General features: G+C 41.1%; 1 protein-coding gene and 1 pseudogene across 2 annotated transcripts; both read left to right on the top strand.

The window, feature by feature from the left end:
• Positions 1-28,453: 28,453 nt before the first annotated feature.
• LOC117347872 (NF-kappa-B inhibitor zeta-like) lies at positions 28,454-64,370 on the top strand. Of its 2 annotated transcripts, XM_033919345.1 has the most exons (12): positions 28,454-28,742; positions 38,077-38,198; positions 40,485-40,521; positions 47,246-47,289; positions 48,072-48,712; positions 50,011-50,116; positions 51,058-51,204; positions 54,656-54,716; positions 55,622-55,788; positions 59,785-59,895; positions 62,188-62,306; positions 63,954-64,370. In XM_033919345.1, the coding sequence occupies exons 1-11, from the start codon at positions 28,673-28,675 to the stop codon at positions 62,290-62,292; spliced, it is 1,611 nt and encodes a 536-aa protein (XP_033775236.1). In that variant the 5' UTR covers positions 28,454-28,672; the 3' UTR covers positions 62,293-62,306; positions 63,954-64,370. The 2 variants fall into 2 exon arrangements, with proteins under 2 accessions (XP_033775236.1, XP_033775237.1); XM_033919346.1 differs by lacking the exon at positions 63,954-64,370 and having other exon boundaries at positions 62,188-63,693.
• Positions 42,128-44,159, top strand: LOC117347212 (annotated as a pseudogene).
• Positions 64,371-72,089: the final 7,719 nt, after the last annotated feature.

The following is a 72,089-nucleotide window of genomic DNA, read 5'->3' as shown; positions in this document are numbered from 1 at the left end:
CATGGTGAGACCTCATCTGGAGTACTCTGTGCAATTCTGGAGGCCACATTACAGTAAAGATGTGCGCAAAATTGAATCGGTTCAACGGACGGCCACCAGGATGAACTCGGGGCTCAAGGGTCTCTCGTATGAAGAGAGACTGAACAAATTGCAGCTCTACACTCTTGAGGAACATAGGGAGAGGGGAGACATGATCGAAACATTTAAGTACCTCACGGGACGTGTCGAAGTGGAAGATGATATTTTCTTTCTCAAGGGACCCTCGGCCACAAGAGGGCACCCGCTCAAACTCAGGGGCGGAAAATTTCATGGCGACACCAGAAAGTATTTCTTCACAGAGTGAGTGGTTGATCATTGGAACAAGCTTCCAGTGCAGGTGATTGAGGCAGACAGCGTGCCAGACTTTAAGAATAAATGGGATACCCATGTGGGATCCCTACGAGGGTCAAGATAAGGAAATTGGGTCATTAGGGCATAGACAGGGGGTGGGTAAGCAGAGTGGGCAGACTTGATGGGCTGTAGCCCTTTTCTGCCGTCATCTTCTATGTTTCTATGTTTCTATGCTCAAATCAAGCTGGAGAATGAGAGCACTTGTACCCTGGCTAAATATTGAATATAGGTAGTCTAACAAAGAGGCCATAACAGTTTCCTTACTGAAACCTGACCAAAAACCAGATTAATTGTCATGCAAAATATTAAACTTATTCAAATGTGTAACCAATTCAAAATTGACCAACCCCTCCAATAACTTAATGGCCAAGGGAATATTAGCTATAGGTCTGAAATTAGATACAATGCCAGCAGATTCTGTAACATTTTTTCTAATCGGTGTAATCACAATTTGACCAAGTTTCTCCGGGAACATCCCTGTAGATAATAAACAATTAATCCAAAGCAGCAAGTTGGCCTCAAAATTAACCAGATCAACTTTCATAACATTAGGCGGACAACTATCAAGTCTGCAGTAAGCTTTTACATACCTATTATATAATTTATTAAAAGTTTGCCAATCTATTTCTGTTAATTTATTCCAACACAAATCCACTCTAGAATCATCAAAATCCCGAAGGATTGGAAAACACCAATGCTAATAAGGAGGAGTAGTTAGGTTGACCTTAATTTTTGACTGACAGTGAGGAGGCATTTGTCCTCTGTCAAAGCTGGGGGAACCTATTGAAAGTGAAGGAAGACTGATGATAGGTGGGAAAAACCCCTCACCACAGCAGCTATTCAATGTAAACAGTGAACTAGCATAACTAGTTTCACCTCCAGAATAATATAAATGTTCTTTGTCTATTGTATTTTGCTAAGTGTACTGTGAAAAAAATATGTACACTAAAACCTTGGATTGCAAGTAACTTAGTATGCAAGTGTTTTGCAAGCCAAGCAAAGCATTTTATTAAATTTTAACTTGATATACAAGCAATGTCTTGCAATATAAATACATACAGTATATACATGTCGCATCATCACAACTGAGCCTATGGTTCTTTTCTCTCTGATGCTGCGGGAGTGTAGTGACTGTTCTAAACGAGCGAGGTCTGCAATACGAGTACATACAGTATTTTGTATTAAAGTTTTTGGGTTGTGGAACGAATCGTCTGAGTTTCCATTACTTCTTATGGGGAAATTTGCTTTGATATACGAGTGTTTTAGATTACAAGCATGTTTTCGGAATGAATTATGGTCGTAAACCAAGGTTTTAATGTGTTTAATGTGTGTAACAGGAAATGTATATTTTTGTTTTCAGACTTTGTCAAAGCCATTAAGAAGTGAATTCAATGTAGAATTTTTGGATCATCATATGTGTACCTGGGTAGGGTTACCATATGGCTCCAGAAAAAGGAGGACGAATTGAGACATCCGGGTTTTACTTCTACTGAAAGCAATGGAAGTAAAACCCGGATGTCTCAATCCGTCCTTCTTTTTCTGGAGCCATATGGTAACCCTATACCTGGGTGACTAAACACAAGGCCTACTGGGTTGGGGTGGAGACACTGCGCTTAGGAGCTCTGGCACCCTTGTTGAATGGCAGAGGGCAGACCCTTGTGGAAAGTGATTTATAAATCTCTCCTCATTGAACATATCAAGTCTGATCATTGCTGCATCAACCTTGGGCTAGAAACCATGCACCAGGGGTCCATCCAGAAACATTCAATTATGGGCCGCTGTCATTCTTAAGCAATAGCTATGACTTCCTCCTCCCACCCCAGGGCTGCTGTGCATAATTCCTGGTCCCAGCTGACTGGGGGGGATTAGAAAACCTGATCACAAGAAATTGAGCCATGGCAATATGCAACTCTGCCACTCAGCCACCAGGCTAGCCACACTTTTATGAACCTCATGCTCTCTGACCATCAGTGCTTAGGAAAGGAGTGCCAGCAAAAATAAGCTGTAGTCTTGCCATATATTTATCCGTAACCTGATGTCAGGGCAAAATGATTGAAACAATTATAAAAAATAAAATTACCGAACACAAAACAAAATGGTTTAATGAGACAAACTCATCATGGATTCAAATTTGCTTCACTTCTTTGAATGTGTGAATAAACACCTGGATAAAGGTGAGCTGGTTGATGCAGTGTATCTAGATTTTCGGAAAGTTTTGACCAAGTCCTTCATGAGAGTCTTCTGAGAATAGCAATGGGATAGGAGGAAATGTTCTGTTATGGATTGGGAACTGGTTAAAAGAGAGAAAACAGAGAATAGGGTTAAATGGCTAAGTTTCTCAACGGAGAAAGGTAAATAATAAGTATCCCAAAGATCTATATTGTAACAGGTGCTGTTTAAGATATTTATAAATGATTTGAAAATGGGAACAATGAGTGAGGTGATGAAATCTGCAGATGACATAAAACTATCAAAGTTGTTAAATCGCATGCAGACCATGAGAAATTGCAAGAGGAATTTAGGAAATTGGGAGACTAAGCATACAAATAGCAGCTGAAATGTTATGTGGACAAATTCAAGTGAAATAATTATTCAAATTATATTTAATTAATGCTAGATACCACATAAGGATTCATCACCCAAGGAAAAGACCTAGGCGTTTTCATGGACAATGCATTGAAATCTCCAGCTTTGTGTTCAGTGAAGGCCAAAAAAGCAAACAGAATATTAGGAATTATTAGAAAAGGGATAGAAAATAAGACAAATATTATAATGCCTCTGTATAACTCCATGGTGCAACTTCACTGACCATTGTGTGCCATTCTAGTCATCATATCTCAAAAAAGACATGGAGGGTCATTTTCGATATGACATCTAAGTCGGAATTTGGACATTTTCTCTACCCAGTATTTGAACACACTGCCGAAAATGTCCATTTTTCAAAAAGGCAAAACATCTATTTTGTTTTTTCAAAAAGGACCATTTCTAGACGTGTTCACCCTTAGTGCATCTATCTTTTTTTGACCATTTTCAAAAAGCAAAATGTTCAAATGCAAAATGCACAAAATGAGCCATTGAGAGTAAGAGGGGCCAGCAATTTTAGTAGATCAGCCACACAGACATCATAGCTGAGCAGTGGGGCACCTTAGGGGGCACTCCAGTGAACTTTACATAAAAGGTCCCAGGTGCACATTTCACCATAACCCCCTTAAATTGTATGGGGAACCCTCCAAAATCTACTCAAAACCTACTTGACCCACCTACTAACCATCCCAGTAGCTCTTATGCTTTCAGGTGTCACCTATATGTGAGTACAGAAGGGTTTTGGTGGGCACACACTTTCTACCACAAGTGTACTAGTTAGAAAGGAATATGGGCCTGAGTCCCCTTCTCTGCAGTCCATTGCACTGACTACCTGGCTACTCCAAACACTGGCATGCTGCTCTACTAGGACTGGCCATAATATCTTCAGCTGCTATAGAGAGAGGTATTTACTGTTTCTTTCACATCTATGGGGGTTGGGAGGGTGTCAATGACCACTGGGGAATGTGGGAGATAATGTCTTCATGCCTCCATTGATCATGTGGTCAGTTTGAGCTCCTTTTTTGCACTTATTCATTTTTAAAGCAGGTCTAGTCCCAAATGTCTAAATAGTCCCAAATGTCTAAATGTTTATCACTGCAAAATGGCACTGCTAATCCCATCCTAATCCTACCCAAAACATACCTCTAATATCCCCCATGAAATTTAGAAGCACTATTGAAAAACAGCATAGAAAGCCATCTAGAAAGTAGGTTTTGGAAATGGTGATTTGGATATTTTGGCTATCCAAAAGTCAAAGTGTTTCTTTATGATGTCTTTTGGACGTTTTACTTTTTTGAAAATAAAGCCCACAGTGAAATTAGAAAAAGTGTAAAAAAAAAAAAAAGGTCTGAAGGGCTGTCAGGTAAGATTTGTCTCTTTGCAGAAGATACCAAAATCTGTAATAGAGTGGACACATCTGATGGTGTGAATAATATGAAGAAAGACCTAGCGAAACTTGAAGAATGGTCTGAAATTTGGCATTTAAGATTTGATGCTAAGGAATACAAGGTTATTCATTTGGGCTGCAAAATCCTGAGGGAACAATGCAGTTTAGGGCATGAAGAACTGTGCAAGAAAGAGGAGTGGGACTTGGGTGTGATAGTATGTGATGATCTTAAGGTGGCTAAACAGGTTGAAAAGACGAAGGCGAAAGCTAGAAGGATGCTAGGGTGTATAGGGAGAGGTATGGCCAGTAGGAAAAAGGAGGTATTGATGCCCCTATATAAGACTCTGGTAAGACCTCATTTAGAATATTGTGTACAATTCTGGAGACCGTACCTTCAAAAAGATATAATCAAGATGGAGTCGGTCCAGAGGAAGGCTACTAAAATGGTTGGTGGTTTTCATCATAAAACATAAGGGGCCAGACTTAAAGATCCCAATATGTATACTTTGGAGGAGAGGCAAGAGAAGGTAGATATGATAGAGACGTTGAAATACCTACGTTGCATAAGTACACTTGAAGCAGATCTCTTTCATTTGAAAGGAAGCTCCGGAATGAGAGGCCATAGGATTACATTACATTAGTGATTTCTATTCCGCCATTACCTTGCGGTTCAAGGCAGATTACATACGGAGTTTTTTGGACATTTAGGAATACATAAAGAGTTATCTGGACATTTTCCGTGATATTAAGAAGTGGGCAGGTTGCTATTGGGGATTGAGATGATTCTTGCTGTGTTAGCTTGTCTTTAAGGATTTCTTGAATAGCAGGGTTTTTATTTGTTTTCTGAAGGATTTGTAGTATGGGGTCATGATCAGTAAATTGGAGAATTGGTAGTCTAGTTTTGCTGCTTGAGTGGCCAGGAGGCCATCATACATTTTTTTTCTTTTGACGTTTCTGAATAGAGGGTGCGTGAATGGAGTGTGGGCTCTCCTATGTCTGGTTGTGGTAGTTTGGATTAGACAGTTGTTCAAGTAGGCTGGGCAGTCTCCATTTATGGTCTTAAATAGTAGACAGTAGAATCTGAATAGTATTCTTGCTTGTATTGGGAGCCAGAGTGAATCGAGGTAAGTCGCTGTGATGTGGTCATGTTTCCTCAGTTAGAGATATTTGCAAACCAAGAAGGCAGTGCAGGCAAATCTCTTTCATGCATATTCATTGTGGATATCCTGAAAACCTAGCCTGCCAGTAGATCTTGAGGACAGGAATTGGGCAACCCTGCACTAGAGCATTTTGGACCTCTATATATGATGACGTCAGTAGAACTTAATGATGATCAAGGAAGCGTCATCGCTGATTGGTGCTGCTATTACAAAGTTTGTTTGGAGTGGAGTGAAAATGCTGCTGATTTGGAGCTTGATTCAGAACTTGGAAGATTCAGAGATGGGATGGTTCCTTTTTTATTGGTCTGATGGAGTAGCATCAGAGTCAATTTCCCTTAATATAGCATGTTAACGAAATAGGGCTTCTGTCAGGGATCGGCCCTTGGATTAAGGCAGGGGTGTCCAATGTCGGTCCTCGAGGGCCGCAATCCAGTCGGGTTTTCAGGATTTCCCCAATGAATATGCATTGAAAGCAGTTCATGCAAATAGATCTCATGCATATTCATTGGGGAAATCCTGAAAACCCGACTGGATTGCGGCCCTCGAGAACCGACATTGGACACCCCTGGATTAAGGTGTGAAGCAGCTAGGACTTTGTTGATGTGAAGCTAAGTATGTTTCATTTTCTCTTAAAAAAATTGTTGTGGAGCACTTTACCTTTGGACCGTGTACCAGTAGCATAAGTCTGCAGAATTTATGATGTGATTTTTGATATCTCTACAGTGAAGGTTTTTTTTTTTTTTTTTTCTGAGACTGATGACTGTGATATGCTCTTATATATGACACAATGATGTGTTAAAAAGTTGAGCAAATTTTCCGAGGTCTCTTTTATTCTCTACATTTTTTCTAGTTTTGAATATCATTAGTAGCTGCAGATGCCCTGTGGTGGGGGTTCCACTGTCCTGGTGATAGTGCTTTGATGTTGTATATTGTAATATACCCCCTCTTTTATGAAGGTGCGCTAAGCTTTTTAGCGCTCGCTAAACATGCGCTAAACACTAACATGTGCGTGTTATCCTATGGACGTATTAGAGGTTGGTGCACATGTTGATCTGGCATATGCTAAATCTGCGCTAAAACGCTTAACCCTTTCAGGACCATAAGGATCGTAGGCCAATTTTTGTGGTTTTGCCGACATTTTTATGGTAAAAAGGGCTTGCAGATGCCAAAAAATTGATTTTTTTTGTGAAATATCATTATTTTTAAAAAAAAAAAAATCACACTTCTGGCTTATGGACAGTGTGGCAAGTGAATCTTCTCATCAATCTGGCAACGACGCTAATGAATGAATGTCGGAACCAGTTTGTTTACATAAAGGCAGTATCCTATGGAATCCGTACATATCAAATTTAGAACTGTAGACTATCCCAATCAAAATTGATAGGATTTTAAAGTTATGGGACAAATATGTCCCTTGGTCCTGAAAGGGTTAACGCACCTTTGTAAAAGAGGGCCCTAGTGTGCTTATTTTATATTAGCTTTCAGGGTGGCCATTTTCTGAAACACAACTAGCTGCATATCTTGCCTTTATAAGCAGGTACAACGTATCCACATATGGGCCTTGACAGCCTAAACACCTTCTTATAAATAACTCTTTTCCCACTTCTGGGAGATACGTGAATGGTATCCATTTATGTGGATTATGACCCGCAGGATAGGTGATTTATTATTAAATATGTACCTAGAGGTTCCTTATCTGTTTAGCTATAGCCCATCTGAACAGCTGGAATGCAGCCTGGTGAAATACAGTGGAAGGCTTTATCTTTTTATCTGTCTGTGGTTAAATTGTATGAGGACTATACAGTACAGTGCTATGACGGAAATGACAACCAGGCCCTGACCTCCTCAGTTACATGGTGACATGGAGCTGCTGGAAATGGCTGGTTACTGCTGATCTCAAAACCAACTATTTTGGGGGGCATTCCTAGGGCAGAGTCAGCACTTGGCTGGTTAAATGCCATGACAGTAAAACCTTGGTTTGCGAGCACAATTCGTTCCAGAAGCGTGCTTGTAATTCAAAACACTCATATATCAAAGCAAATTTCACCATAGGAAATAATGGAAACTCAAGCGATTTGTTCCACAACCCAAAAGCCTTAATTCAAAATACCATATGTACTTGTATTGCAAGACCTCACTCGTTTAGAACATTCACTACACTCCTGCAATGTCAGAGCGAGAAGAACCATCAGCTCAGTTGTGATGTGTGTATACTGTGTGTACTTGTGTTGCAAGACATTGCTTGTATATCAAGTTAAAATTTAATAAAATGTTGTGTTTGTCCTGCAAAACACTTGCAAACCAAGTTACTTGCAATCCAAGGTTTTGCTGTATTTTCAACACTTAACTGGCCAAGGTCACTGCATAAATAGGACCACATAAAAGTCGGTCCTGTCTTTATGTGTTGACCCATAATTGGTTAAATGCTGAATATTGCATTTAACCGGCCATGGTTTAGCTTGCTCCAGAAAACTGGAAATTCAGCGTTGAAGCTGGATGTGGCCCGGTATTAAATTTTCAGGCATAACACTGGTGGCAGTTAGCAAAATGAGGAACATTGATGACTGAATATCGACCCCAATTATCTTTTTAAAACAGATATAGGACTCCTTTTACTAAGGTGCGCTGGTGTTTTTAGCGAGTGCAGCATTTTAGCGCAGCTAAGCCTGCACTACGCTTCTAGAACTAACGCCGGCTCAATGCTGGCGTTAAGGTTTAGCGCATGGCAATTTAGCACCCGCTATTCCGTGCATTAAGGCCCTAATGCACCTTTGTAAAAGGAGCCAATAATGACTTACTCTTCAATTCTGATGCATTGGCACGTAATTGTCTAGAAGAGCAATAATGAATCTTGCCTGGCTGGTCAGCACACATTGTATGAACTCTGGCTCCATCCTGTGGAAGTTTCACATCACACTGATCTGTGTTTGATTGTGGAGCATGTATAGGTCCAAAGTGTATTTTTATTCTATTGTGTTCTATCTGGTTGGCTAATGAGGATGTTTATAAGGTCTTCACTAGTTAGGATACATAAATTTAGAAAAGACAATGCCAGTATGTGAAGGAATATTCTAGTGGTTAGAGCAAAACCAGGTACAAAGCCTACTGTTGCAACTTGGGAACTTGAGAAAGTCATTTAACCCTCCATCACCTTAGGTATAAAATCCTCTGGAAATAGGGAAAGGCCTCAGTGTAATTCATCTGGAGCCACTACCAAAACAATGTCTAAACTAAATCCAAAAAGTAAGTAAAAAAGAAATAAATGAGAGTTACACAACAAAAGCAGATGATATAGGGGGCCATAATCAAAACTTTTAAACGTCCAAAAACCTGCCTAAGGTGTCATTTGGACACCTTAATAGCAGGGACTTATAAATGCCGATAATCAAAACCAACTTTCTGGATGTGCAGCAGCACTTCTAAACTGCTGTGCATCCAGAGCTCAAAGGGACGTGTTGGGAGGTGTCTTATGGGCGGAAATCAGGCGTACTGTAGCGATAATCAAAGCTTTCCTAGAGGGAACTTAGATGCTGGCATTTAAGACCTGTTTTAGTTGCATCTAAGTGCCTCATAGCTGCCCAAACTGACCAGATGACCATTGGAGGGATTAAGGCATGTTCCTCCCTTACTCCCCCAGCGATCACCGACCCCCCTCCCACCATCCATGGCACACTGTGGAGGACGAGAGGTGCGTGGTGAGAGTCTCGCGGTACTAGCGGCTCACCTTCTCTCCAGCTCTCTTGCCTGCTGGCACCCTCTTCTGGCATCTCAGGGCCCGTCTGTAGGGTCTTCGCACTTGCGCGGACGTCACATGATGATGTCAAAGTGATATCTGCGCAGTTCTGAATGCCTCTAGCCACGGCCACTACGTTTATTGTGCCACGGCTTGAGAATATTTGCGGGACACTGATCTAAGTAATGTAATTTCAGTATGGGTTAGCCAGTGCTCTGTGCAAGCTCCAATGCATAACCATAGTCTAGGTGCTTGGGACCTGGGATGGCCACTCTTGGAAACAGGGTACTGGGCTTGATGGACCTTCGGTCTGTCTCAATATGGCAATTCTTATGTTCTTATGTATCGAAGACTGCTCAAGGGGTCTTTATGGAAGTCAAAATATTTCATATGAGATTTTAGGTCATGAAGTCTGGGTAACACCTGTCTGTTTCTTTGTATAACCCCAAGGTTGTTGACTTGCTCTGTTCCTCAGGGATTAACATTAGCTTTGCTGCATGTGTTAAGGGGGGCTGGGACTTGATATACTGCTTTATCCGTGTGGTTTGTACAATTAAAGCAGTTTACATGAGGAAAATGAAGTGATAAGTGACTTGCCCAGAATCACAAGTAGCTGCAGTGGGAACTAAACTCACAACTAGAGGTCTGCACAGGAACGGGGATCGCGGGAATCCCGCGGGTCCTGCGGGAGTCCCGCAGGAATCCCCCCTAGCCCACGGGACTCCCACAGGGACCCCCCCTCTGGCCCACGGGACTCCCACGGGGATGGAAGGCTTTGGAAGCAGGGTTCATCCATATAATATAATGGACACGTCAGCCTTAGTGAAAGAGGGGGTTTATAAGTTAATTACCTGAACAGAAAACAAAAAAAGGGTTCCACCAAAGAAATCCCACAAGGAAAACAGCAGCGGAAACACAAAAGAAACTGTGGAATTGATGATCCTGTCAGAAGTAATTGCTGCTTTTTATGGGGATGGGCGGGGATGGAGGTATTTCCTTGCGGGGACGGGTGGGGACGGAGAGGATCCTGACAGGGACGGGTGGGGATGGAGAGGATCCTGACAGGGACGGGTTGGGATGGAGAGGATCCTGGCGGGGACGGGTGTGGATGGAGAGGATCCTGGCGGGGATGGAGAGGATCCTGGTGGGGATACATGGGATTTCTGTCCCCGCGCAACTCTCTACTCACAACCTCGAACTGGCTCCCAGTACAAGCAAGCATACAATACAAATTCTACTGCACCCTATACAAAGCTCTGAATGGAGACGGACGAAGCTATCTAAACAATTGCCTGATCAGGAACAAGGAGAACACAGGCACACTTTACCCCCCCCCCCCCCCCCAGGCAAAGGCACACAAAGCAAAAAAACTATATGATGGACTATTAGCAACCCAAGCAGCTCTTCAACTTGATGACCACAATGCCCAACTACAAAACCTTCAGGAAAGAATTGAAAACCATGCAATTTAAGAAATGTGTCAATTGATCTACCTTAAACTTCCCGCTCTCCAGATCCTAATACATTTTCCAACTATCAACCTTGTAATCTCCCTGGGAATGCCCAAGCCAATTCTTTTGTAAACCGACTAGAACTGATAGGTTTTGGCGGGATAGAAGACACCAATGTAATGTAACCTCAGGGTGCTGAGGCAGCTGCTCCAAGCACTAGGCCACTCCTCCACCAGTATTGGAAAGAGAAGTGATTTTTCTAGTTGGCTTCGCCCACTAGGAATGACCAACGGAGGAGTTATGAGGTCACTAAAAAAAGGCAATGTTGTAAACCAGGCACTACTATTTACATGCATGTAACATGTATAAATATTTAGATTACTAGCACTTACACGTGTATGTGTATTTGTGCCTATCTTGCATAAAATGTATTTGCAAGGGGCATAGGCATGAGCAGGACATAGGCTGGGCTCCCACTTATACATTTTATACATGTTTTGTGTGTATGTTTTAAACTGTAATGATTGTGTGTAATGCTTGTAAGCTGCTTGGATTTAAGACAGGTGGAATACAAATGTAAATAACTCAATAACTAAATAAATAGCATGCAGGATACGGTAAATTTGCACATCGCTGTCACATTTACGTGCCTGCACTTTTACCAATTCTATGGCTGGCATAAGTGCGGACACCTAGATGTTAGGCACACCAATACTTGATTTGTTCTAGTATTCTGTAATGAAATCTCCATTATAAAATAGGCTTGTACCATGCAGCCTGGGGTGTCTAAATGGAGGTGTCTGGTTATAGAATCATCCCACATGACCTAATTCTGGTTATTAAATTGAACAACATGCCAATTAGCACCAAAAATTAGGTGCTAATTAGGCACTAATTGACATCAATTAAAATTTAGGCATGTATTTTTAGGTGCTGGGATCCCTAAGTCAATTTTACACGCAGTTCCAAAAAGGGGGCATGGCCATGGAGAAAGTCACGGGCAGATCAGGGGCATTCCTAGAATTTATAAGGGGGATCTGAGCCTAATTTAGGCATGAGGATTTACACCAGTGTTTAGTCGGTGTAAACTCTCATACCTAAAGTTAAACGCAGCTCCCAGCAGTATTTTATAAATGGCACCTAACTTCCTCCCCCCTCACCCCCCCCCTCTTTTATGAAGCTGCGTTAGCATTTTTTATCACCAACCATGGCAGAAAATGCTCCAATGCTATGAGCGTCAGAACTTTTACCGCCAAAGCCGGCTATAAAAAAACACTAATGGTTACTGGATGGGCAGACTAGATGGGCTATTTGGCCTTTATCGGCCATCAAGTTTCTATGTGCTGTTTATAAAACAATGTGTAGCATGATTTTTAGTCAGTGCAGATTTATCTGCACCATTTATATAATTGAATGCAAAGTGTATAAATAGGATTTTTGCTGGGAAGTTTTCCTCCCTCCTCTGTACCAAGGGCTCCTGACTTGGTAAAGTCCCAGATGCTGAACAAGACCTTGGACCTAAGAAAAGAAGAGGTGGAAGGCTTTTCCTCCTTTCCCGTGCAAACAAAACAAAAAAAAAATTTTTTTAAGTTTTTAATAAAAATTTGATACTATCACTTATCAAATCTACTAGGCAATTTACAATTAAAATAAAGGAGAGGACACACGTACAAAAAAAATTTCCATTAAAAAAATAAATGTAGACAATACTATAAACAAACGGACAAACATGAAATGGAAGATATTGGGATAGAAATACAATTTAAGATAGGAAAGAGGAACAATTAAGGGGAAAAAAACGAAAGGGGTTAGGTTGCAAAAGATCAATAGTTAAAAAAAAAGAGGGGAATTCTAAAAGCTTGATTGAAGAAACTAAGCTTAAGGCTTGAATGCTTCCTTAAATAAGTGACATTTGAGGTGGCCCTTAAAGCGGTCAAGGTTTTTTTTTTTTTTTTCCTCTCAAATTAACACAGGTAAGGTGTTCCAGAGCTGGGGGGACTTAGGAGGTTTGACCATTGGATGATTATACTGGGGGAGAGGATGGCATCCTACCAGGAGTGTAAATGGCAAAAGGTATGCAGGACGTGATTTGGAGAGATGGGATGTCTAGCAAGCTGGTTTTTCCAATTTGTTAAAGGAGTTTTGGCAATATCTGAGAGGACTGTGTTTTAGGAGATGATCAGACCCCATTTACAAATTTGCATTCTTTTCCTACTCTGTTGAATCTCTTTCTTAAATGGTAAACTGCTTAGACCCGTCCCGTGCAGAATTTGCGGTATAAACAAATATAAATGATTGTAAATGTAATGTAAATGACAAAGAGAGTGACGCTTGGAAGTATCTTTGTGGAGGGCTAGAGTTACTGCTGGCTGGCTGGGAGTCCCGACAGAGGACAGTAAAGGAGAAAAATGCATCCAGTATCATTTTTGTACTTGTTCATTAGTTTTTCTCAATGTGAAGCAACAGAAGAGTTATCGTGATTTTTCACGATTCACTCCATTTTTTTATATCTAGACTCTCGGAGTAGACAGTGACTTTTTGGGGACTGCATGAATGCTCAAAGAAAACAGTCTTAAACACTGAAAGTGCTGAGTGGGCATCTGGAAAATTTAGGGCCTTGAAAAGTGATCTTTGTTCAAGCCCTCGGGACACTTACGAGAAGAGATACATCTTGACAAGTTTAAAACAAATTTCAAAACTTCCTTATTCAAGGACGCGTACGACCTTTGACTTCCCTACACCTCCTGATTCCAATAAAGGAAGAGCATAGCCTCCCCTACCTAATATCTTTTTTTGTCCTTCTGTCCTATTTCAATTGTAGTTCAGCCCTTCTCTCCATATGTTCAAGTGTGTCATGTTATGTCTTATGTCTTTGTTCTAGTCCTGAAAAATTTTTTTAAAACTTTTTATGTTGTAACTCTGTACACCGCTTTAGACCGTTGTGTTTTGTTTTTTTTAAACGGTATATGAAATTTTAATAAACTCGAGTTTATTAAACTTGAGTTTATTAAAATTTCATGTACCGTTTAAAAAAAAAAAAACGGTCTAAGCGATGTACAGAGTTACAATATAAAAAGTTTTTAAAAAATTTTTCAGGACTAGAACAAAGACATAAGACATAACATGACACACTTGAACATATGGAGAGAAGGGCTGAACTACAATCGAAATAGGACAGAAGGACAAAAAAGGATATGGAGAAGTTTCTCCTCCCATAATCTGTAGGTCCTTGGAGCTGCCACGTAGAGTGTCCACCAGAGGACCACACTCTTCAAGGCACGATATGTTACTACTTCACATAGCACTACACTCACTAGCACTCAGTGATTCTGACATGCAATTTACGTCTTCACCTCGAAGGACCTCAGAACGCCACCCAAATCAGTATGATTGGCGTGGCAGCACTCCTCCTTCTTTTCCCGGCGTGTAATTTCTTTATCTAAATTTTTTTTATATATATGTTTTTTTAAAAAAATTTCATTCATTTAAGCGTTATTCTTCAAACATTTCATATCTACTACTACTATTTGAGTTTTTTTCATTGAACTGAGTTAAATGGAAAACTTAGCTCTTAACGTTGTTGCACCAGACGCCAGAGGACCAGATACATATGCTCGTCGTATTGTAAAGCTTGTATGTAGCCTTACAAGTCGAAATAACAGTTTAGAAAACAGACCCTGTTTGGGAAAAATATGACTTTCATCCTTTCTGAAAGGAGGTTCAATGACTCCCTGCTGCTGTAGCCAGTTGTCAATGAAGGACAGACATATGGAGGGTGAATCTGACAATTTATAAGTAACAACCCTGTTGAGGTCTGCCTAAACACAACACTACAAATTTAATTTGCATGAACAGGCACCATTTATAAGCATTACAAGCGGAAGAGATTCTATTTGTGAAATTTAATATGGCACTGTGGAGCTGAGCAAACAGAAATGTTTTCCGTGCTTAATCTGATACATCAATATTTAGAGAAAAACACTTTTACAGAAGAAACAGGTGCTGGCAGAGAACCGTATAGGTTAATAAGTCATCCAATAGTGCCTGCTTAAGAAAATGAAATCTTTGGCATAGTAACAGCGTTCGGCCTTCTTGAGAGTGCAGGAGCCTCCTGTGAACTTTACCTGAGATGTCGTATATCATGTACTAAGATTTTTTTTTTAAAGTGACTAACTTTTGCAAGGTTTGAAAACGGTATGTCACATGGATCAAGATGTCCCATTGTGTTACACATAGAAACAGAGTATGATGGGAGTATCCAAAGCCCCAGTTAATCATTAGCTTTCCATTCATTTCTTCACAATTAAGGATTATCCGTGCTTATAATAATAATAATAATAATAACTTTATTCTTGTATACCGCAATACCATGGAAGTTCAATGCGGTTAACAATAGAAGAGAATGTACATTTACAGTGATGATACATATTACAGCGTTGTTACATTTACAGAGATGTTACATAAATGGCAGTAAAAAGGCATATATTAAAGAACACTGCCGATATGCTGAGAGGTTGGATAGGCTGGGGCTCTTCTCTCTAGAAAAAAGGAGGCTCAGGGGTGATATGATAGAGACCGTCAAGATCATGAGGGGCATAGAGAGGGTGGATAGGGACAGATTCTTCAGGCTGAAGGGGACAACAGGTACGAGGGGGCATTCGGAGAAACTGAAGGGAGATAGGTTCAAAACGAATGCAAGGAAGTTTTTTTTCACCCAGAGGGTCGTGGACACTTGGAATGCGCTACCGGAGGAAGTGATTAGGCAGAGTACGGTACAGGGATTCAAACAGAGACTGGACGGATTCCTGAAGGATAAAAGGATCGTGGGATACTGAGAAAGCTAACCAGAAAATAAATATAGAATCCCAACCAGGTCGTGCATGTGCAAGACCGGAGGGCTAGGACTTTGATGGGAAGATAGGACTCAATAGGAAACCAAGGTGGCATGGGGGCCCCTTCTGGTGATTTAGACAGGTCATGACCTGTTTGGGCCGCCGCGGGAGCGGACTGCTGGGCAGGATGGACCTGTGGTCTGACCCGGCGGAGGCACTGCTTATGTTCTTAAGAGACTGTACGTTTACAGCGATGTTAAATATGTGGCAATGGAAAGGCATATACTATGGAGGCCTGTCGAGGCAGGGCAATTAGATAAAACAGAGATTGAGTAAGAGAGGCCATAAGTGGCTTGGATGGGGGGCGAAGTCAGAGGGAATGGAGGCATATCGAGGTCGGGAGGGTGCAGGGAAGGAGGGAAGGCAGAGTTAGCTTATCTCGGGCTTTCCTGAGTTCTGGTATAGGACGCTGATCTATGAGTCCACAACCCATTCCAAGAACCATCATGTCCTAAAGTTATTCCTCTGTATATCCCACCAGAGCCTCATATGATGTCTTCTAGGTCTAGAGCAATTTTCCCCCTGAAAAAAGATGCTTTTCCACAGTCATGTATTGGGGAAACAGCCTTTTAACTATCTTCTACTGTCATTTCTATAGCACTGCTAAACATATGCAATGCTGTACATTAAACATGCAAGAGGCAGTCCCTAATCAGTAGAGCTTACAATCTAATCAAGCAGATAAACAGGACAAGTAGGGGGTTAGGAAGTTTCTCAGAGAGGGAACGATAAAACAGGCATGGGTGTAAAAGCAATTTTTAAAAAAGTGGGCTTTTAGCCTAGATTTGAATACTACCGGAGATGGAGCTTGGCATTCCAGATTTTTATTTATTGATTTTAATTTCTATCCCATCCTTCCGGAAGCTCAGAACAGGTTACAAAATGACATTCACAGTAAATTCAGTCATAACACTTGGAGTACATAGGAGGAATGGAAAAAGAGGAATCTGCTGGAGTCCGTTTAGCTGAAGAGGAGGGTCTTTTCTGCTCTTCGGAATATCATCAGTGAGTTCTACGATCTTATCTGGTCAGGCAACTGGTTCCAAAGATGAAGGATAAAGGGGCTGTAGGAGCGCTTGCGAACCGTTTCCGTCTGGAGAGATCTTCCCCAGGTGTTGCACTGTCGATTCTCTATTGGGAGTGTACTGGTATAGTTTTCTATGTATTCTTGTTAGGATGCTTTATATCTCATTTCCTCTATTCTTTATTTTTCCTATCTATTATTTGCTAATTTGTTTGTACTTAGGTACTATAGTTAGATTGTGAGCCTTCGGGACAGTAAGGGAATTTCAAAGTACCAATTCTTTATTTATTTATTTATTTATTTATCTTATTTTATTGTATTCTTCAATGTATATTTCTCTGTAAACCGCTAAGAACTTAACGGATATAGCGGTATATAAGAAATAAATTACATTACATGTATGTAGGGATTATGTTGTGGAATCTTTTGTGAACTGTAAGGTGAAGAAAATTAGCTAAATTTGTCACCCTTCAATATAGTTGAAAGTATGTATATTGTTTCCCAAGTTGCATACTTTCTTCCAGATTCTATATATGATGCCTAAATTTGGGTGCACTACCAAGAAGAACGTTCAAATTAATGGGCTTTAGAGCCAATTAACATTAATAATTGAGTGCTAGCAACCAATTATTGATGTTAATTGGCATCCATTAAAATTTATGCACACAGTTGGCCCTGCATGCTATTCTATAAGGCATGATGCCTAACTGTAATAGCATGTAACTCAAAATAGGGCGTGGCCAAAGGAGGGGCTTAGGCATACCAGGGGCATTCCAAAAAGTCATGCACATTCTTATAGAATACTGCCTCAGCATGTCTAACTTGGGCACCAGGATTTACACCAGATTTCAGCAGGCATAAGTCTGGTGCACAAAGTTAGGTATGTAAATCACATTTAACACATTTTTTTCTGGAGCTGTAATGATAGCATTCAGAGATTACAAAAGACAAGTTGTTTTTCTCAAAACCAGGGGTAGGCAATTCCGGTCCTCAAGAGCCACAGGACAGGTTTTAAGGATATCCAGAATGAATATATATGAGATGGATTTGCATGCACTGCCTCCTTGAGATGCAAATCTCTGTCATGCATATTTATTGTGGATATCCTGAAAACCTGGCCTGCCTGTGGCTCTCGAGGACCGGAATTGCCTACCCCTGCTCTAGACCATTGAGGTCAGAGGATCTAAATATCAGTTTTTTTGCATTAAGTTGTTAATTTTTCATTCACAACATGTGGACTTCTTAAAACCTGAGACATTTGTGTCTTGGTCGATATGACCACAGATGCAGGCTCGGTTGAGCCGAAACATGGACCATGTCAGGTCATTGTGAAATATATTAATAAAAACTTTCTCCAATTATTAACGACATTGAGTCTTCTTCTATCCCTTGGTTGGACTACTTTGGGACTCCATTTTTTTGTTTTGTGGAGACTGTGTTTATTTTCCTTTTTTTCTACCAATATTTCAGAGCCATGTATAGAATGTCCCCCTTTTCATCATATGTAAGGACCCTTTTATTAAAGTGCAATAAAGTTTTGCAGTTACTGTGCAGTAAGGGGTTAATTTTATTAAGCAGACACTAACATTTTTATACCAATTATGCAAATAAATGTTTAGAATAGTATCATATGTATGCATATGTGTGCACATATGTGCATAATTGCCAAATTTTCACTTAAATGCTATTCTGTAAAGATGTGCCTATCTTACATAATGCATATTTGACAAATGGGTGTGCTTATAGGCAGAACTTGGGCAGTGAATCTTTAAGTTATATATCTCTGGCAACTTAGGCATGAGTCTGTAATGGTTTGTGCTTAAATTATAGGTGTGTCTTGTATCCAGTGGCATACCCAGCTTGCTGGCTACCCGGGGCAGAGCACCCCATCCTGCAGTTGGACCACTCCCTTTTTCCAGGCAGCAGGAGTTGCGTGGAGCGGTTGCAGGGCTGAGGTCTGCATGCATGTGGTGTTTGGCTCTTCTCATCCCCTGCCCTGGAATAGGAAGTTAACATAAGAAGGGGTGGGACCAGCAGAGTTGACAGCAGCGTACATGCAAACTGGGGCCCCACACTGTGGCTCTTCTGGGAGACTGTTCCATGCATCTACTACTCTTTCTGTAAAAAAGAATTTCCTTAGATTACTCGGGAGCCTATCATCTCTTAACTTCACCCTATGCTTTCTCATAGCAGAGCTTCCTTTGAAACCAACACTCTCTTTTTCCAAATTTGCTTTTCTGAAGATGGTTTCACGTTCAGGTTGAACAGATAAGGTGACAAGATTCATCCTTGCCTGACACCACGTTTTATTGAAAACTAGTCAGTGTTGCCACATTCAGTTCTTACTGCAGCTCCTTGATTTTCAAATCCTGTAGGCTCTCAATCAGCTGAGTTATGTGTTTGGGTATTCCCATTTGCACTAGAGTTCTCCATAGTTTATTGTGATCCACATAGTCAAAAGCTTTGAGTAAAAAGTTTATATACTTTATATATTCAAGTACAAAGTATACTTCCCAGTATATACTGGTGGGGGAAGGGAGATTTTATAATAGGATGCCTATATGGAAAGTCCAAGAAGGCACCTATATTAAGCCTAATTTATAAAGGCAACATAGGTACCAGCAGTGCACAAATGCTGATGCAGAAATTTACCACTGTGCCCTATTTGCACAAATAATATGGATAGATTGCAACATTGCCTCCACTCAAAGTACATCCTCCGGAAGGCCTCACCAGAAATAGTACAAAGGAAGACACAATTTGAGCCTGATATTCAAAACAATTTAAACTGCCAGGAGAGGCTTCGGGTCATTTAAATCTATCTGGGGCTAACTTGGAATTTTTAGCAGCGCAACCCGATAACGCTGCTGAAAATGTCCGGTTAGCGCCCAAACCAAAATGGTTATTTTGTGGACATTCTGGGAGCAGAGCTGGCACATAGGCGGTTAAGTACCAATTTTCAGCACTGGCTAAGATAACTGCATAAACAGGACCGCATAAAAATCAGTCCTGTCATTAGGCAGTTTACCATGGTCCGATAAGTGCTGAATATCTCACTTAACTGACTATCCCCCCTCCTCCCCCTTTATAAAGCCGCACTAGTAGTTGTCACGTGGCAAAAGCCCCAAAGCCCTTTAAATTTCTATGGGCATCGGGACGGTTACCACAACGGCAGCTGCTAGTGCGGCTTTGTAAAGGGGGTGGGTGGTAGTGGTATGTTTTCAGTTTCTCCACAAAATTGCACAAATCAGAGTGGAATTGTCCAGAAGAGAATGATGTGCACTAAAGAAGTATCCTTCAATATATCTGATGATTTGAAGATCTTTATTGTTCAGACATCAATAAAATACATTCATCGACTCGACATGTACATGTTTCGGCCATCAAGGCCTGCCTCAGGAGTCTTGAAAGTACGGATGACGATTTGAGAAGTATACTCGTATTTGTGAAAATATATGACCAAAATCAATCAGAGAGAGATATCATCCCGCGCATATCACGGGAGATGTCGACTTCCACCTTAAGTGAAATGCGCGGGATGATATCTCTCTTTGATTGATTTTGGTCGTATATTTTCACGAATACGAGTATACTTCTCAAATCGTCATCCGTACTTTCAAGACTCCTGAGGCAGGCCTTGATGGCCGACACATGTACATGTCGAGTCGATGAATGTATTTTATTGATGTCTGAACAATAAAGATCTTCAAATCATCAGATATATTGAAGGATACTTCTTTAGTGCACATCATTCTCTTCTGGACAATTCCACTCTGATTTCTGCAATTTTGTGGTTGTGGTGTTGTTTTCCCCCTATTCTTTTTGTGTTCAATTTCTCCATATACATGGAAATTCAATGCCAGAGCACAGATATGGTCTGGCATTGAATTTCCAGGTATAATGCCACTAGCAATCAAAAAAACGCTAACCGCTGCCGGCTGAATATTGGGTCCACTTTTTCTACAGACATGTATTCTCTCGAAGAACGCAGAGAGAGGGGAGACATGATAGAGACATTCAAATATCTCATGGGCTGTATTGAGGTGGAGGAAGATATCTTTTTCCTTACAGGTCCCACGGCAACCAGAGGGCATCCGCTCAAACTCAAGGGTGAGAGATTTCATGGTGGCATCAGAAAATACTTCTTCACCGAAAGGGTGATTGATCGATGGAATGGTCTTCCACGTCAGGTAGTTGAGGCCAGTAACGCGCTCGACTTCAAGGCATGATGGGATAAACATGTGGGTTCGCTCCAAGGAAATGCTTAGAAGGAGGGTTCCTGTTGAGGGAGGGTTGTTTGAGTGGGCAGACTTGTTGGGCCAACGGCCCTTTTCTGCCGTCATACTCTATGTTTCTATGTTTCTATATAAAGAACATGTTTCCAAAACAGTCCTTTTTCTTTTTGTCAGTTTTGAGGTATGTGATTTCATTTCATTCATCAAGGCAAGATTCATTTGCTGTAACTTATTCCTGTGCCAAAACTCACTAAGTCCGTATGTTTTGGCACAGAATAAGCTACAGTAAATGAATCTCACTTTGATGAATGAAATTAATCACGACACATAGCTCAAAACAACAAATGGTCTGAGTGAGTTTTGGAAAAGTGCTCTTCATTTGTGGTCCTGCAATTTTTATATGTCCTTTTCTGAGAGTTAAACAGAACTTATGTGTGGAAAAAGCTATATAAAGTTACCCCTCTGAGACTAGATATAATTACCAGTTCTTAGGGAGTAGCTTAACCAAAAATAGAGTCCTCTAGTCAACGTATTGAATGAATATTATTTATTATGAAATTTTGGCCCCCTTTTATCAAGCTGTGTTTGGGTTTTTGTTTTTTTTTTATCACAGGTTTCTGCGGTAAAAGCTCCGATGCTCATAGAATTTCTATGAGCGTTGGAGCTTTTACTGCAGTGAAGCTGTATTGAAACACCATTACAGAAGCTCATGTATTGTAACTCCATTACAAAGTTCATATAAACCGCTCTGAATAGACTCCCCTGGTCATTAGCAGTGGTATATAAGCTTTCAATAAACATTCCAAAGCAGTGTGGGATTTGTAGCAGCTGATCCTTCCCATTGAATTCAATGCTGTAAATTCATAATGTACCATGATAGGTTGGTCAGGAATCTAGGTCTGTCCCAAAATCTCCAGCCTGGAGCTGATGACTTGGCATCTCCTCATCCTTGCTTCTGATCCCATCTCAGGTAGAAACAGGAGAAGGAGCCATCCCCAGTTGTTGCAGCTTTGTCAGAGCCATAATCCAAAAGAGTGTTGGTTAGATAAGAATTACAGAGAATCGCCTCACTCCTATTTCCACTGAGAATGGGGTACGATGAGGAAGGTGGTTCTAGTGCTCTTGACTCTTGACCCAGTCTTCAGGACACACCAAACCAATCTAGTTTTCAAGATATCCACAATGAATATGCATGAGATAAATTTGCATACATTGCCTCATCTCATACATCTATCTCATACATCTTCATTTTGAATATCCTGAAAACCAGACTGGTTGGGTGTGTCCTGGCCAGAAGTATATCTATTTGGCCCTTCCAATCTAGTTTTCAAGATATCCACAATGAATATGCATGAGATAAATTTGCATACTTTGCCTCATCTCATACATCTATCTCATACATCTTAATTGTGGATATCCTGAAAACCAGACTGGCTGGGTGTGTCCTGGCCAGAAGTATATCTATTTGGACCTTCCAAAGCACAGGATTTTCCATCCCAATAAATCCAGAGCTGTTTTTAAATTGCAGTGGATTGAGAAGCAATGTTCTAGTGAGTAAAAAGATAGGGAAGAAGGCCTGGAAGTGGGGGCCTGGGATTTTAAAAAAGAAACAAAACAATTACAAATTAAATTTATTTTGTTTTTCCTGTTTCATTTTTAACAAAAGCATGTCCCTAGATCAGGGGTGTCAATTTCAAACTTAATCACATTAAGGGGCCGAAATCCAAAACATGGGCTAAGTCGCGGGCCAGACCCCACCCAATCTCCACCCCAGACCCCGCCCCATAATAGTACTAATTATAACACAATTTTTTTTCCATTCATTTTTCATATATAAACACACAATATAATGTTATTAACCACAAAATTAAACTACACAAAGCACACTGTATGCTTCTCAACATTCATTCCTTCCAGAACATAGATAACCCCTATGCAAATATGGGACCAAAAACTAAAAGTACTAATATATAAAAAAGAAACCCTAAGATTCAAGACTTTGCATGCAGTACAAACCCCAGAGAAAAAGAAACAAATGTAGTTCTTCCTGAGCAGTACTAAATATAAACAGCAGATTAAAATTCTCAAAATTGACACAATTCAAACACTAAGGCAGGGGTAGGGAATTCCGGTCCTCGAGAGCCGTATTCCAGTCGGGTTTTCAGGATTTCCCCAATGAATATGCATGAGATCTATTTGCATGCACTGCTTTCAATTCATATTCATTGGGCAAATCCTGAAAACCCGACTAAAATACAGCTCTCGAGGACCAGAGTTCCCTACCCCTGCACTAAGGGCTCCTTTTACAAAGGTGCGTTAGGGCCTTAATGTGCGGAATAGCGTGCGCTAAATTGCCGTGGTATGATGCCCCCAGTGTTATCTTGTGGCCGGCTCCCTCCTCCTCACAGCCGTAGTGTGCACGAAGCCGCATGCAGCGGCTCCTCGCGTGTTCTGCGCCTGAACCGGAAGCCTTCTTTCTGATGTCGCAATGTCAGAGGCAATGCTTCTAGATGAGGCACGGGACGTGCGAAGAGTTGCTGCACGTGGCTTCGTGAACACTGAGGCTGTAAGGAGGAGGGAACCGGCCACAAGACAACACCAGGGGCATTGGACCGCGGGCCGCATAAAATAGCCAAGTGGGCTGGATTTGGGTGCGGGCCTTGAGTTTGACACGTGTACCCTAGATCAGTGATTCCCAACCCTGTCCTGGAGGAACACCAGGCCAATCGGGTTTTCAGGCTAGCCCTAATGAATATGCATGAGAGAGATTTGCATATGATGGAAGTGATAGGCATGCAAATTTGCTTCATGCATATTCATTAGGGCTAGCCTGAAAACCCAATTGGCCTGGTGTTCCTCCAGGACAGGGTTGGGAACCACTGCCCTAGATAATACCCCTAAATAAGAAAAGGGCACCTTCATCAACAGAGCTCCCAGATGAGGTATTTTCTCATCCTACTCATACTGCTGCCGTAAGACAAGCCCGACTTCAGCTTTGGACTACAAAGTCTGGCGATAACACGCCAGGAGGTACAAAGTTACCTCAGCTCCTTGGACTCTGAACTGTGCAGGGAGGCTATTTATACAATAAAGCACAATTGCTCTTTTCCTAATTGTCTTGGAAACATTTTCAAAACCAAGCCCTTTAACAAATTGTTTTGCAACAGGGCCAGATGTCTGATGGGTGTGTGCAAATATGTGCTGCCTATCTCTTGCAGATCAATTGAAAAAATTCTGGATAGTTTTTTTTTTTACCCCCCACACAGCACATACAGTCATTAAAGCTGCTGTGTGGAATGACATGGCTACAGTGACTAACACAGAGAGGTATGGAGACAAAGTTCCTGGAGGAAAACTCCATAAAAATATATTAGCCAATTAGACTTAGGGAATGAACTATGAAAAATAGATCTACTTTTTGGGATCTGCCTGGTTCTTGTGTCCTGTCCTGGCCACTATCGAAGACAGGATATAGGGCTCAGTGAATGTTGGTCTGACTTAGTATAACTTTTCTTATGTTCTTATCACTTCTCGGCTATGTGTTCTATGGACTTTGGTGCATTTGTTTTTTTTTTGTATTTTTTTTTTTAATCTATGGTATCAGCACATGAGATCCACCAATGGCAACATGGAGTTTTCATAAATGAAGGACGGAACTGTTGCATCCTGGGTCTCTGAGTCAGTAATAGCCTTCTCAGAGGGTGGTACATACTTAGAGATGCTTTCATTAGCAAGGAAAGCATTTATGTTGCTGAATCAGACATAGGCAGCGGAATGGGGTGAGTCACAGGAATCATGGGCCCACCGATATTTTGACCAACACATCAACAACTAGAGAGCTTGGGGGCAAGGCCAGAAGTATATATATTTGGCCCTTCCAAAGCACAGCTTCAAGACCCAAAAATGATTTTCACATTGCAACACAGATGGGCACCACAATTTTCAGCTGAGTGACTTGCTTGCATAAGCCTCAATGATTTGTATTGGGGACCCCTGTGTACAAAGTTTTCCTATGGATGCAAATGAGTTCCATAGCAAACCTTTGCCAGAAAATTAGCTCAGAAAAGCCTTCTCGGCACTGACATACAATTACCATTTTTTGAGAAAAACAAAGTGCAAAGCCTTCTAGTGCCTTGTATTTTGCAAAATTCATTATTAAACAGTTGATTTTCATGGTTTGACTTTACAGCAGCTCATTAATAATTGAGTTTAAGAAACATTGGCAGTTGCAGACTGTATAAAAATTTATTGTAAATTGGATGAGACCTTTGATGTATCTTTTTTAAATATTGTTATCCACCTAGCATCTGATTGGAGATTAGAGCGGGCTATAAATGTTTTTTTAGAAAAGAATAGATGTAATGTGATGTGATCACACAGCTTGGAGCCTTCTATCAATTGTTCTGCAGCATTCTGAATTAGTTGGAACTGGTTCACACTCTTTTTGGATTGACCGGTGTATAGGACATTGCAGTAGTCTAGTCATGATGCTATCGTGGCCCAGACCACTGTGGTCAAACTCATCTTTTCAATATATGGAGAAGGATTTTGTAGCTGCTGCAGGTGACAAGAGATAATTTTTAAAGGTTGTTTGAATTTGCTGGTTCAGAGTGAGTGATGACCAGTGTTTTTAGGGGGAGTTCATACTTACGAAAAGATATTCTGAAGTCAGATCTTTGGGCTCCTTTTACAAAGGTGCGCTAGTGTTTTTAGCGCACGCACCAGATTAGCGTGCGGTACCCCGAAAAACTACCACCTGCTCAAGATGAGGCGGTAGCGGCTAGCACACGTGGCATTTTAGCACGCGCTATTCCGTGCGTTAAGGCCCTAACGCACTTTTGTAAAAGGAGCTCTTTGTGTTAGTTGCCCAAATAATTTCTCTTTTAGTTGGATTCAGGCAAAGTTTGCTTGATTTTTGTCCATTTGTGAGTTGTGGTTAAACAGGCAGTCAGTTTGCTCAAAGCCATGGGTAGATCTGGTTCAGTAGATATGAGTAGTTGCATATCATCAGCATAGATATGACTTTTGTATCCATCAACTGAAGCAGCTCAGCCAGAGCCTTGAGGTAGTCTTAACCAGTCATGGGTAAACAGATAAAGACAGAATTACTATTTCTGCAGTCCTATTTATCCACTAAGCTAGGCCACTTAAGAGAATGACAGGGTGACAAAATTAATCACCATTCCCGTCCCCGCGGATAACCGCGGGAAATAATCCCATGTCATTTTCTAGTGTCTATTTCAACCTCAGTCCTTCTACACCAGCATTCTTCAAAGCAAAGCTTGTGGGTCAGTGGTTGTGGCCATTCATACTCTGATTCTTATGTGAGCCAAGGATAATGAAGCCATTGTGACATCACTGATGTGATTGGCTCTTAGGCACTGGTGGAATGAGGCATTATGACATCACAATATCTGCTCTGGATACCAGAGACTGTCATTCTGTAGTGTCTATCTCAACTTCAATCCTTCTACACCAGCATTCTTCAAAGCAAAGCTTGCGGGTCAGTGGTTGTGGCCATTCATACTCTGATTCTTCCCTCTCTCCTTAAAAATGACATGAAGATGGTTTCCCGTGGTTATCTGCGGGGACAGGAACGGTGATGAATTTTGTCACCGTGTCATTCTCTATTCTGAATATCAGAACAACTGGTTATGCCCCTGAAATAGCATAAAGATCGGTGCTGACCAGTCATTTTCAGTGGCAATAACTGGTTCTTATTGTGGATATCTTGAAAACCTGACTGGCAAGGGGGGTTCTCCAGGACTGAGTTGAGAAACACTGCTCTAGACACCCTGTAATAAAATCAGCACTGGCTTCCGATCAACCAACGCCATGCTTTCAAGGCCCTGCTGATGGCACATAAAAGAATCTACGCCACCACCCTAGCATACATAGGATCCAAGCTAACCCTGTGCACCCCCACCCACTTCCTCCGCTCTGAAATGGAGAAACGCCTATGTATCTCCCCAGGAAGGTCTCTCCTGTCAGAAACCACCTGCAAACGCTCCTACAGCCACTTCATCCCCCATCTCTGGAACCAACTCCCCCCACATATCAGACTACAGAACTCTATGATGACCTTCCGGAAAGCAGTAAAGACCCTTGTCTACAACTGAAATTCTAACTGCAAACTACCCCTTGACCCTCTTATATTCCCCCTCCTTTCTGCACTCTCCTGTACTTAAGTTGCTGTATAGTCTTTGAACTGTCCAAAAAGAGGAGCCCGAGACCCCGTGTCGATGGGCGAAGAATAACACGGGGCTGGCAGGCCTGCGTGTCGCTCATCGGCTGGGGCGGTCGGGGGGGGGGGCGGTGAATATGGGTGCGGCGTGATTGGCCGGTGGTGATCAGGTGCCAAGCTTTAAATTAATTGGAGGAGGCTTGGGCGCGTGGGGGAGCAAATCTATTTAAGGGGGAGGCAGTGGAGGACTCAACCGTTTGGGTCCTCCAGAGCGGGCTTTTCCCTCCCACCCACCCCATGTTTTTTCCGGTAGTATGGTGTTGCTCGGGGGGCAGATCTCCCGAGCTACTGGGTCATTGGGGCTCATCAGGTGATGAGCGGTGGGCTGGCGGGGTGCCGTGCCTGGTGGGTCAGGTGACCCGGATAATGGGGCATGAGGGACATGCCACCCCTCTGACCCTTGCTGAGGTGGCAGGGTCGAGGGCACTGAATGTTTTTTATGGGTAGCTCGGGAGGAGCTCTGGGAGTTGATGTTAATTAATGTTATAATTGAGATTATATTATGTTAATTGTTATAATTAATAAACTGAGCTGCGGCTAATTACCATCAATAGTAGTCGGTGTGTTTTTGTAGTAATGGCAGGGGAGTATTGTGGGCCAAGGAGTTGGGTTATAGGGTGACAATGGGACGTGTCCAGACTGTTCCCTCTAAGCTGAGCAGGAGTCCTCCACCCACAGTCTCACCAATAGAGGGTGCTGTTTCACTGTCACATTTTTCAATTGTGAGGGACAGGCAAGTTCTGCAGGACTCCAGGGAACATACCTGTCCTTAGCGACTGAAAATATTCCACCCCCTAGTGGTAGCAATGCAGCTGGAGGACACCTGCTCAGCTTAGAGGGAACAATGCGCCGTTCTGAGCTACTGGGAGGACGGGATAGAAATCGAAAAAAGTAAATAAAATGGTCTGACCAACAGACTGGTAACGTCCACATCAGAAGCAATTAAAGAGATATCACTGTTGCTGCATGCAATTCAGAGCCCCCAACTGGGCTCCAAATGTTGCCAAATAATAACCTGTAATTTTAGGAAGGCTTACTTTTGGTTATGAAGGAAAGAGAAAGTTTGACTTCGGTTTCACTTAATTTCTACGTCAGACATTCTTGTTCAGTTGTGCATAAAACTTATCAGCCTGAGAGCATAAACATTTGTTCTGCCCTCAAGTACTGTTTCCAGAGAATAAGGGAGTTACCCGATGCATGGCGTTGTTCCAGTTTATAACCTTGCAACATCACGAGAAGCCTGCTAACAACAATTCAGTGGAAGGCTAGAAGGCTTGAGTGTTCTCAAATCAATGACGTGTAATAACACCGGCACATCTGGTTGGAAACAGTTCAAGCCAGAGGCTCACGTCAAGTTACACTGAGGAGAAAAGTGATCATTTGAAGGAAGCCTCAAACATGAAAGACTTTGTAAGCACTTCATAACTAGGAGCTATTATCTTTATCTTAACACAGTGGATTGTGTACAGTGGCTCACGACAGGACAGCTGGAATCACGATAAAAGAGAAGCATGGGGCAAGAGCTTGGACTAGTGATCCCCTTTGCACGGCAAAGCCCAGGTCAATGTAAGAAATGAACCTCGTGGATATGGAGAGCAACCAAAGCTTCTCACCTCTCTACCAGAGCATTTCTGCATTTACTGGTAAGGTGGAACTTTAGTCACGACAGTGACTCTAAAACTAGAATGGATAAATAGTTCAAATTTTCTCTACAGTAGGGATATCCTGTTTAGGGGTGACCTGTTAATGTATATTATTATTTTTTTTAATGTGGCTATGTAAGCAAATTTTACAAAACCCGTCTTCATATTTCATTCCTGTTATTTTGAGATTTGAAGGGGGTGGGATTAAGTGCTCTTTTGTCAAACAGTAACTTTGATGTAAATAATAATTAGCTCGCTGGCAATCCTTCTGACCATGTCAGAGGCATATTTAAACAATCTCTTAGAGCCAGATTCAGTAAATAGCACTGAAAATTGGGCACTGGGAAAATCAGTTCTCAGTGCTATGCTATAAGGGTGCTCCAGGATAAGTGCCCTTTAAAGAATAACATCGGGTAGGGATTCTTGCACCCAATTTTGGGCATGAGGTCTTATGCCAGCTAAAACCTGGTACAAATCCTGGTTCGCAACATGGGCGCACATCTCCCAAATTCTGTAACACTACTCCTAATTCATTGTAACACCCCCAACCAGCCCATTCACATGCCAGCTCCGCATGCAAATCCAAACTAGTACCAATTAATATCAATAATTGACTGTTAGCAGCCAAATTATTGATTATTAATGGCTGATCAAACTCAATTATTGCCATGCAGGTCTCAGCATTTATGCACAAATTTGGGCACCATATATATAATGAAAGGGTTAGTGAGTAATTTTATGTCTTTTTGTTGGTAAAACTGTATTTTGGGCCTGATTCTATAAACAACGCCTAAAACATAGATACTGAGGAATGAAGTGCTTAGCGCATGCTAGGCTCCATTTATAGAATACACACCTTAGGCGCACCCAATTTATGCCAAGTTTTCTTGGCCTAAACACTACCACCTAAGTCCAAAACATGCACCTATATTTAAAAAAAACAACAACCCACACACCTACAATCTGCCTGTAATCATGCCTAATTGGTGCATGATCTTCGTCATAAGGCGTATGGGGCCAGACTTAAAGATCTCAATCTGTATACTTTGGAGGAAAGGCGGGAGAGGAGAGATATGATAGAGATGTTTTAATTCCTATGTGTCGTAAATGCGCACGAGTCGAGTCTTCCATTTGAAAGGACGCTCTGGAATGAGAGGGCATAGAATGAAGTTAAGAGGTGATAAGCTAAGGAAATACTTTTTTACAGAAAGGGTGGTAGATGCATGGAACAGTCTCCCGATAGAGGTGGTGGGTGGAGACAGAGACTGTGTCTGATTGCAAGAAAGCCTGGGTTAGGCACGTGGGATCTCTTAGAGAGAGGAAGAGAATAATGGTTACTGCGGATGGGCAGACTGAATGGGCCATTTGGCCTTTATCTGCCATCATGTTACAATGTTTCTATAACCATAAAGCTCTGTGACATCACAATGCAAGTGTAAAGAGACCTAGCCAATAGGGAGCGTAAGAGATAATGGTTCCTGCAGATAGGCCATTTGGCCTTTATCTGCCATCATGTGTCTATGGCCCCTGTTCACTAAAGTGGAGATATGTAGTAATGTTGGTGTGCAGTTTATTCATAAAATGTAAAAGTATGTGCGGTGGCTCGACATGCATGTGTTCCTTCCTTGAAAGGATCAATTATTTGGGTAAATCACTTCATCCAAGTATTCTAAGTTCGTTTGAAGATACCATACGGGTCTCTGCACAGCCGAACAATAAAGCATTACAACTACATGGATCCAATTGCATTGCTTACCCTGTATTTCTCTGGGGTGCAGGGGTTCCCCTTACCACCACATAATGCCAGCCAGCAACTTGGTTAGTTCTGGTTCTGGTCCCAGGACTACTGAAACTTTGTTCCATAAACAAGTGCCTATGTGTTCTCTCCCGTAGGGGTTATAGGCAGGCGGATTCTTCAAAACTGCAAAACAGTGGTAGGCTTAGCTGGAAAATAAAAATAGGGACTCTCCCTGTGAGACATAAGGTCAGAGGCAGGACTGTACCAAGGACAATGTTGGCGGGCAAAGCAGGATGTTCCTTCTGCCACCAGGCTCATCACTCAAATGCAAAACCCCTCCCTCACTTCCATGGGCCTCTGTAGGTTCCCCCAAACCTTCAGAAGATCTGAATTTCCAAGCAGGCACAGGTAGCACAGGAAAAAAACAACAGGTTAAAAATTTGCAAAAAGGCAATCTAGTAGCTCTAGGGTTACTTTTTTAAAAAATAGGATCAAAATGCAGGCACCAACTCCAAGAAAACTGCTCTCATTGGCTGAGTACCTATGGCAGACAGGGCTATATAGCAGATAGGCACAAGGCACAGAGGGAAAAAAATTAGGAATAGCAGGGATAAATTCATGCTTTTATTATGCTGAATTTCTCTTAATGTTACATATCATGCATTTAGGGGTTGCCAGATTTCCTCTTTTAAAAAAAGAAGACACTGGTTCTGCCCTGCCCTATTTAACTGCTACATATAACCAATTAGGAACTGAATATCCACTCAACATAGCTGGTTAGCAACTAGACGCTAACCATAAATATTCCACAGGAGACAGCCAGCTATCTCCCACTGAATACGCATGGTTAGGTGCCGATATATGATTTAACTAGCCAGGAGTCTTTGCTGGCTGGTTAAATAGTTTTGAAAATTGTGGAGAAACACTCCTATTCTATACATTGACCGGGTGATTTTTTAGCTGGCACCAGGCAGTGTGCTATCCTGCTGATGCCAGTGCTCAATCCGGATACTCAATGAAAGGCCATTTTCAGCAACCAGCATTGAATGCCCACTTGGTGTTGATAATTAAAAAATAGCACTTCATTATTGGCATACGTAAATTGCACTTAATTGGATGGTGGGTGCCTAACTTGGTTTTCACCTTCCACTTTGAAGTAGGCATCGAGTCCAAAAAGTAAGCATGGTTAGGGGCAGATCATGGGTGTGTTTTTCATGAAGCCACCTGTTTTGGACTTAGGTGCTTGAGTACCTGAATAAATTAATGTGAACCATTCTGGGCTTCCTTGGGAGAACGGTATAGAAAAATGAATAAATAAAAATAAATAGGTGCACTCATTTAGGCCAAGAAAACCTTGGCATAAATATGATGTGCCTAAGGTTAGGATTCCTTTATATAATATAATATAATCAGAATTTTTTATTTGCAATTATTCAATACAGGTTCAAGGCAATTTACAAGACAAGAGGCCCATGCAGCATCATGGGGGGAAAGATTACATCATGTCGCAGAGGAAGGTTACATTGTTACAATAGGGGAAAAAGTTACAACACATTATTGAGGAAGGGTACATTGTTGCAAAAGGGGAAGTAGTTACATCACTTTGAGAAGGGGTTTTACATTGTCATGGAGAGGGCAGAGTTGCTGAGCTGAAATAAATTTATCAAAAAGGTATGCTTTCAGTCTTTTCCTGAAGGTTAGATAGTTTGATTCTGTTAAGAATATAAGATTTGCTGCTGCTGGGTCCGACCAGTGGTCCATCGTGCCCAGCGGTCTGCTCACACGGCCCTTAGGTCAAAGACCAGTGCCCTATTTGAGTCTAGCCTTACCTGCGTATGTTCTGTTCCAGTAAGAACTTATCCAATCTTTCCTTGAATCCCTGAAGGGTGTTTTCCCCTATAACAGCCTCCGGAAGAGCGTTCCAGATTTCTACCACTCTCTGGGTGAAGAAGAACTTCCTTACGTTTGTACAGAATCTATCTTTAGAGAGTGCCCTCTCGTTCTCTCCACCTTGGAGAGGGCAAACAATCTCCCTTTCTCTACTAAGTCAATTCCCTTCAATATCCTGAACGTTTCGATCATGTCCGCTCTCAGTCTCTTCTTTTCAAAGGGAGAAGAGGCCCAGTTTCTCCAGCCTCTCATTGTAGGGCAACTCTTCCAGCCCCTTAACCATTTTTGTCGCTCTTCTCTGGACCCTTTCGAATAGTACTATGTCCTTTTTTATGTACGGCGACCAGTGTTGGACGCAGTATTCCAGGTGGGGGCGTACCATGGCCCGGTACAGCGGCATGATAACCTTCTCAGATTTGTTTGTGATCCCCTTCTTAATCACTCCTGGCCCTTTTCGCCTCCTCCAGATGTTAGAAGGGTGTTTCAGGTTCTTGAAGCGACATACATGAAAAGGGTGAGCATAACTCCGCAGCTAGGTGCAATTCTATAAAGTATGCTTAACTTTTATACAAAGTTTATACTAACTTTTTAACAGCGGAACCTGGAGTGGCCCGCTCTCCCAACAAACCTCCTCTCACCCACTTCCCGAGTCTTTTTTATTTTTATTTTTTATTTATTTGATTATTCGTTATTTCTTAATAACAAATTCATGAATGACCACAAAAAATTACAAATTCCATATAAAGAACAACAAAACATATTAGCAAATAATTCAACCATGTCCTAGTCCACATTATCACTGGTAGCCAGTATTTTAAAATAAAACTTCAAATCTTTCTGTCTACTTATCTAGGGATAGGCAACTGGCATTTTATATATCTATACAACATCCTCCAAAAGTAAAAACAGTATTTGAAATTAAGCTTTCAACAGTGGTTTCTCTTTAATAAAGTCTTCTAACTGGACTGGATCATAAAACACATATTTATCACTACCAAACGAAATAAGGCATTTGCATGGAAATTTCAAAAAGAAAGTAGCTCTGCCAAAACTTTAGGCTTTAGCTGAAGGAACTGTTTTCTTTTAAACTGAGTCTGTCTAGATACATCCGGAAACATTATCACCCGTTGACCGCAAAACATCTCTTGTTTTTTCCAAAAATATCCTCTTCCCGAGTCTTAATAACACACTCAAAACTATCATTGGTGAAACCTGGCCACAGCCCTGTTTATTGAAATAAACATATAACTTAAATAAATTATAACCATGTTTAACAAACAAGTATTGTAAACAACACATCTTGATCCCGAGCTACTATAACCATTAATTTGTAATGTAATTTATTTCTTATATACCGCTACATCCGTTAGGTTCTAAGCGGTTTACAGAAAATATACATTAAGATTAGAAATAATAAAGGTACTTGAAAAAATTCCCTTACTGTCCCGAAGGCTCACAATCTAACTAAAGTACCTGGAGGGTAATAGAGAAGTGAAAAGTAGAGTTAGAGGAAAAATAAAAATAAAATAAACATTTTAACAAGACAGCATTGATCTAAATACTTTGGAAGGTAGAAGAGAGCAGAGAAAGGAATAGAAGCAGAAGGGGGAGCCGTTGAACAGTAGAATTCTGCAGCATCCACTATCTCCTCCTCTCCCTATTGGCTAAGGCTCTTAACATTTGCATATCTTCTTCCCATTGGCTAAGGCTCTTTGCCTGCATTGTGATGTCATAGAGCTTTATGGTTATAGAAACCTAGAAACATGATGGCAGATGAAGGCCAAATGGTCCATGTAATGTAATGTAATGTAATGTAATGTAATTTATTTCTTATATACCGCTACATCCGTTAGGTTCTAAGCGGTTTACAGAAAATATACATTAAGATTAGAAATAAGAAAGGTACTTGAAAAATTCCCTTACTGTCCCGAAGGCTCACAATCTAACTAAAGTACCTGGAGGGTAATAGAGAAGTGAAAAGTAGAGTTAGAGGAAAAATAAAAATAAAATAAACATTTTAGCAAGACAGCATTGATCTAAATACTTTGGAAGGTAGAAGAGAGGAGAGAAAGGAATAGAAGCAGAAGGGGGAGCCGTTGAACAGTAGAATTCTGGAGAAATTTAAATGATAGAAATAGAACAAAACAAAGACAAAAAATGGCCCCCGACCCCAACATGCTAGCAAGAGTCCGAGGGGTAGCATGTCTCCACATGCCCCATTGTCCAGGGTCATCCGACCCACCAGGCATGGCTCCGCGTCAGCCCACCGCTCATCCCTTGATAAGCCCAGCAGCCAGTAGCTCGGTTTACCGCCTCCCGAACTACCCCTACCCCCCCCCTTGACTCAGTATCATGGGTGGGTGGGCAGGTAAGATGCCTCGGAGGGTCCTCTTAGCTCCCCCCCTTAAAGCTCCTCCTGTCATTCCCCTCGCCACGGCCTCCCCCAATCCTGAGTCTTCCCCACGGTGGGAAGACACGATCCTTCTCCCTACTCTACCCATCTCTAAACCTGCCCCCTCCCCCATAACAGGCGATCTCACGAGCCTCCAGCTCCGTCTTAAATGTGCCCATCGAGATGGGCTCTCGGGCTTTAGGATTGTGCTTAAGTGCCACACTACTCAGCACTTAATTTTTTAGGCGCCATTTATAGAATTGAGCCCAAAAGACAGAATTCCACTAGAATTATAGAATTGCCGCTTATCACACACATATTTGGTGCCTAACTTTAGTTGACATTTTTTGAATTTACCCATTTGTGCCTATGTTTGAGTTCTGCCCAGTCTCACTAAGCATATGCTCCTAATTTCAGAATAGTGCTTTGACCAGTGTTCTTCAGTGCAAGACCCGGAGGCCAGTGGCAGCCCTTGGAGACTTCTAGGGCAGCCCTCATCATCATTCTGACTTTTTTTTCTGTTACTCTCTGCCTCTCTAACCAAGCTCATGACAGAAAGAAGAAGGTACATCAGGCCGCTCAGCGGTATCTTTATTTTCCATTGTTTTAGCGCCCACACATCCAGGGGAAGATGGGTATATCTTTTGTTTGGTATTATTCCCTGATGCAAAATGTTGGATGGGAGAGGGGTTTTTATTTTTATTTTTTTTGTATTGATACTGATTGATTATAAGTGCTTATGATTATTAATATCTTTTTGTATATTGTTTTGCACTTTTTGTTAGCTTTGCAAACTTAATAAAGATTTTAAAAAAAGAAAGAAAGAAGAAGGTGGATGGGAGGAAGAGCCACATGCTTGAAAGGCATGGCATTTAATCTAGTTTATTAGGATTTTATATACCGCCTATCAAGGTTATCTAAGCAGTTTTACAGTCAGATACTCAAGCATTTTCCCTATCTGTCCCGGTGGACTCACAATCTATCTAACATACCTGGAGCTATGGAGGACTGAGTGGATTGCCCAGGGTCACAAGGAGCAGTGCAGGATTTGAACCCAGAACCCCAGGGTGCTGAGGCTGTAGCTTCAACCACCGTGCCACACACTCCTGGTGAAGAGAAGGCATTTGGAAATATCTTTCAGGATACGTCTAATTAACAATTTGAAGTTGGGCTGGTGGGCAGGATGTCATTGACACACATGGTCAGTAGTGTTATGACCTCACATGGGAAGATCTGTGGTGGCCCTCTTTCAGTTTACAGGATCTAAAGTGGTCCTGACTTAAAAATGAGTGAAGCCCACTGGCTTAGACTAGTTTTCAGCATTTACCCTCGTATGTGCGCACATACGCGTGCAGAGGCCATTATTCTAACAATTAATGTGCTCAGTTGGCCCGTCAGTGTTAGCACCTACTTTACAAAATGTCCCCCATAGTACCTCTGAATATCCCAGCCAGAAGCACTTATCCACAATCTGGAGAAGTTCTTTTGAATACAACCGCCTTCCTAGACTCTCACTGGCTACCTATGCAAGCACGAATTCAATTCAAATTCTACTGTCTATTATTCAAAGCATTAAATGGCTCTGCCCCCTCCTACCTAAACAACCGCTTAAACCAGATCCTCACCTCAAGACAAAGAAGAACCCTTTTGCCTTCCCTCCACTCAAGGGCACTCAGCGCAAGAAGATGTTTGACAACCTTCTAGCGACGCAAGCAGCAAAAACTTAACCACTCCATCTCCAACCTGCTGACGGCAACGGGCGACCTCAAAACATTTGGAAAAGAAATCAAAACCCTGCTTTTCAAAAAATTTATCCAGATATCTTAACCCCCCCTTCCCCCTCCTCCCAGATAAATTCTCCCCCAAAACCTCCACTTAGGCAATCTCTTCCTCCCCAAAACACCAACCAAGTATACAGATCCCTGAAATGTATCACACAGTAACGTACAGTCAATTTACTATCCAATTGGTAAGTTCTTCTGGAATTTATCCAGCTATCTCTCCTCTTTTGTAACCAAAAAAAAAAAAAAAAAATTGTTGTAACTTCACTGGAAATGTCCAGTCAGCTCTTTTGTAATCCGCCTTGAACTGCAAGGTATAGGCGGAATAGAAGTCCCTAATATAATGTAATGTAATGTAATATTGACCCATATGTTTTCAGCAAGAAATCCATCTAGATTTAGGAGCATATAAATTGTGCTTCTAAAGTTAGGTTCCTAATCCTAGGGCAAGTGAATGACAATCCTAATTTAGGCGCCTAGTGCTGAAAATCAGTGCTAAACTACTAACATTTTCCCCCATCCTATATCTGTTCCATTGCCACACGTGTTTTTATGCTCCTAAATTTAAGAGCCTAGTGCAGGGGTGCACAACGAGGGCCGGAATCCAGTCGGGTTTTTAGGATTTCCCCAAAGAATATGCATGAGATCCATTTGTATACAATGGGAGGCAGTGCATGCAAATAGATTCCAGCCCTCGTTGCCCATCTGTGGCCTAGTGAAACCAACAGCATTAATTTAGGACCTTGGCCCTAGTCAATTTTCAAAAAAGTTAATTTAGAAGCCAGTCTCTTGGTTAGGTAACTAAGGGGTCCTTTTATTAAGGTGTGCTAAACCAGTGTTCTTCAACCACCGGTCCATGGACCAGTGCCGGTCCACAGAAATTTCCTGCCGGTCCACAGGGCCAGCACGTGCATCAGGCCCAAAACAGTGTTCTTCAACCACCAGCCCATGGTGCGATCAATGCGGTGTTATCTTCGAGCCAGCTCCCTCTTCCTCACTGATTCAGTGCACAAAGCCACGTTGCAACGTCAGAGGGAAGGCTTCCAGATGAGGCACGGGATGTGCAAGGTGCAATTAGTACTATTATGGGGGCGGGGTCTGGGGTGGAGATTGAGTAGAGATAGGCGGGGTCTGGCCCACGACTTAGCCCAGTGTTCTTCAACCGTCGGTCCACAGACCGATGCCGGTCCACAGAATAATTCCTTTATTTCTGCCGGTCCATAGGTGTAAAAAGGTTGAAAAACATTGTGCTAAATGATTTAGTGCATGCTAAAGATTAGTGCGCGTTAAATGCTAAGACAATTATTATATGCCTATGGGCATCTTAGCATTAAGAGCACGCTAAATTAGTTAGCGCACCTTAATAAAAAGGACCCCTAAATCCTTTGAATATGGACTGCATTTGTGTACTTTTGAAAGAAGCCGAAACGAAAGCAAAGATCTCAGGGGGTCAGTCACAGAAAGGATCTGATTTTTATAGAACTTCAATAAAAGGGAGCAGCTAATTAATATACAGCTTTCTTTACTTTCCAGATTCAGAGATTAACAGCAGAACCTTTCCGAAACAATATGTTGGTGTGAGAGTCAGAATGCCAGTGAAAGAACTGCTCAGGAAAATCCGCAGCGATAGAGAAACTGACACAAATATCATTCAGGTCAGAATCCGCTATCGGATATATCTCACATGTATTCACATGCCAGTTTGGAATGAAACGTGGTCAAAATTCCAGTGTTTTATTACATTACGAGGGGGGGCTGACAAGGTCTCTGCCCAACCAACCATCTTCCTAAATTCTGAGCATTATTTTGCCACTATAACTGAAGAGTGTTATGTTTGGGGATCTGCACACGCATCCAGAGCAGAAGGGGGGGGGGATGGATATCTCTTTGATTTGTTATAAATTTTGATTGAATATATTGGAAGAGCTAGGGGGGAGGATATATTCTTATGTATGGTTATTGAATGAACATAAGTGCTTATTTTATGATTCATATTTATATACTGTTCTGCACTTTTTCTTATCTTTGAAAATCAAGATAATGCAAGTGGAACTGTGTTCGTGTCCTCCTGTCCACAAATTTATTTTTACTTAAGTTGAAAAGAACATTTAAAATATAAAGCTGGGAACTGTTCAATTAACTTCAGATCAGGATAATATTTTATTTTTATGTGTTTCTGAATACACTATTTTTCTACCATGCTTACAGAATATTCATTAAAATAGTCTAGAAACAAATCTGATGGACATTCTGCACTGCTGGAAGTAGGTTCTCTCTCTTTTTTTCTTTTTTTTTTCTTTGACCCTCTAATTTCTTGTTTATACTTCCAGCTTAGTCTGAACAAGGAATGATGCCTTGTACCATAAACTTTCATTGAAAACTAAAAATGAAAATCAATAGAAAATTATATTTTTAAAAAAGTGTTGAAGTACCAAACTTAAGTGCATATTTCTGGACAATATAAACCATGAGAAATTGACAAAACATGAGAAACAGCAAATTAACCGGCCTAGATTCAAAATGATTTAAATAGCCACAAACAGCTGCAACCCACTGATACCCTGACTGATGAACTAATTGCCTTTTGTTTTTGGACGTGTGGCTTCTTGAAGGACTTCATCTTCTCGTCAATTCAAGCTAAGTGTCATCTTTTTGGAGTTGGCTGGGGGGGTTCTTTGAGCGGCATTTTGGCCTGTTGGTGTGTGAGTGTAATTTATTGATTCATCATCACTGTGTTTTTTGTTCACTGCACCAGTATTCACTTTTATGTTAGGCACACGAGAGATAACCCGTGATGGTGTGCAGGTAGGGGCTTACTGCCGCTGCCTTGTGGTTAGCGCTGGAGGCTTGTCCTCCCCTCGCTATAACCTCACACTGAGGATATCCCGTTCACCTCACCTGGTGTTTGATTTATATTAGTTTACTTCAGTTTAGGGTGTTTTACCCGATTCACTCACTGACGGCCAGGACACCGCTCTCTGAACCTATTGACTATACTGCATTTTTTGATTTTTCTTTTTGCAAGTTCCTTTGGCAGTACTTTTTGGAGTTTTTGCTGTATCCACTGATTTTCAGCAGCACTTAGGTGATTATCGCAGCTGAAAATGAGCAGTTAAAGCCTAAGTGAAAGCTAGCTATTCTGGGGGGAATTCCAAGGGTGGAGTCACCATTTGGCTCCACAAAGAAAATCACCAGAAGACTAAAACTGATTCAAAACACAGCTGTCCGCCTCATTTTCGGCCTGAACAAATGGGAACACATCACCCCCTTCTACCACCAACTGCACTGGCTACCCTTCGAATCCCGAGTCCTCTTCAAGTTCGCCTGCATCTGTTACAAGACAGTATTTGGTCTCTCACCAAAATACCTCTCCCCACATTTCAACATGTATTGCACCAACAAGAAATCCCGCAGAATCCAGTTGTTTACCTTCCCCTCCATAAAATCATGCCAGCTCAAAAGATTCATCGGCAAAACCTTCGCCTTCCAGGCGGCCAAGCTGAACCCTTGGCTAGCCCAAATGATGCTAGAGGCCCCGACCTACCTAGACTTCAGAAAACTTCTCAAAACACACCTCTTCCGCGAACAAGACCCTTAGTCCTTACTCCCCGCATACACTCCAACCCCCCCCACCCCCACCTCCCTCTCCCCCCCCCCCTCTTCTGGTTTCCCACTCCCTCCATTTTATCTTCTAACCCAACTATGATAAACCTGTGCCTCCTTCCGCGCTACCTGCAATTCCGATAAAATTTTTGTAAATCCGGGTTCAGACCGGATCCTAATGTAACGAATGTAAACCGCCTAGAACTCTTTGGGTATGGCGGGATATAAGAACCTAATAATAATAATAATAATAATAATATTTGTTGTTATTCAACACTTAATTACTCCTGATGCTTGCCCTAATAAAACTGATAGTTGCATTCTTTTCATCCCTTCAGAGAAGAGTCCCCAAGATGTCATCCCAGGACTTTTTGGGTATGTACTCTAATGTTAGTAATGTTCTTTGACAGAAATATTTATTTATTTATTTATGTACTTACTTATGTGCAAGGGGCTGCTGAAAAGTTCTTAGTCCAGTGATTCCCTGCTTTTATTTTATTTTATTTTTTTTCCATTCTGTCAGAAAAATACAGAACGAAAAAAGTGGAAAGTCACTGGACTAAGGGCTCCTTTTACAAAGCCGCATTAGCAGCTTTATTGCACGCAACTTTTTAGCACACGCTAGCCCCCGCGCTAGCCGGAAAACTACCACCTGCTCAAGAGGAGGCGATAACGGCTAGCGCGGCCAGCAAATTAGCACGCGCTATTACGCGCGTTAAACCGCTAATGCGGCTTCGTAAAAGGAGCCCTAAGTGTATAGTCAACCCCCCCCCCCCTCCCCGATAGAGGCTGCCAAAATTTGTTGATTGGGCTGAGAACTTTTCAGAGGCCCCTCATATTTGGGATTTATTAACACCTTTAGGAAGAGATTCACCCAAAGCTACAAATTCAATATAAAACTTGCAGTTTTGTTACCAGGATATCAATAGTATAAAGACCAAATATAAACTAAAATAGAATGAATGAGGTAACTGAGAATCAACAAATTGAAATATAACAATAGAACTACCACCATGAAACAGTTTCGAAAATATACTTATTAACAGCACTGAAATTCAAATAAGAGAGATATAATACAATGTCAACATAATACTTATATAACACCTAATAAGCACACATCAGAACATTCAAATAAAATAGATATGACGCTAATGTTTTTCTACAATACAGCTTATCACATATCATATATTATATCTAAGACGTCTACTTGTGACATCTATATACAACAGGTTTAAATCCCAGCATGATGATTTGCATTTCTGAGGTATGCAAAGCAAGTATCAGATAATCTTCTGTTCTGTATTGGCTAAATGCTTTGAACAAGATGGCTATTAAAGAACCTCAATGTTCTTATCTTTCAGTAAAACCAGCATATAATTTCCTTATGATAATAAGGAAGGAGTGAAGGTTAATACTGAGGCTGTGTAATATTTCATAAGTTCAGTGGGTTGTCTCCTCCACCAGTGGAACCATGAGCTATTGAATTAGATTGTTGCATAAAGTGGTAGAAGGCATCAAAATTTGATTGAGCAAGGTGAGGTCTTCGGTGATTGATTACACTGCATATTTTTGCTTCATTGATTTTCATAAAGCTTTTGACTGTGTGGATCACGATAAACTATGGAGAACTCTAGTGCAAATGGGAATACCAAAATATATCATTCAGCTGATAATGAGCCTCTATGAAAATGAAGAAGTTGCAGTAAGAACTGAATATGGTAACACTGATTGGTTCCCAATAAAACGTAGTATAACGCAAGGATGCATTTTGTTGTCTTGTTTGTTTAATCTCTATGGCAAAGCTATTTTCAGAAGAAGCACATTTGGAAGAAGAGAGCATTGGTTTTAAAGTTGGTGATCAAAATGTAAACTGCCTGAGAGTGGGCGGGGCACTGTAGAAGGAGATTGGCAGGTCCAGGGGTGGGCGATCTCATGCATGAGTGAAGATAATTAGTATTTATATGAAATCCAAATGTGAAACATGAGTACACAGTATAGTATTCGCTTCAAACAAGAACAAGCTCATGATGATGCCATCTAGTCTGTGGTCTGGAGAAGTAATGAGAAGGATGGCTCAGAGACGATCATCACAGGCTCTTTAGACAATCTGGTCAAGGTCTAGAAATGGACAGAGGAGCACTTAGATCTACGCTGGACTCTAGTAGGTCATCAATTAGGAGTGGTATGTGTGGATATTAATTGCATGGGAACCATTGCAGCCTCCAACTCTCTCGATGCCCACATCCGTCTTTGGGACTTGGAAAGCGGCAAGCAGATCAGATCCCCTGTTGATGCCTGGTCTCTGGCTTTTTCACCCGATTCTTAGTACCTGGCAGGAAGTCACGTGGGCAAAGTGAACATTTTTGGTGTTGAGACTTGGAAAAAGGAACATTCCTTGGACACCAGAGGGGAGTTTATTCTCAGCATTGCTTATAGTCCAGATGGAAAATATTTGGCCAGTGGTGCAATTGATGGAATCATCAATATTTTTGATATTGCAACAGGGAAACTTCTACACACGCTGGAAGGGGATGCTATGTCCATCCGGTCTCTGACGTTTTCCCCGGACTCTCAGATTCTGGTCACTGCCTCTGATAATGGATACATCAAAATTTATGACATACAACATGCCAACCTTGCTGGCACATTGAGTTGTAGAAGGATTTATGGTTCACTTAGCAGTATTATAAACACGTTACGTCTCTGTTAAGTGGTCTAGAGAAAACCATAACCTCTTATTCAAGTCCAAATATCATGGTCTAATTATACGACACAAAACCCAGGCTAATGAGAAATATCTTTATTATGAAAATAGAAAAATATAATTCACAAGCCAGCTGCAGAATCTAAGTATTGTTCAAAATATCTAATTACACAAATGAAACTCAGTAAATGATTGTCACAATCTAATGGTTAAACAACTAAGTAAAACTTTTTGTTACACACACACACTATTCCTTATAATAATAATCCCTGATTAGCAAATGATTATATTATCACCCAGGTAACTTTTCAACCCTTTACCTTTATAATTGATTCCTATCTAATTCCCAAGCTAATAAAAGTAATTTCCGTATGCTCACCCTTAATTAGCCTCTCCGGCACGATTAGGTGGAAGAGAAAACTTTTTGTCAGCTGGAAGACGTCAGGAATACCGTTGTAAAAGTTACACGTGTTGAAAATCCTTGATGAGGCTATAAATCATCAGCAATAAGTTCCGTTTATCTGTGCTAAGTTCAGAACAGTTTTTAAATGTCCGAATTTCTATCTCTTAGGCAGAGAATCACACGAGGTAACTTACAGGTCTAATTATTGAAAGAAAAAGTTTACAATTAGAACATCTGTGACCAGATCTGAGCTTCCCCGGACCTTATCACAGACTAACTAATTATTAATTAATTAGCACCTTACTTTTCTTGAATCTCATCAGATGACTTCCTCGGACCAATCCAGAAACAGAACTTGATGAATAGCCTTTCTGTATAAAGTATCATATATGCTGGAAGACCCAGGGCCGTTAGACAGATAAGAACAGAATAATTTCTTCAAGATTCACACTGTCCCATTATTAAAGCACAGATGAATGCCCTTGAATAGCAACATTCGGGTACATCCCCATAATGCATCAGGCAGAAACTGTAAAGCAGTGTACTTCTTACTTCTTGCAAAATTCATGCTTGAAAGTTGCTTGCAGAGAGATATTCTTGAAACAATGGTTCAGGCTTGATGACATCATAGAGGCCTAACCTTCAGGTGTGAATGCGGAAATATCCCTACAGAGTGACCATGGTTCCTGGGTATTAAACATGGCTTTCTGCCCCGACAACATTCATTTTGTTTCCAGTTCATCGGACAAAAGTGTAAAAGTTTGGGATGCTTCTTACAGGACCTGCATTCACACCTTCTTTGATCACCAGGATCAGGTCTGGGGAGTGCAGTACAATGGAAATGGTTCTAAAATTGTCTCTGTTGGTGATGACCATGAAATCCATATCTATGACTCCCCAACGTAAAGCTCAGCACAAGTTGCTCAGGCCATCCACGGACAGCAAGGTTTCTGAGTTGCTCATTATTCTACCTGTTTTATGTGATGCCTTTGGAATCTTCATACAACAGATGTGCATGTACATTGTACAGCTGCTGAGCCAAACTGGACCATATTTGTAATTTTTTTTTTTTTTCAGTTTATATGTGATGTAGAGGAAACATTTTTAATGTATGAATAAAACAATATACTATGAAAAAATATATATAAACTACCTGCATTATGCAGATGACACAATGCTTTATGCAGCTGACATGTTGGACCTACTGAGAAAAGTTAAATCCAAAATTCATAAAATGGGATTAGAACTGAATATAAATAAAACAAAGATTCTGAACATGGAAAATGATGATTTTGAGCCCAAAGGTGATAGAAAAGAAGCTGTAAAGAGTTTTAATCTTTTGGCTTCTATGGTAAACAAGGGAACAATTAGCAGGGAAGAATTGCAATTGGTTGCTCTATAATGAAGGCTCTTGATAAGGTATTTAAAGGCAAGGAAATAACAGTTAAAATGAAGACCAGACAAGTCTATGCACTCATTTTCTCAGTGGTCAATTATGGATGCAAAACTTGGATATAACAGAAACGAGATAGAAAGAGGATTGACTCATTTGAAATCTGGTGCTGGAAATGGATTCTATGTTTGCCATGGACTTCCAGGAGAACTAACAAATCAATTGTGGAAGATATCAGACCATTTATGTCACTCAAAGCCCACATGATGAAGTTACGACTACAGTATCTTATTTTGGCCACACGTGTTAGAAGAGAGATCACTGGAGAAGAACATGATGTTTGGGAAGATCGAAGGAACTAGGCGAAGAGGGCGACCTGCAACTAGGTGGCTGGACGCATTGATAACTACTTTGGGGATGACACTGGAGGACCTTGTCGGACTTGCACTTGACCAACTTCTTTTTGGAATTCATCAAGTCACTAGGACTCAGACTTGAGTTGATGGCACCTAACACACACAATCTTTCTGCAAATTTATGGAAAATATGCTGCACAACTGCAGTAGTATTTTAAATGCCCTGATGCAGGATTTTGAAACTTTTGATGAAGGAAATTGGGAGCTTGTCATGGTGAGAGCATTTGTGGGTGTGCCGCAGAGGTAGTGTTTTTGGCTCTTGGGTCGCTCCTGTGTGAATGGTGCGATCACCTTTTTCTATCAAGATCTGATGTGTGTAAGCTCTTTTATCGAAAAACTGGTTATTTTATTCACAGGTTGAGCTTATTATGGTTTTATCTTTGCTTATGTGATATCAAGGAAACAAATGATGTACATATGAAAGGCTAAACAAAGAAAAATCCAACGAGTCTGCAGTAAAAGGCGAACACCAAAAACAAAAAAGAAACTGCAGACGGGAATGTACAAGGACAGGAATATTTATTTTAAAAAACCATATAAATTTGTAATCCTTTAAAAATGGCTCTCATATACATGAAATATGGACCCTACACAGTCTGTGTTTCAGAGAAACTCTCCTATTGAAGATAGAAGAAGTATCGTATGAAATGTGATGACGTGGAGCTTGGTGCCACCAGTAGTGAATGTGATGTGTTAAGTTGAATGAGTGAACAATGGTGTAAACATAAAGACTGTGACAGAATTGTGTAGAGCAATTGGACCTGAACCAACAACAAAGAAAATGATGAAATGAAATTAGTTAAATGATAATACTGAGAAGTGGTGGGTCCGTAGTCCATGTGTATGAAAGCCATTTTTAAAGGATTACATATGAAAGGCTAGAAATGATTGCTTTGAAAACAAAAAATGGCAACTGGCATTATCATTTTGAGGGACCTGAGTTCAAATTCTGGCTCAGATCTTCTGCCCCTCAGGTTGCCTAGGGGTGAAGATATTGCAGAGGAAATGCCCACTGCCCATGTGGGAAGGACAACAAGTCAATGTGCAACAATGGCACCTATTTTCTAGATTTAAGCCTCATGATTGCAGGATTCCAGATTAAGCCTTATGATTGCAGGATTCTAGAAGTTGGTTAAGTGCATGGTTCTCATCCAACTATTTTCACTGGAAAGACTAGGCTAAGCCCATTATATAAGGGACCCAACATAGGCAAAAAATCCTTAAATACAGTGGTTATAAATGATAGGTCTTGGCAGGTTCCAGTTGAGGTGGAATTCCAAAAAAGCAGGCAGAAACTTTAAGGGGGAAATTCTGTAAATGGCACCTAAAAAGATAGGTGCCTATAATGTAGGCACCTAGGCCCGGATTCTCTATATGGCCTAAAAAGTGGCCATCGCTCATGTGTCAATCACGTGATGATGCCATATAGAGAATCACGCCTCCAGGAAAGATAGGTGCTGGAAAAGTAGGCCAGGGTTTTTCTGACCTACATTCCCGGTACCTATCTTCGTCGTGAATCGTGCCTCCTTAGGCACTTTAGGCTGCCTAACGCCACTTTCAGCATTAGCAATACCCACAGTGACATTAGGCAGCCTAAAGCACCTATGGAAGTGCAATTCTGGTGCTTTGGACTCCTACTAGTGGCTAAAATATTGGCGCCAATTAGAAAATCTGGGCCTAAGTGTTCTAGCTCGTAACTGCAAAGGGGGTGCTCATGAGGGTGGTTCATGGCTGTTATGACTATTGCATGCATTTTATTCAATACTGTCAGTTAGGCCCCTAAATTCTGCATTTACCTGTGCCCATTTATACCTGCTATAGGCCCTTAATTGCTGTCTTACTAGTATTTTATTTATTTATTTATTTATCATTTATTCATATTTCAACAAAATAATTATTGAACAAAGCCGAGTCTTATCACATTGCAAAACAAAGAAATTGTAAACAAATTAAACAATTGCAAACATCATCACTACAAAGTATAATTATCAAGACTCTTGACTTGCTAATATTCTATAACGCATTAGACACAGACATTTGATGTTATAGAATAGTAACAGTGCTTAGATTTTGAGTGTGTAACTTTTTTGTGCCCCATCTCAAATTGCCTCTTAAGGGTGTAGGAACACTCCCGATTTAATTCAGTGTAATCACCACCAATATCTTGCGTTTCTATCCTGTAGGGAAAACAGAAGCCCTTTCTTATTCAAGAGAGCAGAAGAGACCTGTGAGTAATGTTCTTTGCTCTTCATAGATCTTCAAGGGGTCCTTTCACAAAGCTGTGGTAGAAAGTGCCCTTATCATGTCCTTATGTGGAACTTTCCTATGCACCAAGGTCATTTCTACTGAGTTTCCATTTTCCAAATTGATGGCTGTGTGCTATTGTTGCCATTAGCATCTAAATAAGATTGAGTGATAATATAATATAATGTGAAGAAATACTGAGTGATAACACAATACAATCTGAAGAAATCATATAACAAAATTTATTTATTTACTTATTTTAAAAATTTATATTCCGCTTATAAACTAAGGGGATTACAGTATTCACATACATAACTTGAAATAAATACATAAAATGTATCATTCTGCATCACTAAACAAATTAACTTAAAAGTAAAATACATCAAACCCTCAGTTCTAAATTTAGTCCTTGCAGGAAGAACACAGACATCTCCTTATTTATAAAATGCTCGAACATTGAAATAACTTATGCAAGTCATGAGTAGTTACAAATAATAAACCAATTAAGATTGATAAACAGGACTGATGAAGAATTCTCAGTGCTGATTCTTTGAACATAAATAAGAATTGATTTAGATGTGCATTGGTTTTGTATCCGCTATTAGCATGTTGCCATTAATAAAAATTAGCACGTAAAACCGCACCGCCTTTTAAACTGCAGTATGCACCTGCTAGTGCTTACCACAGCTCAGCGAAAAGACCCCTAAGCATGTTGGCTCAGTCACAGTACAGGTGATAACTAGACTTGGGGTTTCCTTCTTTTAGAGAAAGAAAAAGGCAAAGCAAATTCTGGAGAAACTGGAGGATCTGGACAGTCTAGCTGAGATACTGAAGGATGACTTGAATCGGACAAACCTGTGCTATGAACTTCCCAACCCACATTGCTATTCTGAGAGCTGTCCCCCAGGGTATCTTGGAGAAGATAACAGCAACGAATTGAAGAACAACCATGTGGACACAAGCCAACGTGCATCAGCTGTACAACCCTCTTACTCCTTTCCCAATCTACAGACCTCGTTTATTCTGCCCTCGGTATCCTTGTCCCATAATTTGTTGAACACAACAGCATCAAAGCTACTGGAACCCTCTTGCCTTTCCCAAATTAGTGGAACAGAAAGCAGGAGCCGCCACCAGAACACACTGACTTGTTCATTCCGAGACCTACCTATGCTTGCCCCAGGAAATACTCAACACCTGTCGGTGGACATTTTCAAGGCATACAGTGAAGCTGGTTCTAACTCTACAAACCCTGAGCTACGTTTAGAGCCATCAGCGCAAGAGCCAACCCCAACAGACCGGAACTCCTCTGCCCTCTCGTTCTTCCAGTTCCAGCTCCAGAGGGAGGAGAGTTTTCTCAGAAAAATCCCAGTAGAAATATTAATGGCTAAAGATGACGAGGGCAACTGGTATGTTATTTTGTCAGCTATTCAATTTTGCTGCTTGAAGTTACTGGTCTAGGGGCCGGGCTAAGACAAGTCAGGAAGAGCTACCAGTTCATACTTACTACCTCACTCTGAGCCCTGTACATAACATAACATAACAATCAGCTTCTATACCACAGGACCGTGAAGCTCTATGCGGTTTACAAAAAAAAAAAGTATACAACTGAATAAGAAAACTTAGTTACGGTACTCAGATATTTAGCAAACAGGTATGTTTTTAGGTGTTTTCTTAATTCTATATAAGTACTGGAAGTCATGATCAATCGGTCTAGATCAGTGTTTCTCAACTCGGTCCTGGAGTACCCCCTTGCCAGTCAGGTTTTCAAGATATCCACAATGAATATGCATGAAAGAAATTTGCATATAATGGAGGCAGGGTATGCAAATTCAATGTGGCTATCCAGTAAACCTGACTGGCATGGGGGAACTCCAGGACTGAGGTGAGAAACGCTGATCTAGATCCTTACCCCATAAAGCCTCCTGGTAAGACAATAGGCGTTGATGATTTTTTATAAGTTTACATCCTTTTACAAATGGAAAAATGAAATTTAGATCTGAATGCCTAATGTGCATACCGGTAGCAAAAGAAAGTAGGTCAATCCAAACAAAACTTTATAACAAATACAAGCATAGAACAGAGGATTCAACCTTTTCTGTCTCAAGGCACACTTACAGGGTACTAAAATTGTCAAGACACCCACACACACACACACAAATAGTCCAGCATTTACCTTCTCTTCCCTCTCATCCCCACACTCACAAATGATCCAGCATCTCTCCCTCCTGTTCCTTCTCCAGGCATCTCCTCTTGTCTCCCTTGACCCTTCCCCCCCTCCCCACGTACCTTTGAAAAGTTTTCTTGTCTCTAGTAGTCGGTGGCAGCAAGCAGCGATTCACGGGACCAGGAAGTGATGTCAGAGGGAGAGCTGAGGCCAGCGCAAGCAGCAGGTAGAAGATGCTGCTTGCTGCTGGCAAAGATTTAAAGAGGTGGGCATGGGGGTACATGGCAGAGAAGAATGCGGTTTGGGGATGGGTGTACAGCACGGCAATGCCGGGCGGCTCCTTCCCTTGCTACACCACCGGATACAATTGTGAAGGGTGATTAAGAGAAAGAGGAAATAAAGCTGTGAATGGAAAGAAAAGGAGCTCAGAACAGAATAATACAGTTATCGCGCATGTTATATGTAGAATAGTTTTTGTTTAGTTGTGATTGTGAAGGTTAGGCTTATAGTATAATAAGCATAAAACTTGTTTTACTCCAGGTTACTCCACACTGCCATTGTTCAGGGCAAGAGAGCACTTGTCTATGCCCTTGCAGAGAGGTTTTCGGCACTAAATCAGATTGATGTGAAGGATGCCTTAAATCGGGTATGAAACTTCTTGGGCATACAAGGTCATAAAGCTGTGACACATATAACTTCGAAAGGTTTTGTGGGTTCTTCTGTTGTGATATATGTCATTTTTTTTGAAGCAAAAGGTGCAGAAAAGTTTTTATTAAAGCATTAAGTAGAAACTTCCAAATTCTTTAAAACGCGCCTAAAGTTAGGTGCCTACTTCAACGTGCCTAGTTGGCATTGGTGCCTACCTTAATTGAGGAATAGGCTGAATTGGTGCTGATAAAGCACCCAACACCTCTTAATCGGCACTAATTGGAGTTGATTGAAAATTAGGCACCTAACTTGGTAGGCGTGATTTTACAACAGTTATGCGCCTAGGGTAGACATGGGCAACTCCGGTCCTCGAGGGCCAGAATCCATTTGGGTTTTCAGGATTTCCCTCACGAATATGCATGAGATCTATTTGCATGCACTGCTTTCAATGCATATTCGGGGGGGGGGGGGGAAATCCTGAAAACCCAATTGGATTCCGGCCCTTGAGGACTTGAGTTGCCCATATCTGGCCTAGGGGCTGATTGGGGGCATGTTTTTGAGTTAGGAGTTGATGGTGGGTGCTTAACTTGGGCACAGGCATTTAAGCCAAGAAAATCCTGGCATAAATAGGGTGCACCTAACTTTTATAGAATCGTGCTTAGTGCCTCACTAGTTAGCGCCAAGATTTTAGGCGACTTGTATAGAATTGGGCCCAAAATATAGTGGATTAGGTTAAAAAAAGACCAGAAGTCCATTATCTCAGCTTTCTGCAGAAAAATGTGCTTAAACATCAGTTCTCAGCACAAAATTAATCAACACAGCACGAGGTTTATTGTTAGTTCAGAGTATGTTTTTGCAGCTTAACAAAATGTTTATTAAACTACTCGCATTATCATTCTTTCTTCTTCTTTTTCTTTGTCTTTCTTCTTTCTTCTGTAGACTGCATTGTACCTTGCTGCAGAGAGGAACCAATACTTGATGGTCCATGATCTGATCTCACTGGGTGCCAGCACCAATGAAAGGGACAGTTTGGGAAAGACACCACTTCACCTCTGTGCGGAGAATGGGCACTTGAGAGTTCTGGAGGTTTTTATTTTATTTATTTATTTATTTAAGAGTTCTTATCTACCACACTATCTCCAATTTTAGGTGGTTCACAACAAAGTAAACATAATATTGCTCTGTTCTCTTAGGCTTCCACGGCTGGCATTCTGATTGTTGCAATTGTCTGGGTCTTGCTACATCTGAGTAAGTAGAACCCCTTGAAGAAAGCCACAGCACAATGGCTGGAACATTTCCACTTACTCAAAAGCAGCAAGTTACATCGTTACATGGTTGGAGAGAGTGAAGGAAAGCCAGAGATCCATCACATCCAGCTTTCTCTTGATTGCCCAGAAGTTCTTTCTACGTCACCAATATTATTTCTGTCACCGTTCCCCCCCTCCCCTCTTCTCCCCTCTCAATCTTTCCATCAGCTCACACTAACTGAGACCTGGTCGTGGAGGTGGCATTGGGCTACTTCTCTTACCCTCTTGCAGATTTCAACCCCTTCTTCCACCTCAATGACCACTTCTCTTCCTTTGATGTCCACTCTTTCTGACTTTTTGCACCTCTACCCCTCCAAATAGCTATCATTTACTGACCCCCCTCCCCCTGCTAAGTCCCACTCTTCATTCTTCCCTGACTTTGACTCCTGGCTTTCCCTCTTTCTTGAACATTCATCTCCCTCCCTTATTCTTGGTGATTTTAACAATCATGCTAACCACCCCTCTGACTCTTATTCTTCTAGCCCTAACATCCTCATTTGATCTTCAGCTGTATTCCACCACCCCCTCCAGAATGACTACTGCCTTGAGCTTGTCTTCTTCTCCAACTGCTCTAACACAAATTTCTGCATGGCCGTCCTTCCCCTCTCTGACCATAAGAAGTACATAAGAACATAAGAAGTTGCCTCCACCGGGATCAGACCAGAGGTCCATCGCGCCCAGCTGTCTGCACCCGCGGCGGCCCATCAGGTCCATGACCTGTCAAGTGTTCCCTGCCCTAAAAAACCTATCCTTACTTCTATCCATATCCCTCAATCCCCTTATCCTTCAGGAATTTATCCAAACCTTCTTTGATAACTTTGACCATCATCTGATAACTTTCACAATCCATTACCTTCCCCCACAGCCCCAGTCGATCTCCACATGTATATTTAGGAATCTTCAGGCCATGAACCCCAGAACTCTTTCCACCGCTGTTTTTCCCCTCCTCTCTACCACTATGCTACACAAGGCTGTAAGTGAGGCTGTTTTCTATAACATCACTCTCTCCTCTGTTCTAAATACCCTTGCTCCCCCAGCCCTATGCTCTGTAAGGAGCACCAAACCACAGCCCTGGCTAAACTCTAAATCCACTACTTACGCTTCTGTTTCAAATTTAGACATCATGTCGAAAATGCCCCTCCACATGATTTAATATGAAGATGTGCAATAAGGCCTTCAAATTTGCCTTCACTGATCTAATTTTTCTAAGGTCATGAAAACATTTTGCTATTACACTTCTCCCTCCGTATTCACTGTGATAGGGGATTAACAGACCCGTGAATACAGAAAAAACTGCGAATAACTTTTTCATATGTTATTCACCGTTTTATATTAAAAAGCCATCGTGAATATGTGAAACCGCGAATAACATGGTGGGAGATCTGGCCTGTTCCTGAAGGAGAGGCAAAACACGGTGAAGAAAGTGCTGGGAATCGGAGATTTTCTCTCTAAATGCTTGGAATCAGCAATTTCTCTATGCAAGCTGATGTAATTTGAGGGGAGGAGCCAGCAAGCTAAAAACTGTAAATAATCAAAACCACGATTGCTGAAACCACGAATACGGAGGGAGAAGTGTACTTATGAGATGTGAGGGACAAAAGAAAGGAATCCATCAAAGAAATTTCCCAAGGATATAAACGTGTCCTTAAAAAGGTATCAAAGTAGGGTTTATATAGTGCTTGGCCACAGCCTTTGGCTCAGCATTTATTTGTAATGTCTCACTATTGCTCCAATCTGACTAATTTTTAGGGTACAATTTGCAAACTATCCACATTGGTACATAAACTGTGCATATGTTGTTACCTCTGAGCTATGCACCAGTTTTCAAAGGGAAAGTGTAAACGTATTTTCATTTTGAACCTTGCCGATTATATAAAGTACATGTAATCACTTGCATTTGCTTTTTCAGTGTATGTACATACCTTTCCTCCCCCATCCTCAACATGGCTCCAAATATGTTTCCTCTCAATGTAAATATAAACATGTGTTGTGGAACAGTATGTAAGCTTCAAGCTACTTTGAGTGAGTACAGGTTTCAGGCAGCCAATTAACACTGGTAAAACACTTCTTTTTTACCTGTGTAAATCACTTTGAAAACTGACCTCCCCTGTCTTCACTGAAAAGTAAACTAGTGATTGCTGTTGACTGACTATCAGGCCCTTAATATCAGACTCATCCAGAACACAGCCATCCGACTAATCTTTGGCTTGAAAAAATTCGACCACATCACCCCATACTACAAGAAACTTCACTAGCTACCTGTCAAGGCCAGAATTATCTTAAAATTTGGTTGCCTTTGCTTCAAGAACCTCCTCGGCAACGCACCCACTTACCTCCTGAAACACCTCACCCTACAGGACAAAACTCTGCCTCTCTCGCAGTAATTTACTGTTCACATTTCCTTCTCCCAAAGGATGCAAATTCAAAAGGTTCCTCAACAGGACACTCTCCTTTCAAGCAGGGATCTGGAACAACACCTTAAACAACCTAATCCTGAACGCACCAACATACCATTCATTCAGAAAATCACTAAAAACCCACTTATTCGACAAATTTATCTGATCCTTCTATTCCGCTCATCTCTTACCTCTTCTAATACGCTTCTTCTTCCTACCCTACCACTCTGTTCACTCAACTGTCTTCCACATCTTCCCAAATCTAACTGACGTAATCTCGCTGTCCTTATAGCATCTCTTGTTGTTCTTGTTGTATACCGTCTTGAACTGAAAATGTATGACGGGATATAAATAAAGCTATTATTATTATTATTATTAAATTCTTTAACTGAAATCATTATTGGAACATACCTAGTGATGTCCACAATTAAAATATCTTCTTATATTATCATGTGCCAACAAACTGTTTTCATTAGCGGACAGAGATGAAGGCTCTACAGGGTTAAAAACTATATTTTAAATTAATGTTGAGAATAGGAACCAACTTTTAAAACATATCAGGGTGCTAAACCTAATGGAAATTACCTTTCCCTGGACACAGTCAATGAGATTGTTCAATAATAAGGGTGCTTAAGCAACCACAGAGCTGGCTCCTGTACTGTTAAGAATAAGCTAAGAGGATGTTGGGTGTGTTTGATCATATTCATGGCCTGTCCCAGTTCCACATAAATTTTCCAAACAACCCTCTGGTTCTGATTTTTACTTGTATGGCCATGCTGGTTACCCTACCCCTAAAGCAGAAGTTTCATCCTTATTTTCTCAACTTTATTTCAGATTTTTAAGAAGAGCAAAGCAGAAGGCTTTCAAATTGAAGTTGACGCAATTGACAATGATGGTGAGATTGGAAAGCCTTAAAAGCCAAGTCTGCACATAAAGAAATGCTTAATGTTCAACAAACCCTTTGAAACGGAACATCTAATATACATGAAAACTTGAGTAGAGATGTTCCCCTATGGCTGGGTTAGAGAAGGTTTTGCATTTACATGCATTTAATAAACTTAAGGGGCCCTTTTACTAAAGTGCATCAAAATCTGGACTTAGCCCGTTCTACTGTCGGATTTTCCCATGCGCTTAGTCCAGATTTTATGCAGCATGTTTCAGATTTTGTTAAAACTATTTAAAACAGGTCGTGTGTTGATGTAGCCAAGGTGCTACCTACTTGAGTAAATGCAGGAGCACTTTCAAACTCCTAATCAGGGGCATTCACAGCGAAGGTGCATGGGCATAACAAAAAAATAGCGTAAGTTATATGCATAAGTGTTGAATTTAGGAGTGCCCACTTATGCCTGATCTTGAATTGGCATAATTTTATTTATTGTAGTTATTTATATACTGCCTATTAATTGTTTAAGTGGTTTACATTCAGGTACTCAGTCATTTGTCCCTATCTGGCCTGGTGGGCCAACAGTCTTTCTAATGGGGGATTGAGTGACTTGCCCAGGGTCACAAGGATCAATGCAGGGCTTGAACCCACAACCTCAGGGCACTAAGGCTATAGTTCTAACCACTAAACCACTCCTTCCTCCTTAGAAATGGATCCACACACAGATATTGACTTATGCTAGTTTGGTACAATCTTGGTGCCAGGATGCCATTATGGAATTACAGTGGCGTCCAGTGCCCTGCATCTAGGTGCCTAACTTGTGGTGCCCAGTTATACCATTTTCCCCTAAATGTATCATTTCTAATGAGGTCCACAGTGCCTTAAATCTTGAAACTATTCCAATTCTCCTTCTTAAGGCCTAACTCCATTGCATTGCGCAGTGCTGGCACACAACGCGATAGTAAAAGAGGCTGAAAACGTCTTCTCTTCCAGCAATGTCCAGAAGTTGCTGAGTCTGAGGAAAGCCCTTCTACTGAAGGGTATGAGCTGCTTACTTCAGATGGGGGCCAATGCTGTGGCACAGGTGAGACATGGTATCACCAAGATTGTGAGAAGGGTTGGAAGTATCAAACCATGGTGAGAAGAAGCAATGTTGCCCTAACACTCTTATACCAGTTCTTGCCCAAAATTTGCAAAGTCTCTAATGCTACAAAGAAACCTGTAAAAATAACTGATCGTGACACAACAAGGGCCCCAGAGGGAGCTGTAGATCCAGTAAGCTCTGGAGGTGTAGATAGTTCTCTGTTCTCTGTTTAAGCAATGTTTAGTACCATGTGACTCAGAATGTTGCATTGACATGTTACAATTGCTTACCGTGTTGTGCTTTAGAATTTGTTTACAAGTATGACTTTCAATTGAGTATGTTATGCCGTTTGTAACTTCAAGGGAATGAAATAAGAAAGGGGGTAAAGTAATTCTGAGCATGAAAAAAAGAGTAGGTATTGGGGGTGGTTGTATCTGATTCATTTTAAGGTCGATAAGATGATGCCAAAAACTCAAAGGATGCCTGAATGCAGAGGGAAAGGAACGGCCAGTAGGAAATAAAATGTGATATTGCCTCTGTATAAATCTAATTTAGAATACCTTGTATGGCTTTGAAGATCACACCTTCAAAAAGATATAAACAGATGGAGTTGGCCTAGAAGGCAGCTACTAAAGGGTCAGTGGCATTTGCTATAAACATATAAGCAAACAGACTTAAAGATCCAAATAGGCATACTTTGAGAAAAAAAAGGAGAGAGGAGATATGATAGAGATATTTAAATACTTGTAGGGCATAAATGCAAGGAGGCACGTTTCCTTGAATTTAACGGAAGCTCTGGAATGAGGAGATATAGGATGAAGATGAAAAGAGATAGACAGGAGTAATTAGGGTGACCAGATTACCTATTCCAGAAGGGAGACTTTTTGGCCAGTTCTGGATTTCTGCCCATCTCATCCTGGTGCATTATGGGACCTGCAGCACTGTTTTCAATGGATTGAATCATGGACTACAAATACCATACTTTGGGATGTAATTTTACTACCATGTCTGGCCAAAATGTTTCCCATCTGGAATGGGTATCTTGGTCACCCTAGGAGTAATCTAAGAAAATGCTTATTTATGGAAAGGGTGGTGGATGCCTGGAACAGCCTTCTAATGAAAGTGATGGTATTTGAATTCAAGAAAAAATGGGATAAGCGCAGAGGACTTCTAATGGAGAGGAAGAGATAGCAGAAATTAGAAGATTTATTTACTTAAAACATGTATATCCCGCTTATCCAAAAAACTATGCAGGTTACAAAATAACATTCATAAAAAGTTTACATAAAGACGGCATACTTTAATTACTTAATAGAATCAGTCTTCCATAATTTAAAAAAACTAAAAACAATAAAACACTTCTACTTCACTAACCCTAAAAAGCCTTTAGAAACAAGTAGGCCTTCAAACTTTTGCAAAAAAGATAAAAAGGTAGAGATCTGATGAACCGTGTCTGGGAGAGTATTCCATAATTGGGGGCCTACCACACCAAAAATGCGTGAACGAATAGTTGCCTTAGTTATTGATCGTATAAATGGGACAACTAATAATTGCTTTGACTGAGATCATAAAGGACGAGAGGGCTCATATGATGCCAGTAAGGAAGCAATTACGTTAGGTAATGCTTGATTCTTGGTTTTATACACTAAAACCAGGATCTTAAATTGAATTCTCCACACCACAGGAAGCCAATGAAGTTCAATAAACAATGGGGAGACATGTTCGTATCGAGAAATACCACCGATCACTCTTGCCGCTGCATTCTGAGCTACTTGCAGTATTCTCAATGATTTCTTTGGAAGTCCACACAAAAGAATATTACAGTAATCTAAATATGATAAAACAAAACATTGCATGACTTGAGGAAAATTCGATGGGGAAAGTAAATCCTGCAATTTCAACATCAAACAAATCGTGAAGAATATTGTCTTTACCACTGATGAAATGTGACCACAGAATTGTAAAGAGGATTCCAATAAGACCCCTAAACTTTTAATCTCCTGCTGTATTGGGATTAGCACCCCATCATAAACAAAACTTGATGGGGCATCTGCGATTCTAGATGATGAGAGCCACAAAAATTTTGTCTTTGAAATATTTAAATGAAAACAATTCGCAGTCATCCATGTCTTAATTGCATTCATACAAGAGGAAAGCAATCGAAAACTCTGAACACTATCAGAAGGAGACTCAAAATAGAACTGTAAATCATCATAAATGCGATAATTCACTCCCAATTCTCACAAATAATTTACCAATGGGGCCCATGAATAAATTAAATAAAGTAACTGAAAGTGAAGATCCCTGAGGTACTTCACAATTGAGATTTAAAAAAATCTGAACGTTCGCATCCTCTAGACCAGTGGTTCCCAAACCTGTCCTGGGGGACCCCCAGCCAGTCAGGTTTTCAAGATATCCCTAATGAATATGCATGAGAGAGATTTGCATATAATGGAAGTGACAGGTATGCAAATCTCTCTCATGCATATTCATTAGGGATATCTTGAAAACCTGACTGGCTGGGGGTCCCCCAGGACAGGTTTGGGAACCACTGCTCTAGACACACAAAATTTCTATTACTAAGAAACAAGCAAAACCATCTGAGTACTGTTCCTGAAATCCCAGGTGTGAATGGGCAGACTGGATAGGCCATATGGTCTTTATCTCTGTTTCTATGCATCAAAACCATAGTGTGCTAATCATATCTTGGGGGGGAAGGCATGTATATGAGGTAATGTACAGCTCGTTAAAATATTGAGCTTGCTTTCAGAAATGTTGGAAATTGCTAGGAAGCACCTGCAAAATGTTTACAATAATAGTGCCTCCAAGTAAATGGCCGCTTTTATACCTGTCGTTTTGCTGGGATCAAATATCAGCAAATCATATAGTAATAAACCAGAACCCGGTATATATATTAGAGTCAATTATTTCAATAGAGTATGAGTATGCCTCAGCCCCACCACTCCACCGCTATGCTATCTCTTGACTGCGGAGAGAATTATGTGGCACATGAGCTAAGTACACTTATTATAGTAAAACTGCAAATAATTTTATATAAAAAACAACGTATATATGTACAAAAAGAAAAATATTTATAAACACTTAAATGAACAGGGATACAACAAACATGGTCATGAGCAGCCAATGATGAAGTGCCACATAATTCTCTCCGCAGTCAAGAGATAGCACAGCGGTGGAATGGTGGGGCTGAGGCATACTCATACTCTATTGAAATAATTGACTCTAATATATATACCGGGTTCTGGTTTATTACTATACAATAATAGTGCAGCACTCAAATTTTGTATACCATTCAAGATGTTTGTGGAACTGTCTATAGCAGTGATTCTTAACCTTTATTTGAGTCACGGACCCCTTTAAGAATCTGATGAAGCTATGGACCCCCTTCCCCAGAAATATTCACATAAATACAACTTTGCATTCAATGAATATAAGGGACTTTATATAGCGAGAGTTGGTTGTCCCATACATATATGGCATACACAAAGGGCTCCTTTTACTAAGCTGCGAAAGCGGTTTTAGCGCACGCTTAGTGCGTGCAGAATTGCCACACGCACTAGGCGCTAATGCCAGCATTGAGCCGCGTGGTTTTAGCGTGCTGAAAACGCTATCGCAGCTTAGTAAAAGGAGCCCATAGTATTATTAAACTTTAAAGTAAACAATCTAAAAAAATCCACTCCTTTTTTATGCAAAAAGTAATGGCCACTCATTATAATTATGAAATACAATCCTCTTGTGCAAATTAAAACAGATCCACGACTACTACGTTTTCTACTACCATTACTACATCTCTCGTTATCTGCAAGGAAAATCAACCGTACCGGGCTGTATAGTGAATATAAATGTTAATTTTTATCTGACTCTCATGGATCCCCCTGAAATCCATCCATAGACCACCCCCCCGGGGGGTCCACGGACCCCAGGTTAAGAACCCCTGGTCTCTAGTGTCCTAAATCTAATGTTCATGTTTCCTAGGAGCTCAAATATTATAAGACCGCTTTCCAGCTTGCAGATACTGAAGGGAACACTGAAGTGCTGGACTTTTTTCAAGCTCACTGCCCTAATCTGCAGGACTTTCTTAAAGAGGTATCCTTCAAAGTACATTAACATTTACCAGTTAATGTTTTTATATATCATTTCTGTTTCAGATGAAGCAGTTAATAAAAGTGTAAACACGGACATTTTAATAAAAACAATATTTCAGGAGAGAATGAGACTCGTTGGCATTTGAGAGTTAGCCAGACAAATCTTCAGGGGTTAAATTATCCTATCCCCCCTGCATTGGCAGGCACCTTGTTTTGGGAAAATCACTAACCACCTGACCAGTGAAATGTACTTGCATGCAAGAAGGCAGTACATGAGGCATCACAGGGCTGCAGCTTCTCAGCGTTGGCCAGGTGGGTAAGTATGATCAGAGAACAGGCTGCCCTAGAGTTATTCATATAAAGTTACCTGGATAACTTTAGCCAGCTATATTCAGCAGCACTTATCTAGCTAAAGGCTGTTAAATATCTACAGCTATCCAAATAAGTTTATTCAGATTACTTACCTTCTCATCAGCTTGTCAGGCTAATTGTGTACAATGAAGCAAAACAGTGAAGAGGGCCATAGGTGGAGCCAAGAAGTAGTAGGAAACAAATTTTATTAAAAGGACCGGACATCAATAGAGGGCATCTTGGTGAGGGCACCGGCACCTCTCTGCCTCACCATGCTAGGCTCGTACCCTCTCTTCCCCACCCCTGTACCTCTTTAAAATATTCGCCAGTGCAAGCAACTACTCTAGCCTGATGTTCGCACCAGCCTGGCTCTCTCTGAAATCACTTCCAGGTCACGGGGCCAGGAAGTGACATCAGAGGGAAAGCCAATGCCAGCGCAATCAGCAGGCTGGAGAAGCTGCATGTGTTGATGAACATTTAAAGAGGCACAGGGGTGGGAAGGGATGGTGCAGTGTGGTGTGGGGGGCGCAGAAGGAATGGTGGGTGGTGCAGAAGGAGCGGGGTGCCACTGCCCTAGGCACCTCCCACCCTCGCTACACCACTGCTTGACATAGCCTATGTTTCGGCAGATGCCTACATCAGGGGTAATGGTGTAGTGCTTCCCACTTAATGTAATCTATTTTGCAATAGGAATCCATGAAATCTTAATCACATACGCAGCAACAAGATTTCTTTGGATTCCTGTTGTGATATTGATTACATTAAGCAGGAAGTGTTATACCATTGCCCCTGATGCAGGCATGCCACCATATAAAATCTGCTTCCTACTACCTGCTGGGTCTGCCTTGTTGTTCCATCTGTGGTCTTCTTCACTGCTTTGCTTAATATTCCATTTGTGGTCTACTTTGCTCTTAATTGTGTAAAATGCCCTAAAATGCCCTAAAAATCCATACAAGTAGCAGTGTTAGGCCAAGCTTTGGAAATCTTAGTTATTTGTACATGCAAACATATTTCAAAACAGGTTGAATCAGGATGGGGCTTAATCAATCAGAGAAAAAGGACATCCTCAGGCTCATGGGCAGTAGATTTGACAACCCTATACGTAAAGAGAGCCTACAGCCTAGCTTCCCTGGATAGGCCTGCTCTTACTATCAGAATTTAAGCAGGGTCAGGCCTGGCTAGTATTTGGATGGGAGACCACCTGGGAATACCAGATGCTGTAGGCTGTGGGTCCCAATGTTGAGCAGCAGCGACATAGTGAAGGCAATGGCAAACTACTCCTGTGCTCTGCCATGAACCATCACAGAGTGGATTTCTCATTGTATGTTGCCAACTCGGTGGCATAATCCATCCATGAGGAAGGAGATGCTTTCCTTGAGAACTGAAGAAGCTTTTGCTGAGAGAGACCTATGGCTATTACACCAAACAATTTCAAAAGAAAATAGGATGTCTTTTGAGAGGAAAGAAAAATAGAGGGATATGATAATGTCTTTAGATTCATGCTTAAAATGCTTATCCAGGGACAATTGTTAAAATACTAAAATTAGTATTAAAATGAGTAAGAATTGCTTTTAACTGTACTGCAAAACATCCCATACTGTGGGTCAGGCCTCCCAAATGGAATCACAAAACTTGGGTTTGGGGTCGTGATCTGGGTAGGCTCACCATAGGTGTAGTCATCTCTGGGGGATAGCACAATTTTATATGGCTGTAATCTTGGGGGGTCAAGGCTACAAAAGGAATGACAAGCACGGCTGTATTGTGTAGTGAGATCCAAATGCTCAATATTCCTTTTGACTGGGCAAATAAATGGATAAGAGCTGGAACAGACCCAGAACTGCATAAATCTAATTATCCACAATGATGTCATGTTGAGTGAGTAATTATTGCAAACTTGCAACATAAAGAATTAATTTAACATGCTGTGTTCTCTTTTCTGAAGGATTGTGCTGCCTATGCCTTGTTGAATGTAGCAGCTGGAACAATTTTTCCAGATTTACAAAATAAAGACTCTTCTTATTTTTCTACTGACTTTGAAGCTAATTGACTATGCTATAGGAGGTATGTAAATAACCAGTCAATACTCAGTTGGTTGCAGGCATTTGCTGCATAGCATGGACAGAATTAGAACCAATTCCATGCCAGCTGTTATCTAGGTACCGACTCTGTGAGTCTTTAGCAGTGGCTGGAAGATTTCAGGTACTGCTAATATTTGGCACCAGTTACCTGATAACTAACCAGGCACATTTTATATGATCCTTCTTGCCCAGTTAGTTACCTGGGCACTGAGTTGAGTATCGGCAGTGCCTTGTTAACTTCTGGGTCAATCCTGACTCTACCCCAGGACATCCTGGCACTAAAAGGTAGGTGCAGAGAAGCGCAAGTGTCAGTCACAAGTTAGACACCATTTATAAAATGGCAACTAGCAGTGCCTAAAGCAGTCATAGGCACTGGTAGGCGATAAAACTTTAGGTGCAATGTATATATGTAGGGTTAGCAGATTTTGCATCTGGAAAAAAAGAGGATGCATGGCCCCGCCTCATTCTGTCCACAGCCCCGCCCCATTCCGCCCCCCCCCCCCCCCCCACACACACACACAAGACCCATGTAAACCTCGTCTCTTTGGGCAGTCTGGACTGCATTTGCTATGTGAGCCTTTGCAGCCTTTGCAACCCTCAAGAAGTGACATGTCAGCCACGAAATGCAGTTTAAATTTGTTGTTGCTGCTATCACAGTTTTGCACAGTGGAATTAAAAATATGATTGATTCTCTTTTTGCACTTCTCTAGATATGTGATACTGTATAGTAGCCACAAAAAAATTTTCTGCCTATGATGGATAGTTGGGTGTTTTTTTCCCCTCCTGTATATCTGAGGCGTTTTCTTTCATTGGCTTTCATATGGCATCAGAGTTCAGTGCTTGTTGCTGGGTGTTCAATTCTCTTTTGGGGAGATTTTGTAAACAGTATTTAGATTGACTGTACCCCCATTTCCTCCTTTTCAACTTTTTATATTATATTTGTTCCAATACAGCGTAACTTAGTCCATCCTGTCTGTCCATTGAAGTGGCCAAAGCCACACCCACCGCTCCGTGCAGGTTACATTCCTTTATGATTAAACACTGGCATGACAAACTTGTACACATGAATAAACTCGTATAGTTGTATAAAGCATTTTACTCATGTAAAACATGCTTTACATATGGGATGTGTTTTATAAAATTGCCCCTATACATGCTTTGTCTGATTTGAGGGCCCTTGGGCCTTTAAATCCCAAAGAGGTTATTAACCGTCAAGAGAAAAGCATATTTATTAAGGAAAAATAAAGTTATAGCTTATATAAATTGGAGAATAGAAACGTTCTCACATTTGTATTCCGAAGGGAAAAAAAAACCGTTTGTGAAATCTTATAGAAAAAAAACTGTAGATCTGGTTGTGAATAAAGATTCAAGTTGCCAGATCCGTGCCATGGATCTGATTGAGAAGGAAGTGGAAAGGAACAATGTAGAAACTGCCTGGCTTAAAATGAAATAAATGATTAAACCCAAACCATGCCAGTTATGATAAAATCAACAAAATAAACTGGATAGTGCTTACATATTTATAAAGCTAACAAGTCTGTACAGGTGAAACCTTTCAAACTTACTAAGATCCTATCCTACAGGTAAGCTACTGACCTGTGTAATCAATGTTTCTATTTTCTGCGAGCAGATCCCAAGGAGACTCACTCAGACAACTTTCTTTGGGACCCCATGATATCTTGTAACTGAGAAATGATCTCTAAATGGAATGGAGGAACTGCCTGATAACACTGAAAGCCACCTGAGATTCATCTGCACCTGGGCAACGGATGCAGTCTGCAGAATGGTCTTTGCCAACCTTCATCGTTGGAGATTTGTGTGACAGGGGCACAGATACACTATGACATTTTCTGATATTCTGGAAGTTTCACCTGAACAGTAATGAAAACTTTATGATATGTACAGAATGCTAATGGTAAATTTTCCCTTGGTGTTGAAAAATTGGTGTGGCCTTTTTCACAGCCAATAATACTTGGTTCTAAGTTTAAGAAGAAAAAAAAAAACTGTGGGCTTCAAGTAGAGTAGAAGATTCTTATTCTTTTTTTTTTTTTTTCCTGGGATACCTTATTAAGCCTAGTCAAGGGTAGCTCCGTGAACAAACTCACATGGTGATGGGACTAAATTGCGCGAGACAACGGCGCGCCAACAACTGAGCGCAGACAACTGAGCGCAAGGTTGACGGCGCGCCGAAGAAAAGCACTATTTTAAAGGGTTCCGACGGGGGGTGTTGGTGGGGAACCCCCCTATTTTACTTAACAGACATCGTGCTGGCATTGTGGGGGGGTTTGGGGGTTGTAACCCCCCTCATTATACTTGAAACCGAACTTTATGCCTGTTTTTTAGGGGAAAAGTTCAGTTTTAAGTATAATGGGGGATTACAACCCCCCAAACCCCCCCCCCACAATGCCAGCGCAATGTCTGTTAAGTAAAATAGGGGGGTTCCCCACCAACACCCACCCCCCGTCAGAACCCTTTAAAATAGTGCTTTTCTTCGGCGAGCCGTCAACCTTGCGCTCAGTTGTCGGCGCGCCGTTGTCTCGCGCGATTTTGTCTATGAACCAACTCACATAGTTCATGGTTCTAAGACTGGTACAAAGCATTGGGCTCCTTTTACAAAGCTGTGCAACCAATGAACAGCAGGCTGAATTTGAAGAAACCCATGGGAATAACACAGTTTTGTAAAAGAAGCCCATTGTGAGCTAATTGATAGCGATGTCTTCTCCCCTCTATATGGAACCATACAAACTTCAGCCAGCCTGCTCTGCAAACTGAGCTGATGGCTGATATTAAATCCATATCACACCAGCTACCAATGGTTAATTTATTTTTCAGATAAACAATTCCACAATATCATTTTAAACCAGAAATATGTGTGACTCCTTGATTCGATAATAATGCAGTAATAATAATAATAATAATGTCTGTTCTAATTGCAAATTTGTTGCAAATCTGTTCGTTTCTATGAAACTTTCCCTTTGCTACAGATGTAACTCACTCCTCGATATAGGTACAAAGTAACAGTTCGTGGAAGTTTTCTTCTAGAGTACACTTATGATTTATATTTGGGTTTTACTTGAAAGTAAATATCATGTTGAGCTCTAAGAGCTCGCTAATACTGAGCATTATTCATGCCTCAGACACAACTTAGACTGTAAGCCCTCTGGGGACAGGAAATCTTGCCGTGAGCTACTAACGCAAAGGTGTGAACCTAATAAAAAAATAAATGCCTATGGAAAATGCACTGCAGTTGGTTTTAGAATGAAGATACTGAATTTGATAACAGATTTTTTTTGTTGTTGTTGAAATTTCATATTAATGAGACTCGATAAATCACTTGAATGAAAAGAAATAAACTCTTTGGCCTTCAATAATTGGAGGCAAGAAACAAGAGAAAAGTTATAAAGAAATATGAGAGGAATTACAACAGCTGGAATTGCAAGGTTGACAACTTCCAAATTTTTTCTTGCCTGTAACCATTCTAGGAGCTGTTTAGGATTTTTTTTTTTTTAAACCCCAAAACAAAACAATAAAACCCCCAGAATATTCTTCTTTTAAAATTAATGACAAGGATATTTTAAATTAAAGGATGCCATCCCCCCTCCCCAGGCCAGAACTCTGGAGGAGAGTGTGGTTCAAACCCCGTGCTGGTTGGGTTCAAACCGCGCTGCTGCTTGTGACCCTGGGCAAGCCACTTAAACCCTCCAATTCTACACTTTTCTGCTTAAAAAGGATAGATAACAGAGCTATTGATACCCTGAAGAAGAAACACTTATTGCCAAAAGATGATGAGTTAACCTCTAAGGCTGTAATATACTGAATATTGATAGGGAGCAAGTTAAACCACTACTATATATAAGAATTATCCAAATCCATTTAAGCTTTCAGGGTAGGGTTACCATATAGCATCCTGGTTTTACTTTAATTGAAAGCAATAGAAGTATGGAGGACAGATTGAGATATCTGGGTTCTACTTCCATTGAAAGCAATGGAACCATAAGGCAACCTTATTTTAGGGTCACATACATCGCTTCTGCTGATTTTTGTACTGATGTTGGGCAATGGGTTCCTAGTCTGCAAGTGCCTGCTCTACTCTCTGAGTCATACCTGTTGACCTGGTTTCGTCTTCCTGGGAAGTCTGTGTTATTGAATGTATTGTCTGTTTTGTTTGTTCTGGATAGAGAGTGGCTATTGTAAATGGTTGCTATGGCACCTACTTAAGCTCCTTAATCTCTCATTCAATGGCAGGTCCTTACTTGAACAAACAAAGAAATAGTATGGGCATGCATAGGCGCCAGGAGGACAACCCAGAAAGCAAGGCCAGGAGGGGGCGGAGAAATAAATTTATTCAAACAAAAGAGCTAAGATTTTTTGTGTGTGTGTGTGTGTGTGTGTGTAAATGTACATAATATAAAATTTAACCAAATAAACCATAGGTCATAAATTGTATCTAGAATATTGCACACTGCTGTGAGCACTGTGAAATCAGCCATTCAAAAAAGCACGACAATAAATAAAGGGGGGGGGGACCATAGCTGATGTAGTCTAATGTACCCTGATATTAAAATATTATTTGCAAGGGAAAGTTACTGAAATATTTGCTGAAAGAATGAAGCTGGAACAATTTAAAGAAAGAATATATTTCTAGTAACTGAATCATAAAGAAAAAGAAAAATTATTTTTCTGTTAAAAAGAATTGGAAAGAGCAAAATATGACTTTTAGTTGTACACTAACCCCTCATTCTATTCACTCTGCAGCTCCACTTATCTCTCCTTATACTCCCTCCTCCCCCCCCCCCCTTGGGAACTCCGCTCATCGGATATGTATCTCCTATCTGTACCCTTCTCCTCTCCTGCCAACTCTAGGCTAGGTCCCTTCTCTCTTACTGCACCTTACACCTGGAACAGACTGCCTGAACCTGTATATCAAGCTCCATCTCTGATAATAGTCAAATTTAGGCTAAAAGCCCACTTTCTCGAGATTGCTTTTAACTCCTACTTCCCACTTGCTTGTAAAGAGCCCATGCCTGTTTTATCATTCCCTCTCTGAGAAACTCCCTAACCCCCCTATTTGTCCTGTTTGACTGTCTAATTAATAAGTTCTGCTATCTTTTTTATGTTTAATGTACAGCATTGCATACATCGAGTAGCATTGTAGAAATGATAAGTAGTAACCAGTTGCCTAAAGATAGGCACCATTTGTGCACCTACATATATAGAATACAGGAATTTATGCAGGTAAATGCACACTTACACATTTAAATAGCATCCATGCATTATGCACTATCAATAATAATAAAATGTTAAGCGCGCATGCGCACTCGAAAGTCGTGTTCCCTGTTCCGTCGTGACGGCATGAGTGCGCATGCACGCTTAACGTCACAGTCTCCTTTTTTTCAAGCCGTTGCTAGCGACGTGTCGGAGCTGGACCCCCCATTGACCCTCCCACCGCTACAAGGCTGACAAACCCGGCAGGAGCAGCAGCGTCGCAGGCACACTAAATGCTGCTTCGGGTCTTCTACTGGCCTAATTTCCTCTGCTGCGTCCCTGATGACACAGACAGAAAAAATGACAGACAGGCAGCATGCAAGGAGAGAGAGACAAAGAAAAAAAATACCCAGACAGACACACATCTACTCTAGCACCCGTTATTGTAACAGGCTTAAAGACTAGTATTATAATATAGGCATACAACTTGCATCACTACAAGGGGGAAGCACTTGGGTGGAACATGGGAGATGCATGGGCATGTTTCCAAATTATACATGTGATATAGAATATTATAGGCACGCCCAATTTCAGGTGCCATTGACATGGCGTATGCATGCATGCCAAAAAGGAAGTGCAGCAATGCCAACTTCATCTAGTGTTCTATAATGGTAGCTTTACATCCAAATGCCATTACAGAATTAACACTCATTGTGTGACATCAGGGTGCCTACATTGTGGCACCCAATTATAGACCAGCCCCCAAAGTGTCTTCTGCACTTATTTAAAGCTAAAGAAAAGGATATCGAGTGCCCCCATTTTCTCAGTGGTAGGACAGAAAAGATGGATTTTTGGTAAAGAGATCATGCAGAAAATACCTTCTTTTAAAAACTAAGACCATAAGAATTGCCATACTCGGACAGGCTGAAGATCCATCAAGCCCAGTGTCCTGTTTCCAACAGTGGCCAATCCAGGTCACATGTATCTGGCAAGATTCCAAGGAGGGAAATAGATTTTATGCTGCTTATCCTAGGAATAAGCAGTGGATTTCCCCAAGCCATCTTAATAATGGCTTATGGATATCTCTTTTAGGACAGTATCCAAACATTTTTTTTAAACCCTGCTAAGCTAATTGATTTCACCACATTCTCTGGCAACGAATTCCAGAGTTTAATTACATGTTGAGTGAGGAAATATTTTCTCGAGTTTGTTTTAAATCTACTACTTAGTAGCTTCATTGCATGCTCCCTAGTCCTAGTATTATTAAAAAGAGTAAACAAGCAATTCACATCTATCAGTTCCACCCCACTCAATATTTTATAGACCTCTATCATATCTCCCCTGAGCCGTCTCTAAACTAGGCATAAGAGCCCTAGCCGCTTTAGCTTTTCTTCATAGAGAAGTCATCCCATCCCTTTTATCATTTTGTTGCCCTTCTCTGTACCTTTTCTAAGTCCTCAATATCTTTTTTTGTGGAATGGCCAGTAGGAAAAAGGAGATATTGATGCCCCTATATAAGATTCTGGTGAGACCTCATTTAGAATATTGTGTACAATTCTGGAGACCGCATCTTCAAAAAGATATAAACAGGATGGATTTGGTCCAGAGGAAGGTTACTAAAATGGTCGGTGGTCTTCATCATAAGACATGTGGGGACAGACATAAAGATCTCAATATGTTAGATGGTGGTGAGACTTCCAGGTAGCAATGTCAGACAGGCAGGCTGAGACTCGGGCCTGGATTCTTATAGAAATTTCAGGTATAGAGAGATAGATTTGCAAGTTGTCAGCATAGAGGTGATACTGGAAGCTGTGGGAGGAGATTAGAGCACGAAGTGAAGAAGTGTGGATGGAGAAAAGAAGAGGTCCCAGGACAGAGCCCTGAGGAACACTGACCAATATCGGAATGACAGAGGACGAGGATCTTCCAGTGCTCACACTAATAGTGCAATGCGAAAGATACAAAGGAAACCAGCACCAGCACCTACTTTACATGGGAATCACATCCACAGGGGCTCCTACCAGCGCCTAAGGTCACTTCCAGGGCAAGCCTTTGCATATGCCTGGTAGGCACCTTTGTGGATGGGACATTGGTGGCCTGTTCTGTAGCCACTTACAGGTGCCAATTTTTAAAATTAGTTTTTAATTGCTTTTAATTGACATGGTCAATTACCACATCATTTATTGCCAATTAAACCAATTAAGATAGGCAGCAATAGGATGCCTATCGCCACCTAACTTTTGGCACCCCTACGAGAATCAGGGCCTCAATCCCTTTTTTATATAACTTGTGTATTATGTGCTAAGACATTGCATTTGTAGGTTCTACAGGAGTTGTGTTACTCTGCGGTGCTGAGATGCATTTATTCACCTATGCACTTCCATCTCACAAACTATGAATCCCTTTGCTCCACCAAATACTGTACAGAAATGTTAATAAAAATCGGATATTGCAGATGTTGACACATATTGACACTCAAAATACTTTGTAAAAGGGTTTCATAATATAACAAGTGTAGAAATAGTAAAACTAAAATAAATTTGGCGAGATATTTCCATCCTTTGATTTTGATGGTTTTCATGCACTTTTATTTTTCCCTCATATTATGGTCGGGATCTAAAGCACCAGTCCTTAAAGGCCACAAAGAGTCCTTAAGTGTGCAATGACTCCATTTCATGGTTAATGCATTTATTTTGGTTATGTGAAAAAACAGATCTGTTTAAGGCCATCCCTGCCTTAGGGAACTTATTTCATCCATAGGCATAATGGGAGAAAAAAAAAAAAAACAACAACAACAAGCTGATAGAAGCAAAGTGAAACAAGAGTATCTGAGCACAACACAAGAGTAAGACCTCTTTCTTCATTAATGTTTTACGGCTGTTATAACTTTCACTTCACATTATTAGCTACCTGTCATGTGAGTGGTGTCAGACTACCCAGCACTATATCAATGACGATTGGAGCCTTCAGACAGCTGCTGTCCAACTGATGAAGATGGTACATTTCTTGCCGGTTGCATCCCTTTTTCTAATGCTGGCTTGCTATCCCACCGATCTGCAGGTTCTTCTGGACAAAGAACATTGCACCAATGGAAGTTCCTGCGCAAAAGTGGAGCAGAGCCAAGCAGCCTGCCCAGCAGGTAAGATACTGCATGTCTTTGCTGCTCGCTTGACATTTGTCCATACGTGTGTAAGTGTGTGTGTGTATGCATGCCTGGGATAATTGTATAAGCTCTGAATGACTTACATAGTAACATAGTAGATGATAGCAGATCAAGGCATGCACAGTTCATCCAGTCTGCCCAATAGACACTTTCATTATCAATTCATGATTAAGCCAACAATCCAACAACATTATTAACTAACAGCATTTTACTTGCTAAATCCAGCTCTAAGATGTCCTCCTCGCCCCTCTAATCTACCCAGCACCCGTAACATAGTAACATAGTAAATGATGGGAGATAAAGACCTGAACAGTCCATCCATTCTGCCCACCAGTCATATCCATCAAAAATTCATGATTAAATTAACTTGGCTCTTCTTTGATACCTCTGGAAAACAGACTTCAAAGTTCACCTGGCATTGGCCTAGGCTCCAAATGCTGAAGTTGTCGTCCAAGCTCTCTCCAGCCTGCCCACAGGATTTCTTCCACAAGACTGGCCCTCCATAGCCCATCCCACACCAAATCACCACACATGGGACACAGATCATGCAAGTCTGTCCAGCAACAGCCCTAGTTCATTAATTTACATCTTTCATTTTCTAATTAGAGATCCTTTGAGGCTCATAATCGAAAGAGAAAAACGTCCAAAAACTGACCTAAGTCGGCACTTGGACGAACATTGTCCAAATACATCCAAGTGCCAATAATAAAAACGGGTTTTGGACGTATTTGTAAACAACCTAGGCCTTCATAGTGCCGCTGAATGACCAAAGCTAAACGGGGCATTTCAGGAGGAGTGTTGAGGGTGGAAGTTGGGCAGGACATGGGCCAACTTAGACTTAGTCATACAGCATGTATAACCGAAAGTTATATAGCCCAGGATCGACAGAGCTTGGACGTTGTGACTTAGACCATTTAAAGCATGGTCTAAGTCACAAAAACCCACCTAAAGTCACGAGATAAGCACTGCAAACACATAAAACAGACCCCACACACTACCCCAGTGATCACTGACCCCCCTCATAAAAATATTAATCACAACTTTAAAGTTCAGCCTCCAGTCCATCATCGCCTGGCATAGGAAAGCCTAGTCATCCAGCACAGACGCAGCTTAAGTCATCTTGGGGGTGGGATAGGGACCCATAGAGAGGAGGACCCATGCCCATAAGCCCCTGTAATCACTGTATTGATACTTAAACATGTGCACTCCCCTATGCATCCCCAAAATCCTTTTTTACTGGCATATAAGTGGCTTCTGCAGCCATAAGGGCTATTAGGGTGGTAGATAAGTGGGTCTAGGGGATTCTGGAGGTGGTTTGGGGGGTTCACAATGACCTATAAGGGAGCTGTAGTGAAGAGAAGACATGGCACCCTTTTTATGAAGTTCACAGCAGTGCCC

This window comes from Geotrypetes seraphini, chromosome 13, assembly GCF_902459505.1.
Source record: "Geotrypetes seraphini chromosome 13, aGeoSer1.1, whole genome shotgun sequence".
Taxonomy (NCBI): domain Eukaryota; kingdom Metazoa; phylum Chordata; class Amphibia; order Gymnophiona; family Dermophiidae; genus Geotrypetes; species Geotrypetes seraphini.
Note: the sequence above shows the minus strand (reverse complement) of the source record. Positions and strands in the feature narration are given on the sequence as shown.

Coding starts and splice junctions, on each gene's coding strand:
- LOC117347872 (XM_033919345.1), top strand. CDS start 28,673: ATGAACCTCGTGGATATGGAGAGCAACCAAAGCTTCTCACCTCTCTAC. Junction 28,743..38,076: donor GAGCATTTCTGCATTTACTG/GTAAGGTGGAAC, acceptor TTTACTTTCCAG/ATTCAGAGATTAACAGCAGA. Junction 38,199..40,484: donor CTGACACAAATATCATTCAG/GTCAGAATCCGC, acceptor TCATCCCTTCAG/AGAAGAGTCCCCAAGATGTC.